The following is a 60,948-nucleotide window of genomic DNA, read 5'->3' as shown; positions in this document are numbered from 1 at the left end:
AAAACAAGAGAGCTAGGTTAGTCTTTAAAACAGACATGTCTACGTCTTGATGCCGTGTTTGTTAGCTGTCAGAATTCAGTCAGAATTCTGAGATCAAAGTCAGAATTCTGAGAAAAAACTCAGAATTGGGAGAAAAATGTCAAAATTCTGAGGAAAAAAGTCAGAATTCTGACTTTAATCTCAGAATTCTGACTTTTTTCCTCCCAGAATTGGGAGAAAAATGTCAAACTTCTGATATTAAACTCAGAATTGTGAGGAAAAAAGTCAGAATTCTGAGATTAAAGTCAGAATTCTGACTTTTTTTTTTCTCATATGCTGAAATAAAATGTAAAAATCAGTTAACTTTTAAAATGTTTCAGTGCTCCTGATCCTAATCCGTATTATGACGCACTGTGCGTCAGAGAGGAAAGTCTTTATACCTCCCGGAGCATAATGAACGCTAGAAGAAGGTTTTATTTTGAAGGTAACCTGACAGGAAGTTGTTTGCCGGATTTACCTGTCTGACGCGGTGTGGTGACGTCACGGATAAAAAAAAAAATAGGAAAAAAACAAAAAGGAAAAAACCTGCTCCTTTAGCCCGACGTCCTGTGCTGGAAAAAAACAACAACTGTAAGTTAAAGTAAATTTATTCTTTTCAACTTTCACTAATTTGATATATATCATCAAGAAATGATAAGGCAACGTATATGTTTCCTTTTTTTATTTTAGAGAAACCAAGACTCAATCTGAGCAAATGACAGATCGGCCTACAGCCTGTCCTCTCACCTGAAGGTAAACAGGGAGGAATCATAGAGGGAATAAGGAGCAAAATAGGATTTTATTTTTATCCCCATTGGGGTTTCATTTCATTTTCATGTGGTTCTTTTAACAATTGTTACTATTTTACAATTGCAGCAGTTAAGAAGAGAGGAAATGGATAATTTAGGGAGCTATAGACTGACCATGCTCCTCCTTTCTCTAACTTTGCACACATGGGAAATATGCAGCCATCTTCTCTTTTATACATGGAAAGGGTCTCTGAACACATGTTTTGTCAGACTGTCATGTTAAAACCAAACTCAGATGGTGCATTTGCTCTTTTTTTTCTACTAAAAGAGTTTCACTTCTCTGTTCTCAAAGGCTACTTCCTTAAATGTAACTCTGTGCAGCTGCATTACAGGAACCTTAGCTTTACTTTTCAGTAGAAGAACAAACTTTTTGGTTTAACTTAGTTTGAAGACTGGATATAAGATCCATCTGGCGATTGGCTGTTGGTTTCAGAATAAGTCCTTTTTTTTGTTTTTATTACAGAAAGTCTGAATGACTTTAAGGCTTTATTGCATCTATACTGAGGACAGCCAGCGACTCGGAGCTGTAAGTGAAGTAATATTCATATGGACAGAACTCTGAGGTTATAACTGCTCACTCTTCCAGATGGCCTTAGCACTAAAATAACAGAACATTGTTTAATCTGTTAGATTTACTCACAAATTTACTTAAGTAACTTAAAAAGTACATTTTAGAGTATTTATACTCTACTATAGTTATTCCTTCCTGTGAGAATTTTGCTACTTTTACTTGAGGTAAATTTCTGGTTTCTCTACCAACCATGAGTAAGTTGAACTATTTGGAGATCAATTGAAAATACTATAAACTGTAATTATTAATTATTGCCGCTACAGGTACTTTATTCTTTCCTGGATATAAATGCATTACCTACTGTAAAGATTGGTTTTACCAATTTATTAAAATAAAAAGATTAGAAAGGGCTTTTCTCTATCCAGATGTGTTATTTTGCAATCATGTTGGTTGTTTATTTTATTTTTTAATTGCAGAACTGGCACATAGTGTATCAGCTAATATTTGCATGTATTGATTGGTTTGTGCATTTAGCAGCTATGCCGTGACGTCAAGTGATGTGCCTGCATTTCTGCTCACTTCACTTATACTGATGTAAAAATGATTGGCATTGACATCTGCCTTATAAAACATGTATTGGTGGATCTTTATAACTGTCTTATTTATGGCTGCAACTAACGATTATTTTGTAAATTGATTAATCTGTCGATAATTTTTTTGATTATTCGATTAATGATTGGATAACAAAAGGTACTTTAAAGAAGATTTTTTGCTAAATTAAGCCAGGTGAAACCAAAAGTTTTCCACTGAAGGAGTTCTTTTGAGAGTATATTGATGAAACATTTTTTTTGTTATCTTAAATGCAAAATGTTTTATATTTTTTTTTTACAATCTTGGTATAAATACTGCTAAGTGGGTCACTCTGTCAGCTAAAGGCATGTTTTAGAGTCTCTACCTGCACGTTTATGATTAATCGATTACTAAATTACTTGACGATTATTTCAATAATCGATTAATCATAATTAAGGTGATTGTTTCAGCCCTTGTCTGATTACATAATTTTAAACATTAAATCAAATGTTATGAGCCAAAAGTTACTCAGTACTTGTAGCATTTTACTGTACGACATAGTATAAGGGCCAGGCTAGAGATTTTTTTATTTTTTTATTTTGAGAACAAAGTGGTAACATTACGAGAATAAAGTTGTGTTATTATTAGAATGAAATCATTATTCAGCAACCCATTTCAGAAAGAAAGCTTGGAGCTCCGACCAGCAGATGACGGTCGACCAGCTCCACCAATCAGCAACCTGAGTCCACTTTGACATGCTGCCCAATTTGATGCTGGTGCTAAAATATTTCCTTATTTGTCAAACCAGAGCCAAAGTATAACTTCACATGATGCTCCACATTGCTCATTTTAGGGAAGAAAGTGCTTCTTGTAAGAGTTGTCACGAAATATAACTTGTTTGTCATCATTTAAGGACTTTATTCTCGTAATGTTACAACTTTATTTTGAAATGGAAGAAAAAAAAAATCTCTAGCTTTGCCCTAATACTCCATCTTATTACTGAATACAGTTTTTACCCTTGAGGAATTTTTTGGACGACTACTTTCTACTCTCACTTTAGTAAAAAGACAGAAAAAAAAGTTAATTATAATAAAAAAAAGGCTATGTACTCCAAGCATTCGTCCTGATGGGGTTTTGATTGTCCTTTTTGAGCCTAAATAGAACCTCAGCACCGGGCGCAGTGAGCTGACATATGCAGTGGTGGCGCCATGTGCTGGCAGTACTATTGATCTACTGGCCATTGATGCTGCTGCTAACTAAGTACTGACTCTGCTATAACTCTTTGCAGAAAAACTAGAGCTTGGTGCACGTACACACTTTTGCACGCATACACAGCGATATTAATCAGGTCACATAATGTTGTTTTTGTAAATTTACATAGTAACGCTATATTTACTAACAAACAGAGAGAAAAAACAAAGCCTTAAAATAACAAATACATGTTTTATGATAAATTACAGCAGGAAACTGTCAAACATTGCATGCAACCACAGAGTGTCAAGATGTCAAATCACGTTACTATGTGCCTTTAAATTGTGTTTCATGGCAGATTAGAGTCTGCAGGCATTTTATATGATCTTACCTAAAGAAAATACTATAGTTTTCCTGCATGGGCCGACACGCATGTTCAGCAGTCGTACCATTAGATCACATGACGTACATTCCTCGCTGTTCCATTGAACTGCTATCCATTGTTAACGTTATGTTAAATTTGGCAACAAATGTTTCTTTTTCTGCTTTAAATTTTGTGTAATAATTGTGATCAAAGTTTAATTTTCATCATGTCTTTTTATTTTTATCCTTTGCCATGAATTGGCTTTTCGAAGGCCTTACAGGAAAGCTCACCAAATTTCGCCCATGCAAGTATTTAGAGCAGGCATCCCCAAAGTCGGTCCTCGAGGGCCACTGTCCTGCAGGTTTTAGAGGTTTCCTGCTCCAACGCAGCTGATTTTAATTGAAAGCTGATTGACAGGCTGTTGCTCAACTTCAGTCGTCATAATCAGCTGTGCTAAAGCAGAGAAACCTCCAAAACTTGCAGGACAGTAGCTACGTTTACATGAACACAACTAATCGGATTGAAGGCCTGATCAGATCAAAAATGTTTCATGTAAACATGTCAGACTGAAGATTCTAATCTGATTCGGTCCGATCGGATCTAAATTTAATTCCGAATGAGAGAGGTGGTTTTTGCCGATCGCCATTCTGATTGGCGTCCATGTAAACACCCATTCGGATCTTAAGAGTAAAATAATCTTCCCTGCGCATGTGTGCGACGTCAGCGTGACGTTTTTCCGCCTTGTCAACATCAGGAAACCACCGGTCGCTCTCGCTCTCGCTGTGAACAACATGGCGGGAGGAGTTTAGGAACGCCGACTTATACACTCAAGTTAATTTAACGCTGCAGGAATCAGGAATTTATCCTCTTCCTCTTTTCTCTCTCCACAGCCCACTCGCTCTCCCACGCCGGTTCAATCGCTCATTCTCTACATTTTCTCTCGTACATTTCGCTGCCAAGCGCTTTTTTCCTCCTCTCTCCGTTTTTCTTTCCGCTCGCTCCGAGCGCATCGTTTGTCAGGCCTCCCAAAAACCAGACGCAGACAGAACTGCCAAGTTTGGCAGGAAGTTCTGCGCATGCTTAAAAGATTTAATCTGATCCAACGCTTGGTACATGTATACACACGTCATGATCGGATCATTTCATTTAGTGTCCATGTAAACGGAGATTTTGAATTTCCGATCAACCAAGGTTTGGATCGGATCGGGGAAATTTTGCGCATGTAAACGTAGCTAGTGGCCCTCGAGGACCGACTTTGGGGATGCCTGATTTAGAGTTTCACAAAAGTCACATAAAACATGACTCTACGGCACCCTCTTTAATTTTTCAAAACACCTTCCCCATTAAGGTTACTTTGTTATAGATACATGAGGTTTTGGTACCCTTGTAGAACTTCCCAAGGCCTACCTGAAAGTCTGTCGACGTCTTTAAGCCAAGTTAAAGAATCAGACCTTCTTTAACATGTTTGCTGTGTCTCCTACATAGATCCATTTGACAAAAAAGACTCAGTTGAAGCTTCCTGTTTATTGTTTTACACGCTACAAACGGCTGTAACTGACCCTGTGATATTTACTATCAGCAGAACCCTGCGCGGGTGAGATGGAGGAAGCGTACAGTGAACTTTATCAGCAGTTTCTTCGTCTCAGGTCACTGTGCCTTAAACAGGCGGCTCTGCTTCATCAGCTAACTACAGCTCTTCACAACCAGCAAGGTGAGTTTATGAACTTCATGCTGAACAGTGTTTCAGTCCCTAAAAGTAACCCGTAAATTAATCTTTTTTTGTCTTTTAATCCAGGTATCTCTGTTACTGAAGCAGAAGTGAGCGACCTGATTTCCTTCCCTCTCCAGTGCTCCCCTGAGATCCCTGCATTTCTGCACGGAAAGCCTCAACCACAAGCCGCTCCCACACAGCCATGTGGAGCCGAGCGCTTCTCCAGAGACGCTGGCTGTTCCTCTGGTGTCCTCGCTGAGGGTATGTCCAAGCTCAGCGTGGACACGACTCGTCAGAGAAAGCAAGACGCAAAGATGGAGATGTTTAACCCGTTCACGTTCAATCTGGAGTCTTCGAAATACCTCGGAGCTTCTTCCAGCGAATCAAAGCCTTCAGAACAAAACAGTCGTGGTGAAAATGGAGCTCAGTTCAGAGCGATGGTGAGTGTCTACTGGTCAAAAATGTGAGCTTGTTCCTTTTTTTGTGATCTTTTTAACTTCTTTCCTCTATTGTTGTATTTTTTCGGCAGATGCCGGTGAAGGATGGAGGGCTACTGACCCTGTCCGGAGCAGGTGTGATGTCTGATGTGGCGCTGCACTCGCACGTCTGCGAGTTCTGTCAAGCCGTTTTTCCCGGCGACTCTACAACAAAAGGGGAATTTTTACGACACCTTTGCACCCACGTTACTTAGACCAAACGCACGCAGTGCTATGCAGTTTTTACCTCCAGCTTTTACTTTCATGTCACACATGTTTTAGATCATTAAACAAAATCTGACCTCAGAGAATGAATCCCTGTGCATAATCGGAAAAGTTGCTTTTATTTGATGATTTCATTTGATGATATGAAATATTTCAATGTGACAAAAACCAAAAAAATTTGTATTTGTTATATTTCTTTTTTGACATTTGTCTTGCACTGTGATCGTTCACCTCAGGTCACAAAAACTCAGGGAATCGTTCATTTGTTGCCCTGTTTTGCTACTAAATAATCAACTGATATTTTTAAATGGATGAAATAAGAGTAGTTTACTTTTTTGCATCTACACAGAAATGAAAACAAAAAACATTTGCAAAGCGTTACATGTATGTAAGAGTTTTTCAGTGTCTTACCCAAGGTTTGATTTCCCCTTCAACTTGTGGATGTAAATACATTTGAATGCAAAAAAATCAAAAGTTTTTTCTTAGTGTTTTGTCGGATTATCCCATCATTTAACCAATAACCCAGAATAGCCCGCATTTAAAACAAAGTTCAGCCAAAGGGTTCTTCATTCATCTCCTTCACTTCAAAGTAGCTCCTGGATGGACAGATTAATTTAAGATTTTAGTGTAACAAACAACGAAACATCTAGAACTGGTCCTAGAGTTAGAGAGGGGGAAAAAATGCATGTTAAGAGTATTACACTTCGTATTTTTGTTGAAGGTAAAAAGGTGATCACCAATCTGCTGCTCCAAGCGAGCATTCAAATGCAGCAGTTCTGATCAGTAAGGGAAACCATTACACTGCAAAAACGATCTAGAAAAAAGTAAAAATATCTTATATTAAATATATTTACTTTTAATCTGAGAAGGTAAATGCGATAATTGCCAATGAATTTAGTATTTTTTCTATTAAAAAAAGATGATTAGATAATATGCACTTGGAATAAGACAATTAAGTTTTTCTTATTTTAAATGTAAATGTCTTGTTCCATTGGCAAAGTCTCACACCTCTTAAATGCAGGAAAAAATGTACTTTTATATTTCAATATTTACCTCTGTAAAACATCTCTGAATGAATCCGTAAAGCTATAGAAATGTGACAAACATTAGCATTGGTGTGAAGCTTTCATCAACGTTTAAAGTGCAGAGTAGTAATCTAAACAAATTGTTTTCAGAGGATGAATTAAAATCTGCCGTCTCAAATGGTAAAGGCTGGACCTGAACACTGATTTCATCTGATCGTCAGTCGTAGGATCATTCTCCTTTCTTTTCAGTTTGAAACCTAAAGCTTTCTGTCAGATCCTGACCTAAAGGATCGTGGTCAAAACTGATGTTCAAGACAAGATGGGTCCAAATGACCTCAGTCATTTTATTGTTCAGGTGTAAAATTTCTGCAATGCGTGCCAGTAGTCGGTCTGTATATAAACCATTTCGTTTTTTAGAGGCTTAAAAATCGGAGCGTCGTCTCCTTAGAAAATATAGGCTGTCGGAGGGGAAACGTCTATATTTCAAAAATAATCTCTTCAACTTTTACGACTGCTGTAGCTTTCATGTATCTTAACAGTTTTTTAATAAATAAATTAGAATGTCTATATACAGTGGGGCAAAAAAGTATTTAGTCAGCCACCAATAGTGCAAGTTCTCCCACTTAAAAAGATGAGAGAGGCCAGTAATTTTCATCATAGATATACCTCAACTATGAGAGACAAAATGAGAAAAAAAAAATCCAGAAAATCACATTGTCTGATTTTTAAAGAATTTATTTGCAAAGTATGGTGGAAAATAAGTATTTGGTCAATAACAAAAGTTCATCTCAATACTTTGTTATATACCCTTTGTTGGCAATGACAGAGATCAAACGTTTTCTGTAAGTCTTCACAAGGTTTTCACACACTGTTGCTGGTATTTTGGCCCATTCCTCCATGCAGATCTCCTCTAGAGCAGTGATGTTCTGGGGCTGTCGCTGGGCAACACGGACTTTCAACTCCCTCCAAAGATTTTCTATGGGGTTGAGATCTGGAGACTGGCTAGGCCACTCCAGGACCTTGAAATGCTTCTTACAAAGCCACTCCTTCGTTACCCGGGCGGTGTGTTTGGGATCATTGTCATGCTGAAAGACCCAGCCACGTTTCATCTTCAATGCCCTTGCTGATGGAAGGAGGTTTTCACTCCAAATTTGACGATACATGGCCCCATTCATTCTTTCCTTCACACGGATCAGTCGTCCTGGTCCCTTAGCAGAAAAACAGCCCCAAAGCATGATGCTTCCACCCCCATGCTTCACTGTAGGTATGGTGTTCTTTGGATGCAACTCAGCATTCTCTCTCCTCCAAACACGACCAGTAGAGTTTTTACCAAAAAGTTCTATTTTGGTTTCATCTGACCATATGATATTCTCCCAGTCATCGTCTGGATCATCCAAATGCTCTCTAGCAAACTTGAGACGGGCCTTGACATGTACTGGCTTAAGCAGGGGGACACGTCTGGCACTTCAGGATTTGAGTCCCTGGCGGCATAGTGTGTTACTGATGGTAGCCTTTGTTACTTTGGTCCCAGCTCTCTGCAGGTCATTCACTAGGTCCCCCCGTGTGGTTCTGGGATTTTTACTCACCGTTCTTGTGATCATTTTGTCCCCACGGGGTGAGATCTTGCGTGGAGCCCCAGATCGAGGAAGATTATCAGTGGTCTTGTATGTTTTCCATTTTCTAATAATTGATCCCACAGTTGATTTCTTCACACCAAGCTGTTTACCTATTGCAGATTCAGACTTCCCAGCCTGGTGCAGGTCTATAATTTTGTTTCGGGTGTCCTTTGACAGCTCTCTAGTTTTGGCCATGGTGGAGTTTAGAGTGTGACTGTTTGAGGTTGTGGACAGGTGTCTTTTATACTGATAACGGGTTCAAACAGGTGCCATTAATGAAGGTAACGAGTGGAGGACAGAGGAGCCTCTTACAGAAGAAGTTACAGGTCTGTGAGAGCCAGAAATCTTGCTTGTTTGTAATTGACCAAATACTTATTTTCCACCATATTTTGCAAATAAATTCTTTAAAAATCAGACAATGTGATTTTCTGGATTTTTTTTTTTCTCATTTTGCCTCTCATAGTTGAGGTATATCTATGATGAAAATTACCGGCCTCTCTCATCTTTTTAAGTGGGAGAACTTGCACTATTGATGGCTGACTAAATACTTTTTGCCCCACTGTATATATATATATATATATATATATATATATATATATATATATATATATATATATATATATACATACACCTGCATAAGTTACTGAGGCCCCTACCTTCTGAAGAGTTCACACTGGAAAAAATCTAAATCTAGATTAGTCATTTTTTCTTAAGATAAGTGCATTTGTTCTTGGATTGAGGAGGTAAAAGAGAGATTTTGCAAATGGAACAACACAATTTACACTAAAATAAAAATAAAAAACACAATTGCATTGTCTTATTTCAAGTGCCTATGATCTAAATATATCATTTTAAGAGTAAAAATACTCATTCCACTGGCAAACTATCTCATTTACCTACTGAAATTAATGGTAAATACACTTAATTTAAGAAATGTTTACTTATTTCAAGATCGTTTTTCCAGTGCATTCAGTATTTTGCAGGTTTATACAGTTTAGCACAATTTCTTGCTCAGTTTTTTGAATCCCTAAATTGTTAAAAAGATCTGTAAGTTCAAAAAGAACATTCATTCTCTGCTGACGTAAACTGTCCTTGTGCTGCTTGTCATCAGATCCACTTTCTGCTGCTCCACACTGTTGCAGAGGAAAGAACAGGAGCTAAAGAAAGAAACAAAGATTAAACTCCCTAATTAGCAGCACTGACAGCTGAATGATGGCAGCTTTTTTTTTTTTTTTTTTTTTTTGCTGTTGCCAGACTGATTTTATCACAAGATGTTAAAATGAAGTCTGGTTGATATTTAAGAATAACATTTATTCATTGCTTACAAAATCATTCAGTTAAATGAGAATTTAAAAAGTGTAACGAAATTACTTTCGTTACATGACTCCATATGTAATAGAGTGACTTTAGGACCAGTTTGATATAACACAATTTCATACAATATATATAATTAGGGGGTCCCTGCCCCATCTCGCAATCAGTTTGGGGCTCCTTGGCTTTGAAAACGTTGAAGACCCCTGATCTATGTGATTTCTTAACTCTACATGCCTGGCAGCAATTACATGGGGGTAAGGCTTATAAAAGTAGACCAGAAGTCTGTTTACTTACTGTTTCATTTGAAGCTATTTTAAGATCTGTGTAAAAAGAGAGCTCATGTACATGAAAAATGAAATCTAAGGCTTGAAATTCTCTCTACAGAAAAAGCCGTTTCAGGATATTAAACAGGAGTCCGTGGGGAAATATGAATTTCCTCGCAAGTTGTTTTAGAAGAGCGAAGGTGTTTCTGTGTGGATGAGCAATCCTGGCATCCCTACAGGGCCTGTGGTGCTTTGACTTTCTGAACGCCCTGAACTCATTTCGTGGGTACTTACTATTACTCACACAGAAAAAAGCTGACAGTAGTTTAAAAAATCACACAGCAGAATTCAAAGGTTTGCTGTCAAGCCGTTTTGTTGTCCAGTGTCTGCGGATGACATGACCAGCACTACTGAGTCACAGCAGCAACCGACAAGACCATGGGAGAAGTGTTGCTGGATGTGTGACTCAGCTTCTGCTAAGTCTTCCACACATTAGAGTCGCTCTTTGTCAGGAGAATTAAAACACCGATCAAAATCATTAAAGTAACATTTATTATGATATATTAAAATAAATTATTTGTCCTGCAGCATACACAAAGGGATACATAAGCTAGAAAAACAGACTGGTGTAACTGATGCACAGTACGCTACCTCACCGATGGTCTGCAACATTGAAAAGTGATAATGAACATAAATAGGGGAATTAATTTTGAGGGAGTTGCTTTTATACAACGGCCTCTGAAAACAGAGATAGAATGAAGCAGAGTGATGAAAGTGGTCCCTATGTCTTCCATCAGCCTAACCCTGTAGCAGCATAACTACAGAGGTAATGCAGGATAACCTGAACCTCTGTGTTTTATAAATCTAAGTTGTTAGATATCCTGCCGGCCAAACTGATGATTTGGGGAAAGAAGGGATGTTCAGCAGAACCTTCTGAGCTGATTGGTCAGAGCCACACCTAGTGGCTCCCTATCAAAGTTTGTTGTAGCCAATTAAGGTAAAAAAGGAAAACGACAGATGCCATGAGAAACCACTGTTTTTTTTCCTTTTTTTTAAATCAACGCTTGTAATGTCCTGTTCCTCTTTATAAGATGAAACTGTAGATTCTGAACAAACAGATGTGACATCAGCATCTAAACATACTTACTCCTGCTCTGACCTTTTTGGGTCAGTATCAAACAGTAAGAGAAGGAGCGCTACAAGATGGATCAAGTGTGTTTGTGAATGCACAAATACGAGAATTTAGCATAGCTGCACAAAAGAACAACCCCACAGAGAACATGAGTGTCTTAAAACAGGAACAAAAACAGATAGGGATTGACTTAATTTTTCAAAGATCACTGACATATCTCACAAGCGGCTGTGATAATACTCCATTTCTGAACAATGTTGTGAAAATTTAAAAAAAGAACTTTTTAATGTAGTTTTCAACGCAGTGTTTCAACAACTGTACAGTTTTGTCTTTAGTGGACGACATTAAACCGTAAATAGGACAAAAGCCATTAACAGAGCTCTAGGCGTTGTTTAACAGAAATTATGACTGACTCACTAAAGCTTTTCAAAATCCTTTTAACACCATAACGCCTCGCAAAAGTATTCACTCCCATTAAACACTTTCACATTCAAATACTATAAAACTACAAAAAACAAATTAAAAAACTGCAGTGCATTTAATATGATAGACCAACACCATGTAGAGTGCCAGAGTCTAAGGTCCTCTGGGGGAAGGGCTCAGTCTCCTTTTTTCACTATGGAGTGAATTTTGTTCCATTATTGTTGCAAGAAACTACAAAGTAAATTTAGTATTTTTTTATATTTTCTTTTCTTCTTTACAAGTTTAACGTTTTAGTTTTTCAAATCAAGATGTATAAATTGTATTTTTTACGAATTGCATTTTACAAATCTCATTCTCTTCACTTCAATTCGATTACAAACAGCTGCACACATTGACCAATAAAAATGTTATTGCTAACATCCATGCTGATCAACAGAAATGTGCCTTTCTCCTCCCTTTAAAGGAAAGCCTGCCTACAGAAGTGAAGAGAATGTGATCTGTGCAATTTTAAGAGTCGCATTTTTTAAATTTTGTTTGAAAATTTGAATAAATGTTGAAAACTTTAATTTGGATTAACAAGTTTTTACAGTTTCATTTCTGGATGGCAATTTTTTCAGTTGTCCTCTTTCAAAACATGTTCTTTGCTTGCAACAAAATTCAGTTTTCCTGTGTGATCACAGGATATCATGGACCTTTCTTAGGACATCCTTTCTGATCATATATACCTTCTGTTGGTATGACACAAAAATAAAACTTAAATAAATGATAAAAAAAAAGATAATCGCAATTATAACATAACAAACTGCTACATGTTTCACAAGTATGAGTATTTTTGCAAGGTATCTGTGTCTTCTGGGTAAATTTGACTTGAACAATGCCGACCTGCGTTCTAAACAAAGCATCCAGAGGTTTCCTGAGGTGGGGGAGCTCTCGACAATATGCGGTAACCTGCAAAAGAAAGGTCGCTGGTAAACGCACATCTCCTCTGCAGTGCTGCTCCAAGTAGAGTCTGTTTCCCAAAGTTGCAGTGCCCCCTGCTGTGTGAGCCATGGTTCATCTGTAGCAGGTGGATCCTCCACCACACAGCGCTACTCACAGTAACATGTAGGTTTTTCCCTGACAGAGGACACTTTTAACAGAGGCAGAACTAAAGCACAACTCTGTTTGGATCTTCATTTACAGCTGATGTGTGTACAGGTGGTGAGGAGTCTCAGATTTACAGTTTGATCCTTGAGTCCTCTCTCTGAGCACTGTTCCCCTGATGGGCCGCAGGTTTCACTTTCCTCTGTGGTTGGAGATGATGGTTGGCTCTTTGGTGACACAAGGGCTACTGCTCCTGCACGCTGCTATTGAGATCTGCCGCTCCACCTTAATGTCAGGGTCTGTGGAGAGACGTGGGTTAGAATATTAGACTAAAAGCAAGCGTTAACTCAAACAGGAAATGACAAGCGTGTAATCGACCACTATAGAGAAATGTTTTTTTAAAGGCCATCTGCAACACCTAAAAGTCTGATCTGCTGCTACTGTAACATTGAAATTACTGGGCTTTATCCGAGCGGGGGCAGCGAAGCAGAGCATAAAGACCATTTAAAGGCGCATAAAACTGGTGTTTAAGGGCTTTGAATGCTAGTTTGGGGGAATTCACCAGGAAACTCTCCCACATGAGCTGAAATCGTCATGGTTTACATGACCGATGCAGGCTGGTAAATAACAAAATGTCCCCAGTCTAGTTGAGACAAGAAGTGATCACAGGGTGAAAAAAGAACAGTGGATACATTAAGCTAAACTTTGTATTTATTGTATAATTCTAGGTATAGTGGATGAGTTCAAAGAAATGTCTTTTATTTATTTTTTGCTCATTTTATTATTTGAAGCAAAAAGAAAAGCTACCTATTACATGAGTTTCTTCAACTTGTATTTTTTTTTGCATCAAAACAGCATTTTAAAAAAGCATCTATAACTTTCCTGCACTCTCTAGACTAATACTAAAACCTGTGTTCTGGTCAGAGGTTTTAATCAGTGGTTCCTGGTTATAATGCCTGGTAAAACCTGTAACATCCCTGTAAATGCAGCCCCTATCAGGGTTTTATCAGTTTGAGATGAAATATTGTGATGTGTACAAGCACTGTACGACTTCTGATCACAGTTTTTGCCTTCACATTCTCTATTACTTTTAAACATTAACCCTATATTTAAACATTACAGCCTGAATTGACTGAAAATTATATAAAAATAGACATATTTCTCAAATCCTAAATTAAATAGACACTCTTTTTTAAATTTGCAGAAACAGATTTAAATTTAGGTGTGATGCAAATTAGTGACATTAGGCATTACCAGTCATAATTGTAGGTAAATATTCTACTCCCAGGTATGCAGATTATTTTATTGTTGTGGCTATTGCTAAACAGAGATTTGAAAAGAAATGTCAGAAATTTCTGTAAGCTCTTTTCTGGGTCATCTCAACAATGTCTTGTTCACCCTCCCACCTCTAGATGGTGCCAAAATGCAAAAACATGACAATAGTGGATATCACACTACGATCCGTACCGTTTGCATGATCTGTATTATCAGCTTATTTTTCGCTTGTCGCATTCTTGTTGCCATAGAGTTTTATGAAGAAAAGACTATTTTTTTCTCTCTCTCTTTTTTTTTTTAAAGCACTGAACTACATTATGTGAAAGGTTAATAATGACTTTCATGATAGAATTAATGCGTGGACATGTTTTCTGTTACATCACTCCTGTGTACTCAATTTGTCCATGAAATGCTTTACTAACCAAGTAAACACAGCTAATTCTTTTCAGCTTTGGATTTTTTAAATAATTGTAGTTATTCTGAGATTTATGTTTGCATCTTATAGCTCTTTTATATAATATTTATATAGTGCATGCTCTAAATAAAGGCATAGCTAAAATACAGCTAAACACAGTGTTATCATATTTTGCCGGACTGCTTTGAGCATGTCCCATAACGCCAGACAAGCAAACTAACAGAGAATATAAAAAACATCCAATTCTCTCAGAAAAGTGTTTAATAATTTTTACAAATTGTAGTTTAGTATATTTGATGGATAGAGATAAGTACTTTCAGTACCATAATTATATTATTTATAGTGACCTGGGTGAATATGTGGCTATGGATACACAAATATACTCATGGTATGGATCATGCTTCCAGTACAGATCAGGTAGTGACATTGGAGGCCTCCCTCATAAAGCTTGTCTGATGGCACAAAGAACTTAACAGCTCTAAAGAATTGAAACCACAGTTATATGGTTGGAAAGTCATTTTAACATTTAATAGTGGGACTATTACTAATAGCTGCAGTTTTTGTCGACCCAAAACAGTTTTGAATAGTCAAAAGTAAGAGATATTTAGAATAAAAACATTCACATGGGTCACAATGACATTATGTCTTGTCAAAATAGCATTTTAAGTATCTTACTGATTACATACCGGTATCAGTTGGTTTGCCATACTCCATTTCTCTTACATATGATAACTTTTCCTATTTTGGGTAATCAAATGTCTAGTCTTAATTGTTTCTCTACCTTGTAGCTTGAAAGCATGAAAGAACAGTTGAAAAGCGATGCTTAAAGAAATGTTCTTTTGGACAATTGACTCGAATTTTAGGTTTAGGTATGAGTACTGTGAAATAGATTGAGTACATAGCAGACTGGTGAGGAGAATCCAAAACAAAAAACAAAATGGGTATCAGAAGATGGTGTAACAACAGCTCTTTTAGCACCCAAAAAAAGGACAAGTGATCAGGACACATAGCATATTTTATTTTGAAAGGTAAGAGCACTAGGGCTGTGGCTTCAGTTCACCAGACTAGCGCCTTGAGGCAATTGCTACGACGTGGGAGGTCTTCCTGTCTCCAGAAGCAGCATAGAGTGATTACCTAGTTGTATTCTCAAATGGATTCTAATATTTAGATCAGTGGTTAGCACACTTAGCAGTCGCCAAATGTTAATTAGAATCTTGTACATTAGGATAAAATTTTTGGAAACCTACAAAAAGGCAGAGACTGGAAATTATTAAAGATAGATACTGGGTTTAACTTCATTAAACCTTCCTGTGTACAAATTAAACTCTTGCTCTCTCCAAGCCTAAACATGAAGATACGTAAACTTTTTTTGATTTAGCAACCGTTAGAAATGGTGCTTTCACTGAATACAAAAAGATATGACTTATTCCTGGACGGGGCCGCCTTTTAGAGTTGCGTTTTGTATCTCTGCTTCTGTCTCCTTGAACCCCAGTCGGCCTTGGCAGATGGCCGCTCACACTGAGCCTGGTTCTGCTGGAGGTTTCTTCCTATTAAAAGGGAGTTTTTCCTCTCCACTGTCGCTACAAGCATGCTTAGTGTGAGGGATTGCCTTCGAGTCAATGAGTCAATGCAATCAACTGGTTTTCCTTAGATTTAAAACTTTATATCAATCTGACTGTATGATCTGGTGAACTGTAAAGTGCCTTAGAATGACATGTTGTGAATTGGCGCTATAGAAATAAACAGAATTGAATTGACTGTTTATTTCTCCTACTCTCTGGTTGCAGATCAGGGTCTATCAAGCTAAAATAAACCAATAATTTCTGCCCCAGATGATCTCCATTTTCATAATTTTTGTTGTAATATAACAACAAGAAAGAATATGTCATTTTTTTACCTCTTTTAACACATTTATACTTTTAAGTTTATTTCAATATTGTATAGTTGGTACACTTATAATAGCACAACTTATGAAAAAAATCAACAGACAAAAACAACCCAGCAAAGATAGTATTATCAGTTGATACTCTGTGACATTCTGTGACAGTGGAAAATAGGTTACAGCTGAACGGTGACGTTAAGAGGAAGTGGGAGAAAGTTGAGATTAATGAGCGCCGCGCATGAGGGGAAACTTGAATGAATGAGAGATAAGCAAACAGAGCCTCTACACAATAAGGCAGATTGATGCTAGAGATGAAACATATGTCATGTTTTATTATTTCCGCAGTCCTTTTTGTATATGGAGAGGATGTATGAAAAAAAAAAAAAACTCCATGCCATTTCCCTGCCCACAGGTTTTATTTTTGTACGCTGTCGCTTGGTGAGTCAATGCAACGCCCCTCCAATTACCTCCCACTCCATCGCCCCCACGCCCCATCCATCCCGCCCTGCAACCCACGCGCCTAACACACTCTGACGTCAGTCACTGCTAAAGCAGGGAGGGGGGTCCGGCTCTGTCGCCCACAGAGTACTTCCTATCCCCCCTCCCTCCCTCCCTCCCTCCTTCCCCGCCTCCTCATGTCTTTGCTGGCTTCCTTCTCCTTTGCTTAATCTCTTCAGCTGACGATCACAGCCCAGAACAACTAACTCTCCCCAAACCACTTACTTTTTGCCCGTGATGCATCACAAAACTAACAAGGTATCAAAGAACTGCAACGTTCTCTCCCCCTTTTTTTCTGTCTCCCTCCCTCCTTTGCCCTCCTTCTCACACTACCCCTCTCCACCGCCTTCTGTTTCCCCTTTCTAACTTCTCTCCTTTCTAATCTGCACTCTGACGGAGTTCAGCTGCAAGCAGAAGGAGGCGTCGCCTCAGAGAGATTGTGACTCACAGGGGTTCAAACTGTAGGGCTACGAAGTACTGATTGTTACTGGAGGTTAGGGAGTCACTATCACGCTTTTCAGCTCCAGCATCGACTTATTGCCATTTGAAAAGGATAGTTCAAAATTTTTAAAGGAAGGTTTCCTCATGAAGTCATGAGCAATCATTTTCTTACCTGCAGTAGATAACATCCTCATTTGCATTAAATTCACATTAGTTGAACCTGCAGAGGAAGACCAACAGCTCATCTAAGAGGTTCCAAGACCAAAGCAGAACGTGATTAATGGGTAACTTCCATGAATTTTAAAAGCTGCCATGCTCATATTTACAGAAAATGTTATTTTTAGAAAGGATTTGAAGATATGGGATGCTGTAGGGATTATGGTTGGTCTGTGTTTAACACACTGAAAGCTAATCATATAAAGCAGTTCCAAACAGAGGAGAAAAACATTATAATGGTGCTTTCATTTTGTATTAAGAGTCAGAGTCAAACCAGAGGATTTTGCTAATTCTTTTAGTGCTAACCACTGTTAGCATTACAAACTCATTTTAGTTCTGTGCTTTAACATTTAAGGTTTATTTTCACAAAGAGATGTCATCAGAACTATGTACGTATAGCACTGGGAGATTAATCTATTCAATTGATTAATCTTTTTTCTAATTTAGTAATAAAAGTTAAAGTTTTGGAAATTTTGGTTCCATCCATGCACTCTTTGCGCTTCCAAAGCTCGGAGAAGGGGTGTAAGAACAAAATAGATTCTACTAAATACGTAATGAGACCTGTAAGCATTTAATCAAAATATGTCCAAATGAATCTTAAATGTAAAAAATATTTATAGGCAAACACCCATGTCATTGTTTTACTTTTTTTGTAACACTTAAACCTCCAGCCACTAGTTGGCAGCGCGCAATTAAAAAACTTTAAATATATTAAATATATCACCTTTGTTAATACATCAGGATCTATTGGATAAATCGTATCGTGACACATGTATCATGGTATATATGGTATTCCCGAATTATTGTCAATTTAGGGAGCGGCATGCACAGTGCGATATTTTCAATCATTGTACTCAGCTGCAGCTCAAACTATACAATGTAACCGCAGGGTTTAAAGGTTCACATCTCACGATTTTTGGTCTTAGACTGTGCAGCCCGATGCTCTGATGCGATCTACCTGCTCAAACTGTACATCTAAAAGCCACACGTCGAACTCAGCGCTGAGAGATGGCACCGGTCGGACTTGTCCGCCTGGAAGAAGAAGAAGAAGAACTCCCTTTTTTGCACATGCGCCAAGCATGAGGTCCTGGAAAATCAGCACGTAGCTCTGCTTCAACAGCAGGATTCGTCCATGAACACCTCATGATGGCCAAACATGTTTGATTTTTTTCTCGACCTTACGATTCCTGATCGGGATGTGATTGTGAGAGGCTAACCGTCCCTTGTTACCCCCTGTATAAAGATAGTTTATATCAACACATTTTACTGAGTTTTATATCCACAGCTGTCACACTGAGGTGAGTTAAAAACTCTGACTTATGTGCATGTGTTAGTCTTGTTTCCAACAAAATATTTCAAACGATCTTGTTTGAGTAAAGAAAAAACAATCCACATATATACAAACATGAGGAGGAATATGGGATTTAATTGACACTTTTTGTTTTAATGTGCTCCTAGTTTAAATAGGGCTTGCATATCAGGATAAAAGATGTGGATTTCAAAGGCTTATTTATAGAGTACATTACTTACTGCCACAATGGCCCAATCTAATTTTATCTTGCATACCATCAACACTGAGAAGAAACTTTCCCCTCTGTTTTACAGCCCATTAGATGTAAATTTATTAGAAAATATTAAAGGCCAATGGTTTTGTTTTCCTTTTCAATCAAGATTTGTTAAAATGGCACAGCGTAGCATAAAATCAAGATTAACTGTATTATATGTTGGTTTAGGGTTGCAAACTCCGTGAAATTACATGAATTTCACAGCAAATTTTAAAAGGTCCTACAAACTCAAAAATTAGAATAGCAAACACACACAAGAACAATACACAAACACCACAAAGAAACACCACAAAGGGAAAGATGCTGCAAATAGCAATAAGACTGCAAGTTTAAAAAAAACTGCAATTAGTGAAAATAAAAGAGTGTGAAAGTTTGAACATAGTGCAAAAACAAAACCAGCTGCAAATACATAAAAGATGCTAACACAAACACAAAATCCACATGCAAAAGAAAAATAATACAAGTTAAGAAAAGCTCCAAACTATTGCTGCTTGATAGAAGTCCCTCAGACCACTAGGGGGAGGCTACCGTTAATGTGTGAGCAGACCTTTAGTAAAAGCATGAACAAGATCCTAATGGGGATAAAGACTGTGTCGGATCGTCCGCCCTAACCCCTAATCCCTCAATCACTTTATAGAGCAGGGACTATATTAGTGGACTTTATAGTGAACTCAGTTAACTGTCCGTTTGGACATATTATTACTACTTTTCGCTCCCCGTTGGTCACGTAACTGTCTCCCTGCACTGTGCTTCCACCATCTTTGTTATTTGTTGGCCGCTGTTACTATTAATCCTATAGGAGAACGTAGCATTAGGCATAGCGGAATATATTTGTTCTTCTATTGACCATGGATGATCATCACTTTTCAAAGTGCATTGTGGGAAATTTCGAGTCCCCCTCTATTTCATACACTACACGTCGCACTATATAGTGCCCTATATGGTTATTAGGGTGGACATTGCGGACACAGCCTCAGTTAAATGAGCATTTGGACAGATGATCACTTCTTTCTGCTCCCTGTTGGTTACGTGACTCTGGCTCCCTGCACGGTGCCTGCGCTATCTTTGGTCCTTCTCGCCCTCCAAACAAATCCCATGATGCTTTGTGAGAAGAGCTCTTGCAAAGTATTCTGGGATATATCTGCTCATCTAGTGACCACGGACAATCACTACTTTTCAAGGTTCATTGTGGGAAATTATGTGTCCACTACTTTTTCATTCACTAGACATTCGGACACTCATATAAAATGGAGTATCCCCTATATAGTGATCCATACGAGTTAGGGCAGATTTTAGGAAACGGGCAAAGTTATAAAAAGAGATTCAAAGGAAAACTTATCATTGCTTTCTTTCCTCTAGACTTTGTCTAGATTGTATTCTATTTATGTTATTTCTAAGGGATTAATGTCAGCTTTTTGCCTCCATATGAGTAAAGGATCGTCTCCCTCTAGTGGTCTGGAGCACTTTCATTATGTGGTGCAAGTTTGCAAAATTTTTTAGACCAGAAGTATGTTTTTGTTGGAAGATAACTGCCAATACTTTGCTTTATAATTAATGATCAGCGGCTTCTTTGTAAATGATAACCGAATAAGGGCTGCTTAAGTGTTCGGAAAAATCAATTAATAGCATAAACTACTGTGACCTTTTTTTAAAATCTTATTTTAATAAAAGGAAAAAAAATATATAAAGACCTCTTAACCCACCAGGAACCGATTTAATGCGTAATTAAAAAAAAGATTTCTGAAGTTGAGAGGACCGGAGCAACCAGCAGAGCTCCGAGGCTAACGGCAGCCAGGGCTAACGTTAGCCCGGCTGCAGCAGCCCTCTCTCGGCATAGTCGTGTGTGAAGAACTGCTGGCTCTGATGGCGATATTTTTTGTTTTATTTGGCAAAATGTTCATTTGATTTGTGTTTATCTGACTGTGTTCATTATTATTCCCCCACTAAATGAAAAAAGGATTCATTTATTATTATCTAGACAGTATTGATAACAGGAAGTGAAATGCAGCTCTAGACGAGCCGGGAATGTGGTGTCACGAGTACGCTTCTTTTCCAATTGACCCAGATCTATGCTGCGTGCTCGCGCTCTCACCAAGTCCAGACTCTCCTGTGTTCTTGCCAAGACCGGACTTCACGAGGACACGAGTACGGACTCGCGATCTCGTGAATTGAGAAACGGCTACAGACGTCCATCCCCGTGAACACTGGCACAGAACTCGATGGGAAAGGAAATTATTCTTATTTCTTATTTCAACCGTTGTGTATATAATTTGCTACATATGAATCAAGATGCTATGACCGAAAAAAATTTGATTGACTGTTCAGGCTAACGTATGACTTACAGGCCTGCAGAAGATAACAACAAAAAAAACACAGATTTTAAGACAGGATTTTTTTTCAAAATAGAAATCTTCTAAATTTTGGGACAATATCTTCTTATTAAGAGTACATTTATATACATGTTTAAACCAGAATGATTTGACATTTAAATATGATTTCCTTACGACTTTAAGTATTTCTCACCTTCAAATTAGTAGAATTTTTTGTGAATCACATCCATCTATGTGATGCATGAATATAGGAAAACCTGAAGGCTTATTGTAGTTAGCAGGAACCCAACATTCCCAAAGTTTTTCTTTTGCCTGCTTTGGAATCGTTGCAAGTTTTTTATTTGAATCTATATTGAAGCACACAGTGCAGGTATGGGAGGCTCTGAAAAGTCACCTGCTGTGTGAGTTCCCTCTGGTCCCAGGCTGACATTCCCCGCCTGATCATGTGACCACATCCGAGCCAATCGCAGGCCTTCGTTCATTAGCGTCTGCTGTATTAGGTGGCGGCTCCAGCTGGCAGGGTTCGAGGCGTCACCGTGGGGACGGGGTGATGGAGACTGGTTGCACTGGGAGCTGGAGTCTAAACAGAGCAAACAGAGCTGAGTTCACTCTGTTTCTTTTAAGAAATATATATATTTTATTTCTAATAATATATAAATGTGACGCGCTACCATGTGATACGCAATCAACTCCTTCTGCAGACAAGCTGTCTTCATCTGCTCTCTGAGTCGCTCCTTCAGATCCCTCCACTCCGAGAAGCGATGACTCAGACACAATGACCTTAAACACAAAATACAAGGCTGCTCATGAAACACTTCAAACCACCAGAACAAATGAGCTCTAATAATAAGTGGAAACGGCAATAAAGATCCACCTCATGTCGCGCTCTCTTCAGAGACAAACCGCTGCTATCATCTGTATTCGACCTGCAGCAGAAACAGAGAACAAAGCTGAGGTTGCATCTTTGTTTGGAATTTTTGAAGAAAGGCCACGTGGAAGAAAAACCTTAACAGAACATCCCACTAGGACCTCAAAATGACAATATAAGACAATATATCAACAGACTGGGGATTTATTGTGGCGTTATGAACCCTTAAATCGGCCAACCAACAAATAATTACATTTTTAAATATTTCATTGATAATCGTGATTTCATAAAACAAATTAAAAGAAGGATGATGTTCTAGTGCAGGGATCTTCAACGTTTTCCAGGCCAATGACCCCCAAACCGATGGCGAGATAGAGCGGGGACACCCTAATTATATATATATTGTATGAAATTGTGTTATATCAAACTGGCCCTATTGTCGCTCTATTACAGATGGAGTCATGTAATGAAAGTAATGTCTCCCTGGGATTATTAAAGTATTTCTGATTCCTGGTAGATGGGACAGGTGTTGTGAATGAAACGGTGTCCAGCTTAAAGGAGCTCCTGTGTGTCGCTGAATGTGTGCATTGATGACTGAACGACATCTTCTGCCTCCATTTATCTCTTTACTACACTGTGTTGAATTCATGTGTATTAAAAGACATTTCAATTAGTGAAAAAATTGCAGGGGGGAATATAAAAAAAGGCTAATCAACAAAAACTTTCGCGACCCCCATGCAGTACCTCTGTTGACCCCCTAGGGGTCGCGGACTCCCTATTGAAGACCTCTGTTCTAGTGGAAAATATTTCCCTTTCATATGAATTTTGAATAGATATATAATTAGATATAATATTTTTTTAACTACCTCTCAAAAATGAGCACGAACAATATCTTTTTAGCTTCACATTTTTTTGTTTAGTTTGGAGCAGGGCCAGCCAGAGGCATAAGCAAACTAAGTGGCTGCTTGGGGCCCCCAAGCAGGGAGGAGCCAAAAACAATTGACCAGAGCTATTGACCAAACTTTGAAGACTGCCTTTGAGCTTCTCACATACATAGATCAATGGCCCAGGAAAAACTAAAGCGCTGGTTATACTCTAGCAGCAGTGTGCTGCAGTGAGATTGTTGCAGATATTTTTGATTTATGCCCAATATTGAAGCGTGGTCTGTGCTATGTTATTCAGCTTCTTTCTGAAATCAGACATTTTTTTTTTTTAGATATAGGCACAAAAAATACCAAGTTCTTCTCCATCTGTAAAGGTTAAGTTCTGGAAGCGTTAAAGTTGAACATATGACTAAAAAGGTCTGCTGAGGTTGAAATGTGGTTTAGGTGTTTGGGGTTGATCAAATGTGCTAACCAAGTCTAGCTTTCAACATCAGAGACCTACTTCTATGTATTTATGGATGCTGCATAAAGATAATGACTCATAAAGTGTCGGAAGCTACAACAAAGGTGTCACCGGGTGTCGATTCCTTGCATGGTAGGCATTGATAGATGTGAAGAGGAGCGTCGGTCAGAGGCTGCACGGCGTGCACTGATCTCACCTTGCGTTTTTCAATGTGGAGGTGTAGGCACATTTCCTGGCCACCTGTCGAGCCAGACAGAAGAGCTCCATCCGTCTGAGCAGGAGAGCGTTGTCTCTTATGCAGAACTGGGCAGCAGCTTCATTGGTGATCAGCTAAAGAAGGGGGAAAAAAGATCACAGTGAATGAAAAGTCTGAAGAATGCTTTGAAACAGGCATTCATGCAGGATAAATGCTGCCCCTCTTTGTGTGACTTTACCTCATGGTGTGTGAGCTGCTTGCCCTCTCTCCTCTTGGAGTCAAAGCCACCGTAAATCAGGCTGTATTTTCGGATCTCCTCCTCCTTGTTTGGGTCCTGGGAGCCCATTCTGAAGATGTGACCGACGGTTTTCGCTATTTTCTTGTCCATCCGTAGCAGAGTCTTCACCTCTGCAGGGTCTGATCTGGGCAAGGTTCTGTAGAGTCTGTCCACGCTCTCCACCACGGCCCTGGCCGTTTCCTCGTCCAGCTGCCCCCCCGGCCAGGCTGAGAGGGGTGCCAGGGCAAAGGAGGCGGAGGGCACCGGAGACGTGGAGGGACCCGGAGGACCTGCTGACAGCAGAGGGGGTCTTTGCGGCTCCTCCTCTGCTCCAGATGCAGACGCAAGAGCACCATTCCCATCGGGGTCTGGGCTGAGCCAGGTCAGGTCCATCGGGGAGAGTTTTTCCCTGTAGTGCGTCTCTGGCGGCTGTGGAGAGGCCTGGGAGCAGGGACTTCTTGGACTCCCACTGTACATTGGGGTGAGACATGACCGGTCCTCTCTGTCACTGGGGGAACCAGGCTGACTGTTGCTCAAAGCCTTTCTGGGCCCACCTGCAGACCCACTGGAGCCAGTCCCTTCAACTTTGAACAACTGGATCCCCCCAAGAGGGACATTAGCCACAGGCTGGCTGAAAAGGGCAGGGTTCGCCGCCCACTCTCTGAGAGCCTTCTGCAGCCTACGCACATGCAGCGGCTTGGTCACCATGCCAACCAGGGCCATCATTTCTAGGAACTCCTCCTCACCAGCCTCACAGAGCTGCTGCACGTCGTCTCCCCCCTGCTGGATGAAGGTTTCGTAGTAGGCAAGCAGGTTGGCCCTCTGCAGCACCCGATACAGTTGCAACTCCCCAAGGGTGCGTGGCAGAGACATGGCGCACTGCACTGGAAAGGTCAGCCAAGGGACGGGAAGCACATGCACTGCAAAAACCACCTAGAAATAAGTAAAAATGTCTTCAATCAAATGTATTTACCCTTAATTTTAGTAGTCAAAAGGCATGATTTGCCAATTTAATTAGTATTTTTAACTCTTAAAATAAGATAATTAGATACTATGCACTTGTAATAAGACAACGCAATTGATTTTTCTTATTTTGAATGTTAATTGTCATGTTCCATTGGCAAAGTGTCTCACTTACCTCTTCAAGACAAAATGCACTTATTTTAAGAACAAATCATAAAAAATAAAAAAAATCATTTTTTTACAGTGTGAAGCTGCAGATAGAGAAGTCCTGGACATTTACACTGGAAAAACCATCTAGAAATAAGTAAAAATGTCTTAAATTAAGTATATATATCCTTAATTTGAGTAGGTAAATGAGAAAGTTTGCCAATGGAATGATTATTTTTACTCTTAAAATAAGATAATTAGATAATATGCACTTGAAACAGGGGCGGTGCTAGACAGGGGGCCAGGGGTGGCCATGGCCACCCTTAGCCAATCATTGGCCTCCCCTGTGGCCACCCCTACCATTTTTTTCTCTCAAGTAGAATATTCAAAACATTTTCATTTTATATACATTAACAATTACTTGACAACAAAAACACTGTGGTTAATTATGCACATCAATATACCAACATTAGAGATGATTAGTACAGAATTCATGCTCTTTCAGAACTAGATTTTGTGTTATATGCCGTAAAGAGAAAGTTATGTGTCACTGCAAGTCATCTAAGAATCTTCATTGAAATCATAGATACTGTAAATAACAATTTTAATAAAAACCTATTATCAATTTATGTAGATATAAGTACTTGTATATATCAATTTAATGCAGAATGATAATAATAAAAGTAGGTAAGTAATGTGGATGTAAAAGATGTTCGCTCCAGAAGTCAAACCTGAAAGAATTTTATCCACTATACCGTTTATCTAGACGGATGTTATGCATCTATTTGTTAGCAAAGGCTGTAAGAAACTATAGTTTGTCTTTCTTTAGAAATATGGACGTTGTGTGGTTCCTGTTGGAACAGTGTAGATTGACCCTCAGGTTCTGGTGCCTGTCCTATTTTGGCAGACAGGCACCAGAACATTTACATTGGTTATTGTCCGCTTTTGGTGGACAGGCAACAGAACATTTACATTGGTTATTGCCTGGACACCCTTATAAAAATTTCTGGCTATGCCTCTGACTTGAAATAATACAATGCAATTGTGTTTTCTCATTTTAAATATAAATTGTCTTGTTCCATTGGCAAAATGTCTCTTTTACCTCCTCAATCCGAGAAAATATGCACTTACTAAGAAAAATGACTTCATTTTTTCCTATGTAAGACATTTAAATGACTCTGGCAACTGTTTAAAAGAAGCTTTTCTGTTTCCCTCTAGAAGTTTTGGAAGTATTACTCAAAAACATGCAGCTCTGCATTTTCCCCTCTCCTTTGCCAACAGTAAATCTTTGTAGAAAGGATTTTTTTCTTACCTTTCCAGCTCCTTTGTGAGGATCTGTGCTGCGCAAACCGGGGATATAGTCTCTCTAATGTCGCGTCTCTGAAGGTCCCGGAGCAGAATTGACAAAGAAAGCAAAGCAGGCGTGTTTTGAGACAGAATAAGCAGGAGGACACCCTGCTCATCGTCACATCCTCACTTCTCTCTGAAAGCGGCGCAGATCTGCCGTAGTAAATCCCCTGTGCGTATCTCTCCTCGGCTGATATCACTGGCAGAAACCCTCCTCCGGCGCAGCGCATTGGTTTGCTGTCTGTGTGGGCTGGAGAATGACGGGGGTGGACTGCAGCTCGCCATCTGACCGAAAAAGAGCCTTCCTCTCCCGGTAGAGAGGCGGCTTTTAAATTGGAGGTGTGGGTGGAGGTATAGTGGGGGCTTCAAATTAACCCTCATGCGTCTTTAAGACTCTGCTCCTTCATGCAGAGGCTTTGGGGGATTCCCACAGTTTTATCGTGTCAATCTAAACTAAAGGTTTCAGCCTTTAAATGGTCAGGGAGTTTATATAAATATAGTTTAAAGAAACTCCACTGTGTTTATCCTGGATTTATAAAGAGCTTCCAATGGCAGCAAGAGGCGTAGCCAGAACATTTTAAAAAGGGTGGCCACACAATAACCAAGAGGATAGGAACCAGAACCTCAGGGTCAATCTGTTCCAACAGGTAAATAAAGGAGCAAAACATCCTTATTTTCTAAATAAAGACAAACTAACAAATAGACGCATATATTTAAACATCCATGCTGTCTAAAGGTGTATAATGGAAAAATCTTTCAGTTTTTAGTTCTGGGTCAAACATCTTATTCATTGTCATTACTGACATACTTTTATTATTAAATTAATATTTGCATGTACTAATATCTACATTAAATGGATTATTTATTATTAAAGTACCGGTAGTCATTTATCTCTGATTTCAGTGAATATTCCTAGATGACTTTCAGAGACATAGGCCCCGTCCACACGAAGTCAAAACGAAACGCTAATATTTTCCAGAACGTTTGTCGTAAAGACGGAGACATAAAATAAATGTGATCGTCCACACGAATGCATGAAAACGCTGCAAAATGTATGCCAGGCCTGTAAGTGGCGCTGTGGTGCCAAAGCAAAAATAGGCGACGAAATGTTGGGCATGTGCACTAATATTTATACATGGTTGCCCTGCGGGTCCATTTTCGTGGTTCAGTCAAATTCAGGTGCTGAACTATGTCGTCGATATTGCTCTGTTCTTCCTGGAGATATTCCAGAAGAAGATTCTGTTGTAAGCCCGACAGCAGGGTGAGTAGCATTAGCAGCAACCATTCAACACAGTACGGCGCCATTGTTGTTGTGATACTGTGTCGCGCATGCGTGTTTAGAGGCGACGCTATGACGCATGCGTGTAAAAAAAAAAAAATGCGGTTAGAGCTTAAAGATGGAAACGCGAAAACGGCGTTTCAAAATCTTCCCACTCTGAAGGCTTAATAAAAAAAGATCGTTTACAGACCCCCGAAACGCCGGCTTCGTATGGATGAGAGGCTGGTTTGGTGAAAAATTTGTGCGTTTAGGCCAGGGTTTGGCTTCGTGTGGACGGGGCCATAGTTTTCTCTTTACCCCATATAAGACAAAATCTAGTTCTGAAGACAGCATGAATTCTGTATTTATCTTTATTGTTAGTATATTGGTGGTTATAATTAACCACAGTGTTTTTGTTGTCAGGTAATTTAGAAAATTAAAATGTAAAAATAAGTTAGAATGTTCCACTTGACAGTATTACTGCTGCCACCATCTGTATTAGAGGAAAAAAATTGTGGGGGCTGGCCACAGGGGTGGCCAATAATTGGCTAAGGTGGGCCATGGCCCCAAAATTGTTACATTTAGGGAAAATTATAGCCTAAAATCAAACAAAATCAGAAAAGTTTGTCCTGTGCTTGTATTCAGTTATATAAAGTAATATTGCTACATTATTATTGAAAGCAAGGAAACAGACTTTTGAATCAATATTTCGAGAAAAAAACATGCAATGAAACTTAGAAAAAATTATTGTGTAACTTTCTTACTTTCTCTGGTTTTATTTTATTTTTTCAGATTTTTTTTTTTAAACTTGTTTTTCATATTTTTTCTTTTTTTTTTCTTTATATTGTACGATGGAGTAGTATGGCCAGGTTTTTTTCTTCTATATCGAGAATAAAGTCGTGAAATTATGAGAATAATGTCGCAATGACAATAGTCCTAAAATTACTAGAACAAAGTCGTAACATTATGAGAATAAAGTAATAAATTACAAGAATAAAGTCGTAAAATAATTAGAATAAAGTTGTAAAATTATGAGAATAAAGTTTTAAATTTAGTGTTGCACAGATGCCATTTTTTGGCCCTGACACCGATACCCGACTGTGCAGTATTGGCCGATACCGATACCATACCAACACCATCTATTGTAAGGAAACATATTGTTTTCACCTAAGAAATAAAAAATCAGACAGCTTATGTCATAATATACAAGATTTCGTAATTGGGCTTAAAGCAAACAGTTTACTATTGTTTATTATTGTTAATTTAGAAAAACATGTTCTTTGCCTGTAACAACAATGGAACAAAAGTCGCTCATACACTGCATACTTCTTAAACTTAAAATATCACCTTTTACTCCATTGGACAGTTTCTGCACAGCTTCTCTGTGTTGTTCTTTCGATTAAAATCACAATAAAATATATCCTGATTTCTCATAGTTGTGACACAGAAAATGGTAAAGTAGCAAATATTACTTTTAAAAAGCTCTGCCTGTCACCATAAAGCTAAGGTGTATATGCAGAATTATAAATCTCCCCTTGTATGCTGAATTTGGTGAACTCTTCACATGCCCCACTGGGAAATTCCCCGGTCATTTTTATCTGCTGTTTATTTTTTATTTACATTATTTTTATATCTACTAACAGCACGTGTCTTCTCATATAGCATTGGTTCAAATCTAAGGAAAACCAGCTGATTCCATCCAGTTATCGACTTTACAGGATTTGTTGCTCTTGGATTAGCATAGTAGATATTCACTTACATTTTGTAGTTTACTCTTCAGCAATCCCTAACACCAAGCATGCATGCAGACACAGTGGAGAGGAAAAAATCGTTTTTAACAGGAAGAAACCTCCAGCAGAACTGGAACCAGGCCCAGTGTGAGCGGTCCACTGCTGAGACTGACTGGGGTTCAAGGAGATAGAAGCAGACATACAAAAGGAACATAGAAAGAATGACATATTAATACTTTCTGTGTTAGAAATGTAACAGTAAACCAGTTCCACAGATGGCTCTGTCTTGGAAAGAAACATTTAAACAGATGAGCTATGAGCCACTGGTCAACAGGATGAAGAAGAGCACATCTCGTTAGTCACAGTAAAAGCTGAGCCCATAGCTATGTCTAAGAGAAACACAGGATTAAAAACTAGAAAATATTCCCTACTGGGTGGTGTCACTGCTAAGCAGGACCAGATGAAGGATCAGAAAAAGCAGAGAAAACATACATTTAGGGTTGAACAAACAAATACTAAATTCCAGATAGAATGAAGCACAATGATGTAAAGTGGTCCCTATGTCCTCCGGAAGTCTAAGCCTATAATAGCATAACTATAGAGATAACTATAAGCTTGATCAAAAAGGAAAGTTTTAAACCTTGCCTTAAAAATAGACATTGTATGACTCATAGACCAAAACTGGTAGTTGGTTCCACAGGGGAAGAGCCTAATAAGTAAAGGATCTCGCACCTCACATTTTACTTTTAGAAATTCTAGGAACCACAAGTCAACCTGCAGATTGAAAGCAAAGTGCTCTGTTAGGAACATAGGGGAGGATCAGATTGTTTATATAAGAAGGAGCTTGGTTATTGAGGGCTTTATATGTGAGAAGGCGAATTTAAAATGCTATTCGGAATTTAACAGGGAGTCAATGAAGGAAAGCTAAAATGAGAGAAAAATTAAATCTCTTTTTTTATTTTCATCAGAACTCTGGCTACAGAATTTTGGATCAGCTGAAGGCTTTTAACACAATTTACGGTCTTCCTGATAAGAAAGAATTACAATAGTCCAGCCTTAATATAACAAAATATAACCAAAATGGGGGGATTGGCAGCCTAGTGGCATAAAGCTTGGAATCCTGAGGGTCTGAGTTCGAGTCCCACTCCCCGGGTGCCACACAACTGCGGCCCACTGCTCCCTTAAGGGATGGGTTAAATGCAAAGAGTTCATTTCGTTGCTCTGTACTTGTGACAGTGTAATGACAATAAAAGCTGGGGAAAAAAGCATAATTTCTGGGCAAGATCTTTCGAATTTTGCTCTTTTCCAAAGATAAAAGGTGGAAAAATAATTTGATGCATCAAAATTCAGATTAAACAAAAGTTTATCCAAACAGTTGATGATTGTTTGATATGACAAAACAAAATTTAGACCTTGGCTGGCTAGAATTTTAACAGAAATTCTAGCCAGTCAAGATGTCTGAATACAAGCGTCTTGAGCTGTAGCAGTTCTCTCCGCTGAACGCCAGGTGGCAGCAGCGCCCCACGGATAGCTGCCTAACGTCCCCAAGCACCACAGAAGCAACTGGAGGAGGAAAAGAAACAGTTGGCTCTCTGTTAACAAACAAGGTTACACATTCATCTTAAAGGTATGTTAATTGACGCTCAGCTTTCTTTGATGAAAACGGATGCCTTATTCTGCCAGTTGCAATGCTCCATTTCTCTTTTTAAGCTCGTCCTAGCTGACAGGAAGAAGAAAGAGGCGCTAATAATAGCAGGTTTTACTTAGTATCACTGGCTAAGAGTTAGCTTTTGGCGACCTAGAGGCGTCCAGACTTAATACTTTTAACGTTTCATCATTTTTCTTTTCTTTTAGTGAAGTTTCGTTTAGTGAAAACAGTTCAAAACTGGAGACAGAATGAGCTAATGTTAGCCATATATTTCCCACTGCTACCTCATGCTAACACGCTGTCTGCTTGCTAGAATTCGTCATCTCAAGGAAAACATCTGGAGCTTTTAATAGGACTGACAGCCTGGGTTGCTGTCAGAGGACTATATCAGCTCCTGAACGGCTTGTTTTAGACATGATCTATATTTATATATTCATTTTTACTGCCTTAGTCAATTGAGATTATTTATTTTTACCTTTTATTACATGTTTACATGTTAGAATAGAGCAGAAATGTCATTTAATGTTCCTCAGTTAAACCAGATAAATAAAAGCTTGCACCAGGGTTAAAAACAAACAATAAGAGGGTTTCACAGTAAGGCGATTGATTTCTAACTTACTATAGAGTTATTAAAAAAGTTTACATGAGCATTTGGGTGGGTGAATTAAAAACAAATGCATGTAAAAGCGAAGCTTAGTAGCCTTTTAAGTGTGTTAACCTCAACGGCATGGCAATTTAATAATAATCAAAGTGTCTTTTATTGATTTTCCATATTCAAATGTAGAGCCCTAGAAATAGAATAGTGTAGAACGTGATAAAGTTAAAATTGATAGGCATAATTATGTTATTGGGCAACGTTTATTTGATTTATTATTGAGTTAGTAAAATTCATTTGGTTTATGACAAAATATGTGCTCAAACTACTTTCTTTTTATTTTTTTATTTGTATTTCACACATTTCTGTCATGATAATACCCCTTTAAAGGAATAGTACACCCAAAACATGATTAGCCTTCATTTTCTACTCACCCCCATGCTGAACAACACTCTGGAGTACTTTTTTGATATCTCAAATGCATCTGGAGATCTGGGAGGCTTCTTGCTGTCTGCTGACATTCAAATAATGGAGGTCTATGGCGCCCGAGACAGAAAGGTCCATAAAAGTCCACAAAAAACGTGTCAATATTCCTCCATACTGCTCGTCCAATGTATTCCAAGTCTCCTGAGTCGGTAGCATTCAAAATTTACTCGAAACGAAGTCATTTAGAATGTTTTTAGAGCATAAACAGTAGTGTATAGGATTTCCTGAAAGCGCGCACATGCACGTTCACGACGCTACGGAAGCCGGCAGACCAAACCAGATGAAAGTGCGCATTCAGCGTCTGCTCTGCCAATAATGCAAGCGTAGAAGAAGAAATGTGCTGTTTACCTGTGCAAAGAAAGAAACAACGAAAGAAAAATGTCTGAGGACTTCAGTGTTGAGGAAGAGCATGAGTTCTTTGCCGAGCTGAATGCGCTGGTTTGGTCTGCCGGCTTCCGTAGCTTCGTGAACGTGCATGTGCACGCTTTCAGGAAATCCTATACACTACTGTTTATGCTCTAAAAACATTCTAAATGACTTTGTTTCGAGTAAATTCTGGATGCTACCCACTCAGGACACTTGGAATACATTGGACGAGCAGTATGGAGGAATATTGACACGTTTTTGTGGACTTTTATGGACCTTTCTGTCTCGGGCACCATAGACCTCCATTATTTGAATGTCAGCAGACAGCAAGAAGCCTCCCAGATCTCCAGATGCATTTGAGATATCAAAAAAGTACTCCAGAGTGTTGTTCAGCATGGGGGTGAGTAGAAAATGAAGGCTAATGATGTTTTGGGTGTACTATTCCTTTAAGAGGACACAATGCATGATGGGAAAAAGAAAGTTCATGATCTTGTGTATGTTAAATGAAAGGGAAAAACTATGTATGCTGTATGCTTGAACCGTGGATTTAGTTTAATAAAGTTGCACAAAAGCGAAAATCTGTTTGTTTTTTTGGTTCTTTTTAAGGGTGCAACATAAACAACAGGCATCCCTTTCAAAACATACAGCATAAAATAGGCTCGAAATTTACATCACAAAAACAGGTCAAAAACACAGACAAACTAGGAACAAGACAGATCCTACTACTACAGACATGCCATCTCAGTTCCACACACTCTTAGGTTGAAACTAAATACCTAAATTTGAATAAAAATAATAACCACACTGATAACAATTATTGGAGGGGGGATAAAGCTGCCAGTTATGCTGAAGCAGATTGAAATTCAGATTAAAAATAGGAAAAAAGGCCACCAGACCTTGAAATGTCTCTTAGTATGGCCCTGTAAAGTAAGTCTAAGATGTTCCAATATAAGATGTGCCATCACCTCCTCTGCCCATCGTTTGTGATTTGGCGGTGCTGCCTTTATCCCATTAAATAAGATCAGTCTCCTGGCCAACAATGAAGAAATGCCATTGCTTTCCTTTGAGCAGTTAAATGTGTTTGTTCTGGTGCCACACCAAAAACAGCTATCAGAGGAACAACGGCGTGGCTATTAAAGTCAGTCATTCAGTATATAGAAAGGAGCCAAAATGGATTTTTATAACCGCCGTTGCTATGTTATGGATTTTTGACGTGTCTACGCTTGAAAAATGAATGCAGCAATAAAGATGTCCGTGTTACAGATTGGTATCTTGTACAACAACCTTTAGACGGTAATAAAATGCAATGAAAAAAGCTTTCCGAGCTACGTTTTATTGATCTGTCATTTAAAATCACTATGAAGCTAGAGTGAAGTATGTTGAAAGTGGGAATCCTAATCATCTTTGGTGAAATATCTATTTTCTTAATATTTCACTGAATAAAATAAAAGAGGAAAAATCACTTTCAACATACTTGCACAGTAATCTATCCTTATTAGTTGGAAAACAGGTTAACTGATGCAGTAAGATACTACTGTACTCGTTTCCTTTTTGTTTTCAGGTGACCTCCATGATGTGAGCTGTCTTTAAAAGCACCTTGACACCTGAGCTGCTGTGAGGAAGCACAGTTTCACCTTTTGATATGACGGGAAACTGCAGCAGATCATGGACGTAGGTAAATTCCCCTCGTTACTCTGACAGCTGTAGGCAACATGGAGAAGGAAGTGACTGAGAAAGAGATGGACGAGGAGAAGGTTTGTGATGCGGATTTTGACCCGGAGGCCAGTTTTTGTCCACAGCGGAGCGGAGAGACTGATGGGCTCACACAGGAGATCACTATGGCCCGCCTCAGATCTCAGGAAACAGGTTATTGACTGTAGAGCTGGTGAGGCAGAGTCATGTGAATCCACGGAGGCTAAAGAGGACATGGAGGAAGTTTCAGAGGGGTTTGAACATAACTTGGATAATGAGAACCCGCAGGTAATAAATCAAGAAGAGGATGAAGCTGCAAAAGAGCAACAGATGAACGGAGAGTCCGGCTGGAGGGCGCTTGGGGGCCGACGGAGGTGCAGGTTGAGGAGCGGTGGCTCTCTGTTCGAGCAGAGCGGTCAGGGTGCGTTTTCCTCCTTTCAGAAAGGCAGCATCCCGTCCGGCGGTAGTCGGCACAAGCAGACTCGCAGACGCAACCATCACCACCATCAGCAGGGCCGGGGTCGCCGACGGACGGGGAGACAACTTTTCTTGGCTTTTAGAGAGATGCTGTCGGAGTCTTTGAGTGTCTGGTGCATCTCATGCGTTCACATGCTGATTGAGATTATTGTGACTTTAACCCACAACTGCGGAGTCGCCGTGGAAAGCGGAGTTTTGAAACTTCACAACTGTGGGAAACGGATTCTCGTTCAGATCACCGATCTACGCGGCATGAGAGCAGATGTTGGTCGGATTTTGAAATGGATGAGATGCACAGCAGGCCACCTCGTGGAAAAAACTGTGAGGACTGAAGTGGTGGGAGGCGGCCGTCTCGTCTTGTTTCAGACTTTTCTGTGCTTTAGTTGTTTTAAGCTTCCAGTGGGCAAAGGGGATGCTGCTGCGTGTCGGTGGTTAGAGGGCTAAACGCTGTTGGACAGCTTTTCTGGAATCGCGGCTGTGGAAGAGGCTGGTGTCCACACTGGAGAGAGTCCGAAGCTGGTTCACGAAGTATCGCAGCGCTCCGTCGTCACCCGAGTCACCGGGCAGAGCGGGAAGAGGGGAGCCAAGTCAGGAGCTGGAGCGACTGCTGGCGTTGGCCGAGGTGCCGGAAGGGGAGCTCGACCCTCCACGGTGCTTGGAGTGGAGGTCCACGCCACTGAGACGGAGCTGAAGAAGGCCTACAGACAGCTGGCTGTCCAGGTCTGTGCCGTCCACTAATGTGGGAGGATTCTCTGCAGAGTGGCAGCCTGCGTTTTAATTCCCTACATTTCTGTGCTTGCAGGTCCATCCAGACAAGAACAAACATCCGAGAGCTGGAGAGGCATTCAAAGTTCTGAGGGCAGCCTGGGATATCGTCAGCAATCCTGAGACACGACGGAAGTATGAGCTGTGAGTGGAACACATCACAAAAAGATCCTTCCAAAACCTACTTTCCTAGCTTTTATTTGCTTAAATGATGTATTGATTTAGGTTTTTTTTTTTTTTTTTATTCTAAGGAGCCTCCAAATTTAGTTCAAATTAAAAACTGTTTTAAAAAAAACCTTGATTTTCATATGCAGATATATTTTTCCTCAAAAAATAGCCTCCTAATTTTTTTTTCCTTCTTACTCTGAAGCTAAACAGAAAGATTTGATTTCAAAACCTCAGAGTCTAGTGAATGAAATCTGAAAATTTGGGGGTGGGGGATCTAAAAGAAAAACGTTTAAAAAATAAAATTTAAGAAATCAGACAACCAAATGCAAATACAAATCCTAAGAAAAGAGCAAAGTGAGAGTAATTTTAACAAAATCAAAACAAAAAAACACGTAAAGTTTCATTTCTGGATTAGTTTTTTTTTTCTGTTTGTTCTTTTGTTGCAACAATAATGGCACAAATTTCCCTCCATAAAGATGATCAGTTTCCAACCTCATGAGGTCGTTTTTCAAAGCTTTCCAACAGACTCTGCACTTGCAGACGTCGATCTGCAGAACTTAAGCACATTTAAATTTTTTATAAGTTGAATTATTCTCTTCCTGCATTGAGGGTAAAACTCTAGCAGTAGAAAAAAAGCAAACAGCTTGTAGATCTGCTACCAAAATGATAGAAAATGGTGAATCTTGATTCAGTGTGTGATCTCAGAGTGATCCCCAATCACAAGTCAGTTCTTTCACTCGCAGAAAGCGCATGGCAGCAACCGAGCTTTCCAAGTCCATGAACGAGTTTCTCACCAAGCTGCAGGATGACCTGAAGGAAGCCATGAACACCATGGTGAGCACTAAGTGTGAAGGCAAGCAGAAGTACGTCGACACGCACCTGACGGCATCATTGCGGCCTGATTGTATAATCCTCACCTCCTTAAACATGCAGCGCTGTTTTCCTTTGTGATGGTTTCCGCAGGCGCTTCGAGATGGATCGGGATCCTGCTGAAGCCCGCTTCTGTGCTGAATGCAACCGTTGCCACAGCGCTGAGGAGGCAGACCTGTGGGCCGGGTCCAGCATGTTGGGCTTACGCATCACATACTTCGCTTGCATGGAAGGAAAAGTGTTCGATATAACAGGTAACCTACTATTTTTTGGTCTTAACTCTAAACCACAGCCGTTTCTCAATATGTGTACCTGTGCGTTCTCGTGTGCTCATGAAACGTCATCAGCCTCAGTCCTCAGTCTCGCCCCTTCCTATTTATCCAGCATGCATCAGAGCAGACTTGTCAGTTCTTGAGATTGACAGCTGTCCCAGCATGCACTGCAGCAGCAGCAGCTTTCAATTGAGTGCTCACAGAGTTCAGAGTATTAAGTTAAAAGTTCACTTTTCTGTCTTTTTTGCTCTATAAAAGTACATTTTAAGATCATTTGATGCAAGAACATTATACTTTTAAAGGAATAGTACACCCAAAACATGATTAGCCTTCATTTTCTACTCACCCCCATGCTGAACAACACTCTGGAGTACTTTTTTGATATCTCAAATGCATCTAGAGATCTGGGAGGCTTCTTGCTGTCTGCTGACATTCAAATAATGGAGGTCTGTGGCGCCCGAGGCAGAAAGGTCCATAAAAGTCCACAAAAAACGTGTCAATATTCCTCCATACTGCTCGTCCAATGTATTCCAAGTGTCCTGAGTGGGTAGCATCCAGAATTTACTCGAAACAAAGTCATTTAGAATGTTTTTAGAGCATAAACAGTAGTGTATAGGATTTCCTATGCTCTAAAAAAATTCTAAATGACTTCGTTTCGAGTAAATTATGGACGCTACCCACTCAGGACACTTGGAATACATTGGACGAGCAGTATGGAGGAATATTGACACGTTTTTTGTGGACTTTTATGGACCTTTCTGCCTCGGGCACCACAGACCTCCATTATTTGAATGTCAGCAGACAGCAAGAAGCCTCCCAGATCTCCAGATGCATTTGAGATATCAAAAAAGTACTCCAGAGTGTTGTTCAGCATGGGGGTGAGTAGAAAATGAAGGCTAATCATGTTTTGGGTGTATTATTCCTTTAAGCGTCACTATATGGTCCATTTACTGATTTAGTGAGTAATAAAAAAAAGTTCTGATGTTGAGAGGACCACAGCAACCAGCGAACCTCCAAGGCTAACGGCAGCCAGGGCTAACGTTAGCCCTTCCCCAGCAGCTCTCTCTCTGCATAGCCGTGTGTGAAGGACCGCTATCTAGGATGGTAATTTTTTTGTTTTATTTGGGTTTTTTTGGCGAAATGTTCATTTGATTTGTGTTTATCTGACTGTGTTCATTATTATTCCCCAATAAATGAAAAAAGTAAGAATTTTATATTATTATCTAGAGACTATTAATAACAGGAGGTGAGATGCAGCCCCAGATGTGCAGAGCGTGTGGTGATGTCATCCGTACGCTTCTGTTCCAAGTGATCCATATTTATGCTGCGTGCTCCCCTTCTCCCAGAGTCCACACTTTACTGTGTTCTTTGTAAGAACATATTTGGCGAGTCCGTACTCACCGTCTTGGGAATTGAGAACCGGTCCACATTTATTCTTTACCTTGCTTTGGTCTGATAGGAGACATGAAACTGGGTGATTCTAGATTTAAAGCATTTAGGAGAAAAGTGCCGCTTAAAGGGCTGGTTATACTCTTACAGCATTCTGTCGCAGTGAGGTTGAAACAGACATTTTTGATTTATGTCCAGTATTGAAGCGCGGTCTGCGCTATACGCTGTGGGTCTAGATACGGCCGAGGCGGTGAGGACGTGGGGGCGAGTTTGTCCGACAATGGAGGGACATGAGGGCGAAAAAGAGCGGAGATCCAGCTGGAAAAAGGGTCCCAGCGTTCTCACCCACCTCGCTCTTCTAGCTGCTCCAACTTCACGAGTCGTTTTCCACAATTTCGGTCATAAAAACAAAACAAGCCGGCCTCCTGTCTGCGGTCAGCTACAATTGGGGAGAGGTTCAGCGGAGTGTCTGCGGAGGAGGCGGGGACTTCTTTTTGTTCACTGTGCAGCTATGCAGACGACTTAGTTTCAAAGTAGAAATAAGCCTTAAGGCCTGTAGCAGAAGTAGCTGCTGCACTTGGCTCTTTTTCTTTCACACGGCTGCGATAAGAAGTGTTAAAGCCTAATGGGAAAAAAAAAGGAAATGAGACGGGCCAAAATGTCAGAGCTATTTAAGAAGCTGACCGTTCTTCACACCTCACTTCTGAAGTATGAGAGTAGAAATAATCCAGAGCTTTACTTTTTGCTGTAAAAAACAAGTTTAATTATTATTCATTTAAGAACTTGTTGAATTACCTTTAGTGGCATTAGTTTAATGAATTTATGTTCAGATGGTCCCTTATGTTAGACGTTTTGGTCCACTGTTTATTAAAGCATAACATCGGCTTATTTAAGATACCTCTTAAAGTCCCCTGGTAACATTAAAGCTCTCGGTTTATGGCTGTGTTAAAGAAAAAAATTCAAATTCAAAAAATCCTGAATCAAATCTTTTATTAACTCCTAAAGATTTATTCATGTAACTGAAGATTAATTTCACCCTTCATTAACCGCCATTACTTTATTAACTTGCTGTTGATGTGTTAATATAAATCTGCATGTTCCATGTTTCCTGGAAGGGGCCGCTTTTTACAGTCGCCTTTTGTATCTCTGCTTCTGTCTCCTTGAACCCCAGTCGGCCTCAGCAGATGGCCGCTCACACTGAGCCTGGTTCTGTTGGAGGTTTCTTCCTCGAGATGACTTGTGTTGTGAATTAGCGCTGTATAAATAAACTGAATTGAAATTTTAAATATTGTTCAGGTTACAGATAAAAAAAGTTTTTATTACCAGTGATCTATTTTGTGATCCAATAGAAAAGAATCGATTCTTAATCCTGGAGCACCCGGCTTGCATAGCAGTAATAAAAAAAGAAAGATGGAGGGTTTGCAGTGGCAGCAGATTAAGGGTCATGTCTGGCAGGAAGCTTGTTGGTTAGTTGGTCGTGGCGGTGGGTGTGAACGAGGGACTCGCCTTCACGCTCACCCTATTGATGAGATCATACTGATGGTGGACAGCTAGCATTTATACCCATCTCAGCCTTGCCGGGTCCTCCATTTCTTTTTCCTGTTTTTTTAAATTTTTTTATTGTCATTACACTCTCGCAAGTACAGAGCAATGAAATTCACTCTCTGCATTTAACCCATCCTTGCGGCACCAGGGGAGCAGCGTGGGGGTAAGGGTCTTGCTTGATCCAGAGTAGCAGTCCGTGGGAGTGGGGCTCAACCTCAGGATTCCAAGCGCAATGCCCTAATAACTAGGTCTTTCCTAAGGACCCACATTTTGCAGCCCCGTTATACCAGAACGCTGCCAATACGCCATTATACAGTAGCTGGAAGTTAGAAACGCGTTCAGCGGTCATCTGGAACACGACAGATACGTTGGAGATAAGTTCTTGATAAGTTACGCATCAGTTATGCACAAGTTACCGTATGTCAACAATCAGATAACTTACCTGTAATTTATGCCCCACTTATGAGCATACGCTGTTGGCTTTCTTGCCATATGTTGACGTGTGCCAGCGTGTTTCAACATGTTTTAGCATTCTTTAGCGTGTTCAGCACTTATACTAGCCTGACGTAGTCCGACTCAATTCTAGTCAGAATATGAGTCTGATACTGCTCCATAGAGCTGTGATTATGGGGCGTGTTTTGAACGAACCAGGAAAATAAATGCCTCTGCACTCAATTGGTTAGACCTACAACCAATAAGAGCAACGGAGTGCGTGACGTATGTTAAGCGAGGCATAGTTGTTGTCAACATAAATCAAAGCGTGCAGTTGCACGCCTAGAATAAGTAGATGAGCCTTGATCGCGTTTCTTTGTTCCTCTTTCAAAATTAATTTGCTGTCGATATCTTCTAGAACAGACCTAATAGCAGAATCTACACACCTCAGCTCTCCAGCGGCAGCCATTGTTGTTGTCAACCCAGCGCGCTTTGGTCACATGGTTGATTACGTTACTGTTGATCATCTGTCCATCATCGTATAAAGCCCACCCTGACAATTTAATTGGATCGCCAGAGAGTGGGCGATCATACTCGCGCTACTATGGAGCAATGCCAGACCGAACTTTCCGACCTCAAACCTTGTGGGCGGGACTAAGTTCAGAATGGCACCCAGGCTACACTTATACAAGCCGTACCTATAACTTATCCAACATTTACCAGCATTTTTGCCTGATTTTTCGTGGTTTAGCATATGCTAGGATGACCAGACGTCCTCTTTTTCCCGGACACGTCCTACTTTTCATCCCTAAAAAAAAAAAAAAAAAAAATGTCCGGGGGGAATTTCAAAATCGTCTGGGATTCTGGTCGACTACAGTGAAGCAGAACCGAGCCGTGAGCTCCGGGAACTCCGGCAGAGGGGGGGAGGGAGCCAGCGGGGGATGGAGTAACCGAACCCGACCCGGTGATGGTAGTCCGTCCCCTGATGGCTCCCCCCCCCCCTCCAAAACAAAAACTGTCCTCCTTTTCAGAAACCCTTATCTGGTCACCCTAGCATACACTGGTCTACATCATCAAGGTGTTTTTCAAATGCACACTAAGAAAAACTTTAGTTAAATGATGTATTTCATATTTTTGTATCATGTTTATATGAATTGTTGTCTCATGTTTCAGAGTGGGCAGGTTGCCAAAGAATAAGCATTTCCCCCGACACTCATCGTGTGCCGTACCACATCTCCTTCGGTTCAAAGAACGGCAATGCAGCACGCCACAGGTACGTCCCTGCAACCACTCAGGTGCATGTCCTCTAATTAGAATATCAGCCAAACGGGTTGTTGGATTAGATTCATTCAGAAAGGGAGACTTTGATGGAATACACATATCCATCACTCACAGATAAATGTATTAATTTCTGGTTATTTTTATTTTAACCGACAGCTGATGTCGAAAAAAGGAATTGTAATGATTAGTTCTCTGTATTGCACGGTATAGGTATCATTTCATCGATGTGTTCCTGCTCTTCAACATGAAGCTGTTACGTTTTTGTCACTTCTCTATTTCTAAACTCTGCTTCCAGAAGTTCTGTTGTTCTATCCCCCCCTCCCTCCCTCTGGCAGGTTAAATATTCCATTGGCAGGCCAAATGTCAGCTTCAGGATATTCCCTCCATCAATCCTTCCATTCCAGCAGTGCTTTGCACACAATAAGTTCACAATTCTCCGGTGCATCCCTAGGAGAAGAGAGGCTGACATGAAGTATATTTTAACTCTTAAACTCCTTAAAAACAGCAACCATGGAAATATAAGTCAGTTTTTATTGAAATTAATGTATGTTTTCATGATTTGAGCAGGTTAGAGAATTTACCAATGAAAAAAATATGATTTAAGTTAAAAATGAGAAGGAGAAGCTCCATTCTCCTATTTATATCAAATGCATAACATCTATTTAATGAAAACTTTCATTCTGTTGATCCGCTGATCCTATTTACCTGCTCAAATTAAGCACAAATGCAATTATTGTAAGAATTTGACATCGGTTTTTGTAGTTTTTGTCTCGTTTCACTTTATCACAACTTTTTCAAACATAAAAATTAATTACAGCTTTAAAGGTGTAAAGTTCAAAAACCAATCTGAAGGGCATTTCAGATGCAAATGTTCTTACCCTGATCTTAGTGTCCCATTTTTTTCATCTGCCTCAATCTAAACCAATCCTGCTTATATCAGAACTGATGTTTTATCTTATTTAGTTGAATACGACCCGTAATGACTGCAGTGAAAACTCCAATATTAATTTGGTATGAAAACAGTCCTGTTTGGATATTTTTCCTATTTATTTGTACCAGTTTCTGTTACATCCTCTAAAATGAATTTTTATTCAAATCTATCAAAAGCTTTAGAGCTTTTAAACAGCTAATGAATTAACCAATTCCACAATGGCTGCCGTGCGGTATGTAATCTGTAATTTGTTTTAAAGGAATAGTACACCCAAAACATGATTATCCTTCATTTTCTACTCACCCCCATGCTGAACAACACTCTGGAGTACTTTTTTGATATCTCAAATGCATCTGGAGATCTGGGAGGCTTCTTGCTGTCTGCTGACATTCAAATAATGGAGGTCTATGGTGCCCGATACAGAAAGGTCCATAAAAGTCCACAAAAAACGTGTCAATATTCCTCCATACTGCTCGTCCAATGTATTCCAAGTGTCCTGAGTGGGTAGCATCCAGAATTTACTCGAAACGAAGTCATTTAGAATGTTTTTAGAGCATAAACAGTAGTGTATAGGATTTCCTAAAAGCGCGCACCTGCGCGTTCACGACGCTACGGAAACCGGCAGACCAAACCAGATGAAAGTGCGCATTCAGCGTCTGCTCTGCCGATAATGCAAGCGTAGAAGAAGAAATGTGCTGTTTACCTGTGCAAAGAAAGAAACAACGAAAGAAAAATGTCTGAGGACTTCAGTGTTGAGGAAGAGCATGAGTTCTTTGCCGAGCTAAATGCGCTGGTTTGGTCTGCCGGCTTCCGTAGCGTCGTGAACGCGCATGTGCGCGCTTTCAGGAAATCCTATACACTACTGTTTATGCTCTAAAAACATTCTAAATGACTTCGTTTCGAGTAAATTCTGGATGCTACCCACTCAGGACACTTGGAATACATTGGACGAGCAGTATGGAGGAATATTGACACGTTTTTTGTGGACTTTTATGGACCTTTCTGCCTCGGGCGCCATAGACCTCCATTATTTGAATGTCAGCAGACAGCAAGAAGCCTCCCAGATCTCCAGATGCATTTGAGATATCAAAAAAGTACTCCAGAGTGTTGTTCAGCATGGGGGTGAGTAGAAAATGAAGGCTAATCATGTTTTGGGTGTACTATTCCTTTAACCCAGATCTAGGTGTCATAAAGTTAGTTAATGGTTCTGTCAGGTAGGTCCGTTTGGGAGGGATTTGCATTGGACTTTGGTTTTATTGCTGATTCAGCTGAACCTACGATGCCTCCATGACTATCTAACGTGTAAATGAGTCGGGTTTATTGGTCTGCCGTGTCAAACACGGCAACAACATTACATTATTTTCTCTGCCTCTTTGCTCCTCAATTGTTGATGATCTAAAACATCATTAAAAGATCACTTATGACCAAAAAAAAAAAAATCTAAAGTTTTTTGTGCTAATTCTTTTAAATTTTGCTGATCCAGAAAATGTTTCTTTTCTGATCTTGGACATGGGAAGGAAAAAATCTTCTTCAAAGGGAAACTCTGAAAGTCTTATTCATTCTAAAAGCAAAATGGAGGAAAAAAGGCATTTACCTCTTTCTTTACGTTAATAGGTTCTATTTTTATAGACGGTTTCTCACCCTGAGTAGAAGTTATAATTCTCCAGTGCTGGAGTGAGAAATTGGTACCCTTTGAAACAAGGGGTCCCACTTTGGAGCAGCTGGTATAGAAAGGACCTTAAAAACACAATTTACACTGCAAAAAATGTAAATATAAATATGTAATTTTTTCTTAAAATTAGTGGGGGTTTTTGGTCCCTTGAGCAGGTAAGACAGTTTACCAATAAAATAAGATGACTAACATTTTAAACAAGGAAAAAACCTGAATGACTGATTTATACTCAGAAACCAGGTTGTCTGAATGTGCATCGCAGTTAACGCAGAGAGTCTGCAGCACCTAAAGTATTAAAGTATTCCGTTCCTAGGCCGGATTTCCGGCTCGTAGCGATTGCCTGTGGGTAAAAAAAAAAAAAATCACCCGAAAACAATTGACGCTAAATAAAAATAAAAAAAGACAATCGAAACCCCCCTTGTGTTTGTCAGCCAATTGAATCAAAAGAGCGCTCTGAAAATAAAAGTATTAGCCAATCAGAAGAAGAAGTGTGTACCTCCTCTTTTCATTCAATGGAGGGATCAGATAGATTGTGGTACAGAAGGGAAAGTCATCTTGTGCAGATTACGGCTCCATTCAACGGAGAAAAGTCAAAAAATAAATAAATGAAACTCTGTGTTTGTTGAGAAGGATGATAGAGAGAATGGAATTTCATGGAATGGGAACAATACAGTTCCTGAACTCCAACACTCTGTGCTCCAGGAAGCTTATTTACGCATCCAGCAGCTAAAAGGTGCTACGCAAACATGAGTTAGACCCTGGTCATCAAGCTGCTGCTCGTGCGGTCCCGCACACTACACAGGAGCTACGGCAATAGCTGACGTAGCAACGTCAATAACTGACCGTGTATGCTAGTTAAAAATAAGGGTTTGTGCTTTACTCGCCGAACATGACCTCCCATTCACGCTAGATGTAGATGCACTTTTGCCATTTTCTGGATGTTTTTGGTATTGGATTTTCGAAAGTCAAGTTTAGTCTTCAATCGTTCATGCAATCTTTGATTCCATGCCCCCACATCCCTCTGGCAGGGCTTGAAAATAGACACACGCGTATATATCCCTGTATGCGTATTTCCTGTTTGGTACCTTACTTGCTTGTTTTGTTTTTATGACCACCATTGTGGAAAATGACTCATGAAGATGGACCAGCTAGAAGAGCGAGGTGCACGAGAACGCTGGGACCCTTTTTCCACCTGGACCCCCGCTCTTTTTGGCCCTCATGTCCCTCCGTTGTCGCACAAACTTGCCCCCACTTCCTCACTGCCTCGGCTGTATCTAGACCCACAGCTAGGTTATGATTGTCCCTCTTGCGTTTAAAGGAATAGTACACCCAAAACATGATTAGCCTTCATTTTCTACTCACCCCCATGCTGAACAACACTCTGGAGTACTTTTTTGATATCTCAAATGCATCTGGAGATCTGGGAGGCTTCTTGCTGTCTGCTGATATTCAAATAATGGAGGTCTATGGTGCCCGAGACAGAAAGGTCCATAAAAGTCCACAAAAAACGTGTCAATATTCCTCCATACTGCTCGTCCAATGTAATCCAAGTGTCCTGAGTGGGTAGCATCCAGAATTTACTCGAAACAAAGTCATTTAGAATGTTTTTAGAGCATAAACAGTAGTGTATAGGATTTCCTAAAAGCGCGCGCATGCGAGTTCACGAGCCTACGGAAACCGCGGCAGACCAAACCAGATGAAAGTGCGCATTCAGCTCGGCAAAGAACTCATGCTCTTCCTCAACACTGAAGTCCTCAGACATTTTTCTTTCGTTGTTTCTTTCTTTGCACAGGTAAACAGCACATCTCTTCTTCTACGCTTGCATTATTGGCAGAGCAGACGCTGAATGCGCACTTTCTTCCGGTTTGGTCTGCCGGCTTCCGTAGAATCGTGAGCGCGCATGGGGGCGCTATTAGGAAATCCTATACACTACTGTTTAGGCTCTAAAACATTCTAAATGACTTCGTTTCGAGTAAATTCTGGATGCTACCCACTCAGGACACTTGGATTACATTGGACGAGCAGTATGGAGGAATATTGACACGTTTTTGTGGACTTTTATGGACCTTTCTGTCTCGGTCACCATAGACCTCCATTATTTGAATGTCAGCAGAGAGCAAGAAGCCTCCCAGATCTCCAGATGCATTTGAGATATCAAAAAAGTACTCCAGAGTTTTGTTCAGCATGGGGGTGAGTAGAAAATGAAGGCTAATCATGTTTTGGGTGTACTTTTCCTTTAAGTATGGTATAGTGCAAACGACGCTTCAATGTTGGGCATAAATCAAAAATCTCTGCGTCATCTGTGGGAGGATAACCCGCCCTAGATATCTCCAATTATCTGATTTTAAGGGCAAAAAAGCTCATTGTTAAAATTAAGAACAAATACAGCGACTTTAAGAATTTTTTAATTGTTTCCTGGTCAGTTTTTACAGATATATTATAGGCATCTATAAAGAAACATTCAACTCAAAATATATAGTTCAATTTCAGCCCAGATTAAACTGCAAATGTAAACTGGATCAAGGAAAATCTAAATCTGCCTGTTTGGGCGCCATAAAGACATCCGATTAAGATTTTCCTCTAGAAACTGAGTTTCTAATCTTTAATTCTCTCCCTTCACTTTTAACCTCTTCACTTAACTGCAGGCAAGTTCTGCTCACACTGTTGATTACTAGTCACTTCATATGGATGAAAGCTGACACATGGGGGCGCTGTAAGACTGAATTTTATTTAACACAAACTGCACAAAGTCTTGACTTTATTTTTGATTATTTAAACTTCTCTAAAATATAAACAGATTTTCTTCTAGAATGAGCGCTAAGTCAGTAGATATCAAATACTGCCCAAAGAGAAAACTTATTATTTATATAGGTATTTTATTTGTAGAGAGGATAGGGCTAAATCTATGACTCCATTATTAACCTGGTAAACACTTGCTTTTATTTCCTTAGCTACTGGAATGCTTCCACTTAATGGATAGTGTCTTTTTTTTAAACTTTTTTATATACTTTAGGATATAAATAAGTATATAACTTAATCTGTGAGTATAGCTCTGTACTTAAAAATCTTAAATTGTAATATGGAACAAAAAAAAAATACCTGAATGCAAACTAAACGGTAACTGGTCCCTTTTTTCAGTCATATTTTTTCTCGATGCCACAGATCTGTTTTACTGTGTTCTCGACCTGGACATCCTTTTAGTCAGAGGAATGCAGTTTGTCCTGTTTGCATTAAGATCTCTGATGGTGACAGCTTGTTATTGTTCACAACGTCAGCATCTAAATGTAGATAAGACACTTTGAATGTGTGACCTTGTCACTTTCTTATCAGCTTTGAGAATAACAGATGATCGTTTGATAAACAAAGTGTGCAAAACAGATCAGAATTTGCACAAAACATTTGATAAAGGATTTTTTGGCTACGATATTTGTGAAATGGACTATACAGAAAATTAAGTATATAAAGTTATGATTAAAATCCTCCTATGTTGGACGTTGTGGCTTCTCCTTAGTATAGTAGCCCTCTGCTATTTATATCATGGTAAATGGCCTGCGGTTGTGTAGGTCTTTTGTCTGAAGTGATTTAAAAATCAGCTATAAACTACACTATATTGCCAAAAGTATTTGCTCACCCATCCAAATTATTGGAATCAGGTGTTCCAATCACTTCCATGGCCACAGGTGTATAAATTCAAGCACCTAGGCATGCAGACTGTTTTTACAAACATTTGTGAAAGAATGGGTCGCTCTCAGGAGCTCAGTGAATCCCAGCGTGGAACTGTGATAGGATGCCACCTGTGCAACAAATCCAGTCGTGAAATTTCCTCGCTCCTAAATATTCCACAGTCAACTGTCAGCTGTATTATAAGAAAATGGAAGTGTTTGGGAACGACAGCAACTCAGCCACGAAGTGGTAGGCCACGTAAACTGACGGAGCGGGGTCAGCGGATGCTGAAGCGCATAGTGCGAAGAGGTCGCCAACTTTCTGCAGAGTCAATCACTACAGACCTCCAAACTTCATGTGGCCTTCAGATTAGCTCAAGAACAGTGCGCAGAGAGCTTCATGAAATGGGTTTCCATGGTCGAGCAGCTGCATCCAAGCCATACATCACCAAGTGCAATGCAAAGCGTCGGATGCGGTGGTGTAAAGCACGCCGCCACTGGACTCTAGAGCAGAGACGCGTTCTCTGGAGTGACGAATCGCGCTTCTCCATCTGGCAATCTGATGGACGGGTCTGGGTTTGGCGGTTGCCAGGAGAACGGTACTTGTCTGACTGCATTGTGCCAAGTGTAAAGTTTGGTGGAGGGGGGATTATGGTGTGGGGTTGTTTTTCAGGAGCTGGGCTTGGCCCCTTAGTTCCAGTGAAAGGAACTCTGAATGCTTCAGCATACCAAGACATTTTGGACAATTCCATGCTCCCAACTTTGTGGGAACAGTTTGGAGCTGGCCCCTTCCTCTTCCAACATGACTGTGCACCAGTGCACAAAGCAAGGTCCATAAAGACATGGATGACAGAGTCTGGTGTGGATGAACTTGACTGGCCTGCACAGAGTCCTGACCTCAACCCGATAGAACACCTTTGGGATGAATTAGAGCGGAGACTGAGAGCCAGGCCTTCTCGTCCAACATCAGTGTGCGACCTCACAAATGCGCTTCTGGAAGAATGGTCAAAAATTCCCATAAACACACTCCTAAACCTTGTGGACAGCCTTCCCAGAAGAGTTGAAGCTGTTCTAGCTGCAAAGGGTGGACCGACGTCATATTGAACCCTATGGATTAGGAACGGGATGTCACTTAAGCTCATATGTGAGTCAAGGCAGGTGAGCAAATACTTTTGGCAATATAGTGTATATTTATAATAATAGTTATTATAGTTAGGGATGGAGCTGTTTTTGAAAACTTTGAAAAATTATTTATATAGGTATTTTATTTGTAGAGAGGATAGGGCTAAATCTATGACTCCATTATTAACCTGGTAAACACTTGCTTTTATTTCCTCAGCTACTGGAATGCTTCCACTTAATGGATAGTGTCTTTTTTTTTTAACTTTTTTATATACTTTAGGATATAAATAAGTATATAACTTAATCTGTGAGTATAGCTCTGTACTTAAAAATCTTAAATTGTAATATGGAACTGCGACCAAAGCCAACCACCAGTAGGAGGAGGAGGAGGAGGAAGAAGAAGAGGAAGAAGAAGAAGAGGAAGAAGAAGAAGAGGAAGAAGAAGAGGAAGAAGAAGAAGAGGAAGAAGAAGAGGAAGAAGAAGAAGAGGAAGAAGAAGAAGAGGAAGAAGATGAAGAGGAAGAAGAAGAAGAGGAAGAAGAAGAAGAGGAAGAAGAAGAAGAGGAAGAAGAAGAAGAGGAAGAAGATGAAGAGGAAGAAGAAGAAGAGGAAGAGGAAGAAGAGCAAGAGGAAGAAGAAGAAGAGGAAGAAGAAGAAGAGGAAGAAGAGGAGGAAGAAGAAGAAGAGGAAGAAGAAGAAGAAGAAGAAGAGGAAGAAGAAGAAGAGGAAGAAGAGGAAGAGGAAGAGAGGAAGAAGAAGAAGAGGAAGAAGAAGAAGAGGAAGAAGAAGCATGGCCGGGTGTAGCAGAAAAAAAAATCAGTTGTTGTGGAGAATTATGTGGGTATGGCGGGTGGGAAAGAACAGGAGTTGGAAGACGCGCCAGCAGCACTGTGAAAACTGAGCCGTTTTCCCCCTCTGTTCCCGAATTGTAGCCACCATCTATCACACACAGCGTCGCGTCCTTCATTACATTTCCCAGCATGCACCACAAACCGGCCGTCATGGCGGCGGCAGTTCCAAACAATTCACCCGGTAATTTACGCTAGTTCCGAAATTCAACATCACCTTTCATTCAACACTTTATTTACTCAACAGCGTAGCGAACTCTGAAGGTACCCACTGCGTTAGCTTCAGTATACATTTCGTAGTCGGCAATAAAAATTCCCAGTCAAATTACAGGGCGTTTCTCAATTCACGAGAACGCGAGTACGTACTTGCGTTCTCGTCAAGTCCGTTCTTGGCGAGAACGCAGGAAGATCGGACTTGACGAGAACGCGAGCACGCAAGCATGTATGTGTATTGGAGCAGAAGCGTACTCGTGACGTCATCACAGGCAACGTTGTTTAGCATTTCTTTAACAGTCAAAACAATTTATTCCCTACACAAAACATTTTGAAAACAATATTTTTAATTTCTAAAGCTTAAAAAACATTTTAAAAAATTACCGAACGGCAAAAAACCACCATCAGAACGAGCGGTAGTTCACACATGACTAGACCGAGAGAAGTGCACTACAGACGGGGTAAATTTAGCACTGGCTGCGGTTACCCTCGGAGGTCTGCTGGTCACTCTGGTCCGCTCAACGTTGGACTATTTTTTATAATCATAACACTAACTCTGTAAACAGACCACACAGGGAGGCTTCAATGCATAATGTTATCGCCTCAAACGATTTCAAAACGTACTTTTGAAGAACAACAGCAGCAGAAAAGGGAATGTTTAACTTAACACTGTGAGCGCTGTCTGGAATCAAGCTGCGGCCGCGGGGCATTCTGGGGAAGCGGTCAGTCTGAAGAACGCACAAGTCTGCTCTGATGCATGCTCGATAAAGAGGGCGGGGCGAGAACAACATCCGGGGATTTGATGCGTTCTCGATCTGGCGTTCTCGAGAATTGGAACGGTACTCGGGCTGAGGCTGATGACGTGTCACGAGTACACGAGCACACGAGAACGCTCAAGAACGCATATTGAGAAACGCCCACACATTCTCGCCCTTGGTCCATCAGCATACTGGTCCGTGTGGAAACACGAACAAGTACTTTATAGGTCTGCTGTATGGGACCACTTTGCATTTAGAGTGACCTACGATGACGGCGGATAGAAAGTTGTGGATAAAAGTGCAACAATGTGCAAGCATTGTGTTGTTTATGCTAACAGCAACACGACCAACATGTCAGCTTAGAGATTTTCCTAACAATCAACATAAACCGAACCGTACCAAAAACAGTGACCACGAAACCGTGAACTGAACCGAACAGAACCGTGGATTTTGTTAACCGTTCCACCCCTAATATATATATATATCCCTAAAATATATATATATATATATATATTTATGTATATATATGTTGTGTTCATTTTCAATCATCTCGTCGGCCATGCTACTATGCTAACGCCACCGCCATCAAGCTGCAATGATTTGCCGCGAATGAATACGGCCGAATCTGTCGATTCATCTTGTAGGGGTGCGTCAAATGCAACGTCGATTCCCATCCAATTAGATTGAATTTGGTATTGATGAGGTGAAAAATAATAACAGTAACTCCATTGAAATGATTCAAAACTAAAGTAACGAGACAATTTTTTAAAATGTAAGGAGTAGAAGTAAAAAGTCGCCATAAAAATAAGTAGTAAAGTAAAGTAAAAATATCAGAAAAATCTACTTGAGTACAGTAACGAAGTATTTGTACTTCATTACTTCCCATCTCTGGGTGTGGGTAAGCAGAGAGATGGTGCCGGCTAGAGGGTGGGCTGAGATGAGAAAGGGGAGTGGTTATTCCCCTTATGACGCCATAAAGGACATGGTTTACACAGGCTTCACCACATATATGATTGTTACTAATTGTTTATAAAGTGAATTTTGCATAATATGGGACCTTTTAACGAGAAACAAGTTGTTACACAAAGAGAGAAAAGTCATAAAGTTAGTAGAAGGAAATTAAAGCAACTTTTTTTGACTCAAATGAAACGACTTTAATAATGAGATCTCCGTGTGGCTCTTATAATCTGTCCTAATCTGACCCTTTTTGTGGAGGTACAAAATCTTTGAGGTTCTATGACCAACAAGGTAACCAGAACACATGACTTTAACTGTTGGATGAAGAAAACTGTGTGTTTATATGTTGGTAATAGTTTGGAGAATCTTATACTCCTGATGTTTTCTTCCAGGAGCCCCTCAGAGCACGCTACAGGACCTTCAAACCCCGCCGATTTACAGGACTTCTTCTGCAGAATGTTTAAGGGTGGACCGCCGAATGACATGGCTGCCAACGGCGGAGGCTTTTTTCCCTCAGGTCCGCCCTATCATCACCCGCCCGGTGCCGGAGGGACTCCTTTCTCCTCTCCCTCAGGGCAGACAGGTTTCTACATGCCAGGTGCCCACAGGCCAGAATCCAGCGAGACCTGGCCTGATGGTGGCAAACCTCCCAGGAGGAGAAAGAAGGTCCGAAAACCCTTCCAGAGGTGAAGTCTGTTTACGTGTTTGCGTGTCAAAGCATGGACAAGAGGAAAAAAAAAAAAGGCCATGTTTGTCCCTCGCCTGCCTGTTGGCGTGCCAAGATCTGAACAGAAGGTGGTTGAGCTCAAAGCTGCAGTCAGATCAGCTGATCAAGCAGGGAGTGGTTCAGCAGGAGGAAGAGTGTTGAAGACCAAGGAAGCGGCAGTGATGGTGCTTTCTCTTTAATTTGACCTTATTGTGTTGTCGGTCTTAAACTTGACTGTAGCCTTGAAAACCGAAATCCCTCCAATGCTGTAACCAAGCATCTTCTTTTTTTAGAAGTTCCTGCCAAATCCCTCATAGCATGATTTATTAAGCCTTTGTTTTCGTTTTTTTGATTGCTTCATTTTTTTTTTTATTTCCCACTTTGTGTGAGAGAGAGAGAGAGATGAATGGTTGAGCAGAGGGCTTCAATCGTTACGATTTACAGATCACAGGAGGGGAGAAATGAAAAGCGCACCTTGTGGCGTGGAGTCGTCTCCAACTGCTCAGTCATGAAGATAAAACGGATTCAGCTTCAGATAAAAAGCTCAGGTTTGTTCTCATCTGCCTGGTGAAACTACAAGGTCTCCTTTTCTAACTCTTCCATAGAGGTCAGAGGTCAACCAGCCCAGGTACTGTAAAAATTGAAATCTAAATAAGTCATTTTTTTTCTTAAAATATGTGCATTTTGTCTTGAATTGAGGAGGTAGGCAAGACTCTTTGCCAATGGAACAAGACATTTTTCATTTAAAATAAAACACAATTGCATTGTCTTATTTCAAGTGCTTATTATCTAATTATCTTATTTTAAGAGTAAAAATACTCCATTAGCAAATCATCTCATTTAACTACTAAAATTTAGGTTATATACAGTTCATTTAAGACATTTTTTTTTACTTATTTCTAGATCGTTTTTCCAGCATGACGTTCAGGTCATGCAGTTCTGTCGATGTTTTATTCTAGGTTTAAAAGTTTTCTGTAAAAGCTTTCATAATCTCATTCTGCTCTGAACTTCATGCTGTTCATTCGCTAAAAATCTGATGGTTAGGCAACTTTTAAAGGCAGCACTTTCCTTTTTGTTTTTTACGCTGCAAAAACAATCTAGAAATAGGTCAACATTTCTTAAATTAAGTGTATGTACCCTTACTTTGAGTAGGTAAATAAGATATTTGCCAATGGAATGAGTATTTTTAACTCTTATAAGATAATTAGATAATGTGCACTTGAATTAAGACAATGCAATTGCTTTCTTATTTTTAATGTAAATTCTCTTGTTCCATTGGTAAAGTGTCTCTCTTACAGCCTCAATTCAAGAACAAATGCACTTATTTAAAAAAAAATTACTTATTTAGATATCAATTTTGCAGTGTAGGGGTGTAAACATCTACTATTTGTAATAAAAACAGATGTTAGTACTTTCAAAGGTATTCTGAATAACCTGGAGGCTTTTTGATTACTAAAATGGTTTTAAGTTAATGCATATTTCCTAAAAAGCTTCGGAAATATTTGTTATTAGTATTAATGAAATTAAAAGACAACTTGTTGTCCTGGTGTTCTTTATCAGAGAAATGAGTTCTTATCAGGAGGCTGCTTACCGCTACCATCATTACACATTTAATTAGAGTAATTGGAATGTTTAATTCAGGCTATTTTTCTATCGAATGAAATGTCTTCCAGGGTAATTTCCATTTCATTTCAGATGAAACCGATTAGACTGGAGGCGCTAATCTGAAGAAAAAAAGCAGGGGAAAAAAAAAGACATGCTCTATTTCATTTTCACGCAGCGGCTAAAAATAAATCATCCTCCGTTTCTTTATACTTTTTGTTTGTTTCTTTCTCTCCTCAGCTGTAGCTGCTACACGGTTTTCACACATTTTATTCCACGATCGTCACACCTGTAGCCTCTGAGTTACTCTGGGTCAGATACCAGATTCTGGTTGGATTAACGTTAAGAAATGAGCCTATGATGAATAATTGAAACCTTCATTTAGCCTGTAGCTTCTACAGAGCAATTTGCTGCATTGTTTACACCTGAATTGAAGACTATGGGCTGTCATTGAACAGACAAGTGTGTGTGTGTGTGTAAGGAAGGCACTTGATAAAGGTTATATTTTATATTCAGAAAACGTTTTCTATTGTGTTAATTTTCTCCTCTTTTATTTCTTTTTGTTTGTTTTGCACACCCAGCGCTGTAATAGAAAGTAGACTGCTTTTGATTTAGAGATATTTCATATGTTTGAAGCTAAACCTCGAGCTGCAGGTGAGTGGGTGGTCTTACTCACCAGGCTGGATGGCTTATTTGCAGATCTTGTTTGCACAGAATCACACTCTGCAGAAGATAAGTGTTGACTTATACTTTAATGCAGAAGAGCAAACTGCTAAAAGGAGCTCTTGTTGCAAATGCTCGTTTGTGCTGGAAATCTTCACCCGAAGGAAAGATATGGAGATGATTGTTTTTTTTTTCCACAAAGAAATCTAACATGTAGGCTCCTTTTATATAAAGCCGGGAAATAAAATCTAAAACTATCTCCTATGAAGGCAAAGCTTTTCGAGTTAAATTTCTGAATTTGATCTGTTAAAGTAACTTCATCCTGATCTTCATTAGTCGGCTTCGATGGACGGCCTAGCCTCATCCACCACGGTGTTAAGAGACTCACTTCCTCTTCATCTCTTGGTGATTTGAGAGTATGAAATGCTGTACGTTTAAAGGTAGCAGTTCAGAGTCCCAAGAGGTCTGTTTCCTTTGTACGTTTTCACACAGAATATGCAGAGATTTTGCAAAAATATTTGACAATCATCAGGGTTTTTTTGTATGAAGTTAAAGAGGCGAGTTCCCAGTTTTAAAGTAATAATCTTGGGTTTCTCCCCCCCCCCCCCCCCCCCCCCCCCCCCCCCCCCCCACTGCTTTGTCTGGTTTTCCAAATAAAGAAGATTTCCAAGATGTACAATGTTTGGTGTGTTTTCTGCTCATTTGACTCAGCTTCCATATTGCTGTCTGTAGCAGAGCTTTTATGCAACCTGGCCAAAAAAAAAAAAAAAAAAAAAAAGTACAGTCTCACCATGCTGCCTCGTTTTCCCCTCGCCGGCCCTTTCACATTCTGTTATGGTTGTGAAAATGGGACAGAGAGGTTGTAAATTTCAGCTCCTTACAAGGAGTTTCTCTAAAGAGACCCAAGTCCCTCATGTGATGTTGAAGGAAAAAAAAAAAAAAAAAAAACTGGACTCATTGATGCGAATGTTTGGTCAGCAGGAAGCATTCCTCTGCAGGCTTACATACGACCCATCAAACATTGATTCAACACTTTATAAGGCCTAACCCTCAAACAATGGTGCATTTTTTCAATATAAAATAAAATTTCCATCTTATTCATCCCTCTTTTTTCCAGTGATTTTCCCCCAATAAAATGCAAAATCGGGTAATAAATAGAGAGTGCGAGTGAATGAAATGCAGAATTGTATTGACATTTATAATAATCCCAAAGAGTTTGTAGGGTGGTTTCGTTTGCTGAAGAAGACTATCAAGGACAAGACCGACATGACCGAGATCCAAAGCTTCTCAGCAGAATGTGATTACCAGGCCATGAAGGTTAGGGAAAAATTTATGCAAATAATCGCTCACAAAGACTTTTCCTTAAGGGAATTGAAAAGACAGATTAAGGTTTTACAAAAGAAAAACAATCTGGTTGGCTGAGAAATCTCAAATGTGTAAAGACATGACAGTCTTGACAGATGAGCTTAGAGTAAGCCAAGTGGAGTGTCGAAGACAAGAAGTTGAGCTTAGGATACTGAAAAAAGTCCCTAAGGTCCGAGGTTAATCAAAAGGCACAACGAAACAATCAAAGAGAACTAAACCCTCAGTGAAAAATTATCTCAACAAGAAAAAAAGTGGAAAAATTTTTTTTTTTTAAAATACTGGAGGAAACTCTTTTGAAGAAAAAGAATAAATATTATCGTTCCATGTCTAAAATGGCAGACAAGCTAAAGGAAAATAATACAGAGTTAGATCAAAAGAGAAAGATGATTAAACGTTTAAACAGAGCCTGTGAAGACGCCATGGGCACACCAATCTTAGCGATAAAAGACAAACAAATAGAATCTCTTACTAATGAGGTTGAACTTTTGAGAAAAGACAGAGAAGAAATATATCAGGAAAAAGTAAAGGAAATTAAAAGTCCGTTGGTAACAAAAATTAAACGGCTTAAGAGAAAAATTTCACGAATGTTATATGAAAAAAGTGATTGCTCTGCAACACATAATGTACAAATACGTGGATTACAGAAAGATATTGAGAAGCTTGAGGGTGACGAGAGAGATTAGAATATAGAGATAAATAAACTAAAGGATCAGATAGATAAGCAGCATAGCGATGTCCAGAACAGTAGGCAAGAAGTAAAAATGATAGAAAATCAAAAGTTTGATTTGCTCAAGGAATTTCAAGATGAAGAGAATCTCAACATGAAATTAAGGATTAAGAACAAATAGAAAACCTAAACAAGGATCTACAAAAGGAAAATGAGGCACTTCAAGAGGAAATCAATGCAAAAAACACAAAGTTGAACAAATTAGAAAAGGAACGGAACTAATTGCACGGCAAATTAACCGTTCTCCAGGCTGATGTCGCCAAATACAAAAGTAAAGTCCTGGGGATGAACAATAAATTCATGCGTATAAAAGGTAACATGCAGAATTGTATTGACACTTATAATAATCCCAAAGAGTTTGTAAGGTGAAGATCCTTATAAACCGACATGCCACCATTAATATGTTTGACAATAAAGTTTAACAATGCATGATGCAAATCCGTGAAGCAGCGAGACCGTGACTTTTAATTTAGGGATTTATAAAGGATTTATGAACTAGTTCTCTACTTACACCTGGAATCATATGTTTATTTTCAAATTTCACATCTTCCAACTGTCAATTATGGGGCGGGCCTATGACATCATTATCTGGACATTCCATTTGGGCGGGGCATCCAGGTGATGACTCAAATCACCTAGGTGGAATGTGGACGGTTGCCCCGCCCACATTGTGGGCGGAGCACATGGAATCTGAGACCTCACAATAACAGAACTGTATAGTTGCGGCTAGGACTTCAGACTGATCGGAGGTATTGTACCAAACTCACGAAAAAATGTCTATAGATCCGTTAGAGGAAAAAAAGTTTCGACTGGCTACGCCACAAGAACAAATTGATAAGTTATCCAAAGAGCTTAAATCTACTAGGAAAGAACACAGGGTATTGAAAGCAAAAAATACGGCGACAGAGGCAGAAAACAGGAAACTACTCTTTTCAATGTTCGAGAAAGATCAAAAGATTAAAGCTCTAGAAGCTTCATATGGAGATTATTCTACGAAAATACAGAGGACATTGGAAGAGAAAAACGCAGAGATTGAAACATTTAAAAAGCGAGAAAACTTGTACAACGAAACAATCAAAGAGAACAAAACCCTCAGTGAAAAATTATCTCAGCTAGAAGAAAAGTGGAAAAATGATAACAAAATACTGGAGGACACTCTTTTGAACAATAAGAAGGAATATATTCGTTCCATGTCTAAGATGGAGAAAAAGCTGGAGAAAACAAATGAAGAGTTAGGTAAAAAGGGAAGGGTAATTGAAGCTTTAAATAGAGCCTGTAGAGAGGCAGTGCGCACACCAATAAAAGACAAAAAATTTGAATCTTTTCAAGAAGAGCTTAAACTTGAGAGAGAACTCAAAATAGAAGCAATCGAGGAAATTAAACGTTCGTTTCAAGAAAAAATTTGTGAAATGCAAAAGGACTTAAAACGCAAGGACATGCTTAAAAAAGATCTTGAATTTCTAAAAGATAGAGAAATAGATAAATTACAGAAAGCTAATGATGATTTTTGGTATGAAAGGACATCTTTGAATAAGGAGATCGCTAAAGGAAAAGATGTGATAGGAAAGCTGCAAATGGATGTCGTGAACTGTAATAACGAAGTAAAAAAGATAGAAAATGAAAAGCTTGATTTGATCAAGCAAAATCAAGAAGTAGAGAATCGCATCATTAAATTAAGGATTATATGTACAACTAAAGAAGAACAAATAGAAAACCTAAACAAAAAAACTGAGGATCTACAAAAGCAAAATGACGCACTTCAAGAGGAAATTAATGCAAAAAACACAAAGTTGAACGAATTAGAGAAGGAACTGAACTGCGTGCGTGGCAAAATACCCGTTCTCGAGGCTGAGGTCGCCAAATACAAAAGTAAAGTCCTGGGGATGAACAATAAATTCATGCGTGTAAAAGTTAACATGAAGAATTGTCTTGACAGTTATAATAATCCCAAAGAGTTTGGAAGGAGGTTTCGTCTGCTGAAGAACACTATCCAGGACAAGACCGACATGACCAAGATCCAAAGCTTCTCAGCAGAATGTGATAACCAGGTCAAGAATATTAGGGAGAAATGTAATGAAATAATCGCTCACAAAGACTTTTCCTTAAAGAAATTGAAAAGACAGATTAAGGTTTTAGAAAAGAAAGAAGATAGCTGGTTGGCCTGGAAATCTCAAATGTATGAATCCATGACATTCTTGAGAAATGAGCTTGGAGAAAGGCATGTGGAGATTCGAAGACTCGAAGCTGAGCTTAGGAGACTGAAAAAACACCGTAAGGTCCAGAGGTAATCTAAAGGTATTTTGTTTTTTGGTTTTGACTTAAGCCTGATGTTACTGTTTTGATTTGGGTTCTGCTTGTCAGGTTTCTGTTTCTGATGTTTTTTCTTTTGAGTATCCAGTTTTGCTTTGCTCCTTGTTTTCTAATTTTAGTGGGTTAATTCTTAGTTTATTGGGTTTTTCTTAGTTACTTAAAGTTTGCATGGTCTCCCTGAGCATGCGTGGGTTCTCTCCGGGTGCCCCGGCTTCCTCCCACAATTCCAGGTTTCTGTTTCTGATGTTTTTTCTTTTGAGTATCCAGTTTTGCTTTGCTCGTTTTCTAATTTTAGTTGGTTAATTCTTAGTTTATTGGGTTTTTCTTAGTTACTTAAAGTTTGCATGGTCTCCCTGAGCATGTGTGGGTTCTCTCCGGGTGCCCCGGCTTCCTCCCACAATTCCAGGTTTCTGATGTTTTTTCTTTTGAGTATCCAGTTTTGCTTTGCTCCTTGTTTTCTAATTTTAGTGGGTTAATTCTTAGTTTATTGGGTTTTTCTTAGTTACTTAAAGTTTGCATGGTCTCCCTGAGCATGCGTGGGTTCTCTCCGGGTGCCCCGGCTTCCTCCCACAATTCAAAAACATGACTGTTAGGTTAATTGGCTTCTCTACAGTCCCCTCAGGTGTGAGTGTGTGTGAATGGTTGTTTGTCCTGTCTCTGTGTTGTCCTGCGACGGACTGGCGACCTGTCCAGGACGGACCCTGCCTCTCCCCCATTGACAGCTGGAGATAGGCACCAGCACCCCTCGCGACCGCACTTGGGATAAGCGTGTAAGAAAATGGATGGATGGAAAAAAGTTGCTCCTTTTTTGTAATTAAGACATCACCTGAAGCACTCAAAGGCCAGCTGCTTCACCTTCAAGCTGCCCTGCAGCATTATAACCGGATATCTGTGTTTCCTATAATCATATAATGTATAAGTTTGTTTTTAATATAAAAGGATTAAATTAAACACAACCCTTTATCATCATCCTATGTTACTTACTGACTGACTGAGCCAGCCAGGAGTTCCGAAGACTGCTGGAAAAATGGGCAAATAAAGGCTGTAAGCCATCAACATTTCTGATTCTTAGCCACAGCCGACTGATAAAGGAAATCTGAGGGTTTCCTTTTTCCGATCTTCTGATATTTAGTTGCTGTTACTTTTGAATTATCTGATGACTCTTTGAGGAAGTCCAGCCCAGATGTTCAACTTTTATAGCGAAGTTAATATTTTAATGAATGTATTATTTTGCCTGATACAGAGAGAGCATAGCAGATAAAAATATGAGTGGGAGACACCTCTGCACAATTCTATATGTTCAAAAAAAAAAAAAAAACTGTAATTTTAGTTGGTTAATTCTTAGTTTATTGGGTTTTTCTTAGTTACTTAAAGTTTGCATGGTCTCCCTGAGCATGTGTGGGTTCTCTCCGGGTGCCCCGGCTTCCTCCCACAATTCCAGGTTTCTGATGTTTTTTCTTTTGAGTATCCAGTTTTGCTTTGCTCCTTGTTTTCTAATTTTAGTGGGTTAATTCTTAGTTTATTGGGTTTTTCTTAGTTACTTAAAGTTTGCATGGTCTCCCTGAGCATGCGTGGGTTCTCTCCGGGTGCCCCGGCTTCCTCCCACAATTCAAAAACATGACTGTTAGGTTAATTGGCTTCTCTACAGTCCCCTCAGGTGTGAGTGTGTGTGAATGGTTGTTTGTCCTGTCTCTGTGTTGTCCTGCGACGGACTGGCGACCTGTCCAGGACGGACCCTGCCTCTCCCCCATTGACAGCTGGAGATAGGCACCAGCACCCCTCGCGACCGCACTTGGGATAAGCGTGTAAGAAAATGGATGGATGGAAAAAAGTTGCTCCTTTTTTGTAATTAAGACATCACCTGAAGCACTCAAAGGCCAGCTGCTTCACCTTCAAGCTGCCCTGCAGCATTATAACCGGATATCTGTGTTTCCTATAAT

The 60,948-nt window shown here is 39.7% G+C and overlaps 4 protein-coding genes across 7 annotated transcripts; 3 read left to right on the top strand and 1 right to left on the bottom strand.

Moving 5' to 3' along the window:
• The first annotated feature begins 501 nt into the window (after nucleotides 1-501).
• zgc:113184 (uncharacterized protein LOC553745 homolog) lies at nucleotides 502-6,349 on the top strand. Of its 4 annotated transcripts, none has more exons than XM_038298021.1 (6): nucleotides 502-609; nucleotides 709-771; nucleotides 1,291-1,353; nucleotides 5,046-5,174; nucleotides 5,259-5,614; nucleotides 5,704-6,349. In XM_038298021.1, the coding sequence occupies exons 4-6, from the start codon at nucleotides 5,063-5,065 to the stop codon at nucleotides 5,863-5,865; spliced, it is 630 nt and encodes a 209-aa protein (XP_038153949.1). In that variant the 5' UTR covers nucleotides 502-609; nucleotides 709-771; nucleotides 1,291-1,353; nucleotides 5,046-5,062; the 3' UTR covers nucleotides 5,866-6,349. The 4 variants fall into 4 exon arrangements, with proteins under 4 accessions (XP_038153949.1, XP_038153948.1, XP_038153947.1 ...); XM_038298020.1 differs by having other exon boundaries at nucleotides 5,043-5,174; XM_038298019.1 differs by lacking the exon at nucleotides 1,291-1,353 and having other exon boundaries at nucleotides 503-609.
• Nucleotides 6,350-10,626: 4,277 nt separating this feature from the next.
• On the bottom strand, nucleotides 10,627-26,778 carry nab2 (NGFI-A binding protein 2 (EGR1 binding protein 2)). The gene is made up of 7 exons (XM_038298010.1): nucleotides 26,464-26,778; nucleotides 24,003-24,974; nucleotides 23,765-23,898; nucleotides 22,228-22,279; nucleotides 22,025-22,133; nucleotides 21,748-21,933; nucleotides 10,627-13,030 (listed from the first exon to the last, which is right to left on the bottom strand). The coding sequence occupies exons 2-7, from the start codon at nucleotides 24,912-24,914 to the stop codon at nucleotides 12,924-12,926; spliced, it is 1,500 nt and encodes a 499-aa protein (XP_038153938.1). The 5' UTR covers nucleotides 24,915-24,974; nucleotides 26,464-26,778; the 3' UTR covers nucleotides 10,627-12,923.
• Nucleotides 26,779-31,000: 4,222 nt separating this feature from the next.
• Nucleotides 31,001-52,418, top strand: dnajc14 (DnaJ (Hsp40) homolog, subfamily C, member 14). Its single transcript, XM_038298129.1, is given in 10 exon segments — nucleotides 31,001-31,113; nucleotides 34,143-34,445; nucleotides 34,447-35,079; nucleotides 35,081-35,394; nucleotides 35,397-35,470; nucleotides 35,553-35,659; nucleotides 36,427-36,546; nucleotides 36,647-36,807; nucleotides 41,365-41,464; nucleotides 52,028-52,418. Coding segments are annotated over 9 exon segments (1,959 nt in total). The 5' UTR covers nucleotides 31,001-31,113; nucleotides 34,143-34,293; the 3' UTR covers nucleotides 52,326-52,418.
• Nucleotides 52,419-56,528: 4,110 nt separating this feature from the next.
• Nucleotides 56,529-59,266, top strand: LOC119791745 (probable DNA double-strand break repair Rad50 ATPase). Its single transcript, XM_038298025.1, has one exon. It carries the CDS (start codon nucleotides 57,472-57,474, stop codon nucleotides 58,984-58,986), a length of 1,515 nt encoding a protein of 504 aa, XP_038153953.1. The 5' UTR covers nucleotides 56,529-57,471; the 3' UTR covers nucleotides 58,987-59,266.
• The last annotated feature ends 1,682 nt before the right edge of the window (nucleotides 59,267-60,948 follow it).

The sequence above is a fragment of the Cyprinodon tularosa genome, unplaced genomic scaffold (genome assembly GCF_016077235.1).
Source record: "Cyprinodon tularosa strain WSP-4 unplaced genomic scaffold, ASM1607723v1 ctg40, whole genome shotgun sequence".
Taxonomy (NCBI): Eukaryota; Metazoa; Chordata; class Actinopteri; order Cyprinodontiformes; family Cyprinodontidae; genus Cyprinodon; species Cyprinodon tularosa.
Note: the sequence above shows the minus strand (reverse complement) of the source record. Positions and strands in the feature narration are given on the sequence as shown.

Bases quoted from the DNA above. Each gene is read 5' to 3' on its own strand.
- zgc:113184 (XM_038298021.1), top strand. From the start codon at position 5,063: ATGGAGGAAGCGTACAGTGAACTTTATCAGCAGTTTCTTCGTCTCAGG. The intron at 5,175-5,258 runs GTGAGTTTATGA...CTTTTAATCCAG, and splicing joins AGCTCTTCACAACCAGCAAG to GTATCTCTGTTACTGAAGCA. The intron at 5,615-5,703 runs GTGAGTGTCTAC...TTTTTTCGGCAG, and splicing joins GAGCTCAGTTCAGAGCGATG to ATGCCGGTGAAGGATGGAGG.
- nab2 (XM_038298010.1), bottom strand. From the start codon at position 24,914: ATGTCTCTGCCACGCACCCTTGGGGAGTTGCAACTGTATCGGGTGCTG. The intron at 21,934-22,024 runs GTAGCGCGTCAC...TGCTCTGTTTAG, and splicing joins AGTTGATTGCGTATCACATG to ACTCCAGCTCCCAGTGCAAC. The intron at 13,031-21,747 runs GTGACTTTTCAG...GTCTCTCCACAG, and splicing joins AGAGGGAACTCACACAGCAG to ACCCTGACATTAAGGTGGAG.
- LOC119791745 (XM_038298025.1), top strand. From the start codon at position 57,472: ATGTCTATAGATCCGTTAGAGGAAAAAAAGTTTCGACTGGCTACGCCA.